Source organism: Meriones unguiculatus, chromosome 10, assembly GCF_030254825.1.
Source record: "Meriones unguiculatus strain TT.TT164.6M chromosome 10, Bangor_MerUng_6.1, whole genome shotgun sequence".
Classification (NCBI taxonomy): Eukaryota; Metazoa; Chordata; class Mammalia; order Rodentia; family Muridae; genus Meriones; species Meriones unguiculatus.
Genome location: NC_083358.1, coordinates 33,235,614 through 33,296,561, shown reverse-complemented (window position 1 = coordinate 33,296,561; position 60,948 = coordinate 33,235,614). Strand labels below are relative to the sequence as shown.

Genomic DNA, 60,948 nt, shown 5'->3' with positions numbered 1-60,948 from the left:
CATATATTTTCTAGTTATTACTACAAATTTGGCTAGAAGCTATCAGACCACCAAAGAGACTTAATGCTTAGTGAGCCATCAAGATAAAACAGTTCCAAGCAGGGTGTGGTTGTGCACTTTTTTGAGGCAGGATATCTAGGAGTTTGAGGCTATCCTGATCCACACAGTAAGCTCCAGGCTAACTAAGGCTACCTGTTGAGATCCTGTCTCAGAAAAATAAAAATGGAGACCTAAGTCCCAGGAAATCTATTTTCATGATGTAGCAGTTTTAGAGGGGACTTTTTGGAGGAGCAACGTTATTTCTGATTACGTGGCATTTAGTGGTTGTCAACAATTTTGTACTGCATAATTAGCCAAGAAACCATTTACTGCATAATTATTTTCGGTTTTCTTGGATTTAGTGAGACAGGAGTCTCACTTAACCTAAACTGGAAGTTAACTCACTAGCTGAAGGAGGTCTTAGATGCCTAGAACCACTTGCCTCCACCTTCCAAATGCCTGGACTACAGACTCATGCCACCCAGCCCTGCTCTGGCTCTTGATTTGAAGATTACAAATTATGTTACAGGAGATCCCACTTAACGTGGTGGAACCTTCCATATTTCCGAGAAGTAACTTTGGTAAATCAGACGTCTGAATTATCTAGGACAAAATATGAGACTGGCTTTCCAGCAATTTGGCCATTCCCAGCGCTCTTAAAACACGCCTCCAGCTACATAATCTTTACAGTCCCTAAATTGCAAGCGAAGAAACCCGGGCTCTTGCCTCCCACTGTTTCAACCAGGAACAACAAGCGCCGACACACGGACTGCCACCATCTCGCAGTCCTCCACGCGAGACCCGGGAACCCGAGGCTGTGATTGGCTGCAGGAGCCGCGGGGGTCACCATGGTGACGGGAGGCGGGGCTGCGGCGAACGGCTCGCCCTAACAGATCGTGGCGGGGTGGCCCCGCGAGAGGCCGGCGGGCGCGGGCCCAGCCGGGAGCCGCAGGCCGGGCCTCGCACGAGCGCGGGCAGAGCGACCTCCTGCGGACCCTTGATGCGGTTGAGGCGGCGCTGGCCAGAGCGGAGCCCCGCCCGGCGGCGGGCGCGGTAGGGGCCGCGGGGCCCGGGCCGGTGACTGCAGCGCCCTACGATGGACGCCCTGGAGGAAGAGAGCTTCGCGCTGTCCTTGTAAGTGACGCTGCCAGGCTCCGCTCGACCTCGGCCTGCGGGTGCCCCCGGGGTCTGGCGCGGGCAGGCGGCCCAGGGCCCCGCTCCAGCGGGGCGTTTCCCTCGTCCGCGGGGCTGTGTCACCGATTACCAGCGCTTCCATCACAATCCTCTGGCCTGAATCTGGGCCGTCAGCAAAATCTAGAGGCCTTGAGCAGCCCAGGCTGGCGGGGGCCTCACCGCCAGTCTCAGGCCACTCCTGATCCAGTTACACTCCAGGCCGGTGCCCCTCCCGCGTGTGGTCACACTCGCCAGCAGAGAATTGTGGGGTTAGGAGCCACGATGCGGTGAGTAGATCCCGCTGGTAATAAATGCGGAAGTCTGAAGATGTGCCACGCCAGCCTCGGCCCCCCCGTATTGTTTGCTGCTTTGGTGATTTTCATACCGGTTTTGGTCACGGGTGTTTTCCTGTATTTGGAATTTCTATGCTAGACAGTAATCCCTGATCGCTGAAACTGATTGGTGGGAGGTTCATCTTGCTTTCTTTTGTGCACGTTGGAAATTTTACATTTGAAAAATGTTAATGGGCCTTGCTGTTTTGATTGGTTAGTATGTGCAAGGCCTTGGGTTCAATCCCCATCCCCACAGAAAACACAAATTCATCTCTTGAAATAATTATTTAGATCAGCACCTAATCCTGATGTGTTTTTCAGCTCCTCCGCCTCTGATGCAGAATTTGATGCAGTGGTTGGTTGTTTAGAAGACATTATTATGGGTAAGTTTCTACACCACTAAGTGACCTGTGCCCCCTCTAGTTCCGTAGATTCACTCCTTGATTATTACATAGATACACTTGCTTTGAAGCAGTTTTTAAAAATTTGTTCATATACGTGTTTGATGGGGGAGGGGCTTGTTCCTAGGCCACTATGTTCATGGGGAAGTCAAAGGGCAACTTTGTGCAGTTGGTTCTCTTCTTCCACCTTCAAGTGGGCTCTGAGGGTTGAACTCACATCACCATGCTTATGGAAGTGCCTGTACCCACTGAGCCACCTCAGTAACCAAATCTCTGCTTACAAGAGCATGCAGAAGCCAGGTGGAATGGAGCTATCTGTAATCCCAGCACTTGGGGAGGCAGAGGCAGGCAGATCTCCAGACGAGTCCAGGACTGCCAAGGCTACACAGAGAAACCCTGTCTCAGGGGTGAGGGGAACCAACTTGAAGAGTTAATTTTTCAAACACAAAACATCAGTTAAATTTGAACACCGTAATAGTAAGCAAGCAAGCCATACTGAGCATTGTTGTGTTAAAACAGCCTAGGGTCCACAAGATGGCCCAGTGGGTAGAGGCACTTCACCAGCAAACCTGACAACCTTAGATTTTTCCCCAAGATCCACAAGGTGGTACTGGCTCCCAAAAGTTGACTTCAGATCTCCATACACAGGCTGTAGCAGGCATGTGCCCACTCAAAAACAAAAATATAATTAAAAAAGAAAGAACCCAAAACCTAGTATGTGGCACATCTCAGTAACCTAGGCACAGGTAGGTGGAGGCAAGAGGATGGAAGAGTTTAGGCCCTGGCTCTGCCCTGTAAGGCCTGGGGATTTTAAATATGGCCATCGATTGACGGTCTCAGGAGAGAGCAATTCAGGAAACCAGTCAACTGGTGGGTAGGACTGAGCTCTTGACAAGGCTTCAGATATTATTGACCAACTTTATTGCATATATATATATATATATATATGAAGAACAATTTTGAGCTTTAACATTTTCAAGCTGTAGAATAGAAGGTAAACAAGAACCCTATACAACACTTGTCCCTGAAGCAGGAACAAGTAACAAATCTCTTTGGATCTTTTTATTTTCTTTTTTGTTACTGTTATTAATTTTTGGTTTGTTTGGGTTTTTTGTTTTTTTGTTTTTTAGACAAAGTTTCTTTGTGTAACCCTGGCTGTCCTAGAATTCTGTATAGACCAGCCTGGCCTCCAACTCAGAGTTCCATCCTGCTGGAATCAAAGCATGGGCCACTGTGCATGCCTTGGATCTCTTTATATTCTTGATGTGCTTTGTTAGTTGGTTTGGTGTTGACAGTTTTTTTAGAGTCTAATGTCCAGGCCAGCCTTGATCTTTCTGTCTTCTTGCCTCAGCTTCCCAAGTGCTAGGATTGCAGTCACGAGCCACCATACCCTCCTCTTTCCTTGCACTCTTGATTCCTATTTCTGGACCCTTTGGCATCTGTCCATTCTGCTGACTGACAAAGAGGCAGTAGTAAATCCAAAGTTGAAGACAAATAGGTAAGAGGAAAAACTAAATTTGACAGAAGTTTGACAGTTTAGCAGCTTTTCTAGGAGTTAGAAAAAGACCCTGTTTATGGGTTTGTGGCTTAACCCATGTTAGTCTGAAAATCACTTTTATATCCTGTCAGGATCCAAGCCTCGCCAGAAGCTCTCCTAAGGAGTTTTCAGTTTTGCCCACCATGGCTATCCTTTCTATTGTGGAGAAATAAGTTTAAGTCTGGGTCACTTTTGAAGATTTCCTTTTAGTTCTAGACATTCTAGTTGGCTCAGTTGTCAGAGTTCCCTACTCTCTGACCTTGAGCCTTGGCTGTGAATCTCTACCTGAACTCTCCTGAGTTTCACTTGACAAGCCCCTCTTTACAGACAGGACAGGCATCTTTATGCTGCAGATGGGATCTGCCAAAATAAGGTCACTTGTCCAAGATCACACCAAGTACAGGCTGAGGCAGGGTTTGAACCCAAGGCCGTCTAGCCTCATGCAGGCCTCATCCTTTAACCCACGCTAAGGTTTTCACTGCAGCTGCTAAAATGATAATAAAATAGGAGAAAGGGGACAGCAAGATGGCTCCCAAGCATAACAGACAAGTTCAGTGTGTGAGCCCATGTGGTAGAAGGAGAGAATCAACACCTAACCTCTGAGTGGACACCATGACACATGCATTAATCCCAGCTCTCAGGAGGCAGAGGCAGGAGGATCTCTGTGAGTTCCAGGCCAGCCTGGAATTACATAGCAAGTTCCAGGTTAGTCAGTCAGGGCTACACAGTGAGACCCTGTTTCGAAATTAAAGGGGGGGTGGTCAATGAAATGGTTCGTTGGGTAAAGTGCTTGCTGCCAAGCCAGATATCCTGAATTCGATTCCCAAGACTCTTGTATGGACAGAAGGAAAGAATCTTGCCGTACAGGCTTTCCTCTGACCTCCATTCTTATGCCATAGCAAGTACGTGCACATAAAAATAAGTAAATGAAAATGTAAGTTAAAAGAAAAAAATTAAGTAGGATAGAAGAGGTTTGTTGCCATTGAAGTCTCTCCCTATGGCAAATTTGAGAACTGACCTTTTGTACACACAAGTATGTGTGAAGGAGAGATACCAGGTAGTTTTTTGTGGGCAATTAGTGTAAGGGGGTTCATAGATTATCTTGTTTGAAGATACTGTGGCATGTACCTGGGGGTTTCTGTTTTTTTTGTTGGCTTTTTTGGTTTTTTTCTCCGATTTTGTTCAAGGCAGGGTTTCTCTGTGTAGCCCTGGCTGTCCTGGAACTCGCTCCATAGACCAGGCTGGCCTCAAACTCAGAGATCCACCTGCTTCTGCCTCCAGAGTGCCAGGATTAAAGGGTGTGCCACCACCATCCATTGTGGCGGATGCCCCTAACCCCAGGACTCAGAGTCAGGAAGATGGCTACAAGTAAGTCCAAAATCAGCCAGAACTACATAGTGAATTCCAGGTTGGCCAAGAATATATGAAGACCCTGTTTCAAAGGCTAAAAAATAAGACAGGTGCAAAGTAATGTGAGCTCACTTATAAGCCAGTAAACTGCATCGAGTTCTAAACTTTAGGTATATATTGTTAAATTTTTAATTGGTTTTTGTATTTATGTTTTATATGTGTAAGTGTTTTGCCTACATATATGTATATGGACCATGTGTGTGACTGATACCTGTGGGGAGTAGAAAACGGGTCTGATCGGTTGGGACCTGAATTACGGAGGGTTGTGAGCTGCCATGTGGCTAGTGGGAAAGCAACCCTGTAGCATTGCAGCTCATTTCAAAGAATGAACTTCCCTGTGTCAGATGACGAGTTCCAGTTATTGCAGAGAAACTTCATGGACAAGTACTACCAGGAGTTTGAAGACACAGAAGAGAATAAACTCACCTATACCCCCATTTTTAATGAATATGTAAGTAGATCTATTTCACCTACAAGAACATCAGGGTTTCTTTAAAATTTGAACTTAGATCTGTTATGTATACTAACAGATATGTGTGTGTGTATATACATACACATATATATACATACATATATACTATAATATATGTATGTTATTAAAAAGTTTGATTTAGAATCAAAAGCTGTTACAAAGCATGGTGGCACCTGTAAACCAGCACTCAGGAGGCTGAGGCAGGAGGATGGCTGCAAGTTGGAAGCCTCCCTGAGCTACCTAGTAAATTTCAGGTCAGCTTAGGTTGTTTAGCAGATTTTTTTAAGTGGGTATTTTCTCCTTACGCTAGCACTGCTGAGAGGAATGCTGTTTGGAATGTGCTTTAGATCATTTTCTCTTGCCATATCTTGGCGCTGTTTTCTATAGGGTTTTCATGAAGTATTTGATGAGCTTGCAACATCTTATTTAAAGCAAGTTTGCCTTTACCATAATCTTGTCTTCAGCTGTGATACCTTGCATTTGTATGCTGTGAAAAATAAACAAGAGTGCTAGCGAGATGGTCAGTGGGTAAACTTAAAGATGGAGGGAGAGAACTGGTTCCATAGAAGTTGTCCTTTGACCTCCACACGCACACTGTAGCACACGCATGCCCCTCACACACACATCATATATCCAGTAATGATAAATAAAATAAAAAGCCTGGGGCTGGACAGATGGCTCCCAGAGGACTGCAGATTGGGTGCAGCATCTACACCCAGTGGCTCACAACTACCGATAATTCTATTTCCAGAGGTTCCAACACCATCTTCTGGCCCCTGCACTCATTGCCATGTGTGCAGGCACACAAACACACACAGGTGAGGATGCCAAGTATAGCTATAGATACTGCAAAAAAGTCTTCTTGCCATCTTCTATTTTCTTAATTTTATTTATTAAATTGAACTTACACAGCTCTGTATGTAATGAAGTCAAAGCAAAATGTCCTCAAAGGCAGACAACCTGCCCATCTAACAGTGTCTGTGATACAACACTATCCATGTGCTACATGTGAATTTTTGATTAGTTAGACAAGCTTCAATATTTATTTGATATGAAAATTTCTGTTGCTTTTGCTCAAATTTTATAGTTCTAATTTCTTCTTGATATAACATTTTCTAATCTGTAAATTTTTAATTAAATTTTTATTTTTTTATATTAATTACAGTTTTTTCACTTTGTATCCCAGCTGTAGCCCCTTCCCTCCCTCCCTCCCCTATCCCGCCCTCCTTCACTCTCACTCCTCCCAGGGCCCACACATTTCTGTCTCCACTATTGCAGATTTCTCTGGTAGAGAAGTACATCGAAGAGCAGCTGCTGGAGCGCATCCCAGGCTTCAACATGGCAGCCTTCACGACAACACTGCAGTGAGCTGAACTTCACTCTGCCTCTGTGCTTCTCCCCTTCCTCCCCTAGACTGAGGAAAACTCACTCTGTTTCCCTTCACTGGGAACACTGGGTGGCTGGGTCCTGAGTGGAAGGCCCTCTGTGCCTTGGCAAGACATTTTTTTTTATTTTAATTTTTGAAGAGATTAATTTATGTGTATGTGTGCAAGCCTGCATGAGTTTGTGTTCCATGTGCATGCAGGAACCTACAGAAGCCAGAAGAGGGTTTTAGACCTTCCAGAACAGGCAACTGTGAGCGGCCATAACACTGGGTCCTCTGCAAGAGCAGCCAGTGTTCTTAACCACGGACCCTTCTCTCCAGCCAGTATTTTTATTTATTTGTTTTGATTTTTTTTTTTTTCTTGAGACAAGGTCTCTTATCCTTCTGTCTCCACCTCCCAGGTGCTGACAGTCGTGCCCCACCATGCCTGGCTCATCCATCTTGAAGGGGGTCTATCTCCCTGTTCATTCACAGAACCAACACTCTTGTCCTCTGCAGGCACCATAAAGATGAAGTGGCGGGTGACATCTTTGACATGCTGCTCACGTTCACGGATTTTCTGGCTTTCAAGGAGATGTTCCTGGACTATAGAGCAGTAAGTTCTGACTGCCTCCTTACTTAGCCTCACCGAGCCCCACAGGTGGAGCTTTGGAAACAACCACCTGCCCTGTATCCTCCTGTCTTCTCCCCACCCCCCTTAAAATGGCTGGTATTAGTTTGTTAGTTTTTGAGGAATAAGTAGTTGCTGCTCTTATGTTTTGATGAAACTAGCTCAGGGTTCCCAAAGAGTGAGTTTCATTCTGTCACTTTACTATGCAGACCCTTTAAAAGAAAAAGTTTCAAGCAACAAATGGCTACCGTAGTTGTTTACTTATGTGTGTATTTATTGAGACAGTCTTTCTATGTAAGTAGCTTGGAATTCGCTATGTAGACCAAGCTGGCCTCAAACTCAGAGATCCTCTTGCCTCAACCACCTGAGATCTGGGATTAAGGCGTGGCACTATGCCCATTCCCAGTTAAGAGTCATATTTTTTAAACTTAGTTTACTTTTTTTTATGTATTTGTGTTTGCCTGCATGTATGTCTGTGCACCACATGTATGCCTGGTTTCCATGGAGGCCAAAATATGGGGTAGGATCTCCTGAGACTAGAGTTATAGATGGAGTTATAACTAGAGTTATAGAGTTATAGCTACCTGTGCCTGGATGGTGGGAATCAAATCCTGATTCTCTGAAAGATCAGCCAGTGCTTTTGACCACAGAGCCATTTCTCCAATCCCAAGAAAGTTTTTTGTTTTTGTTTTCAGTGTCTAGGGCTGTAGCTGAGAAAAAGGAAATAACCTGCTGCCTTGTCCCTCCCTGTATGCTCTTGGGAGCTCACACGCCTCCCTGCTGTCCTTGCTGTTTCCCAATCCCAGAGACTCCAGAGTTAGAACAGCTTTTTCCATTCCTGGTGTCCTGGAAGATCTCTGCTTTCTCCTCAGGAGAAGGAAGGGCGAGGACTGGACTTAAGCAGCGGCTTGGTCGTGACTTCTCTGTGCAAGTCTTCTACGCCAGCTTCCCAGAACAGCCTTCGGCACTAGGCATCGCCTGCAGACGGGGGATGTGGTTGCTGAGGCCACCGGGCCAGCAGATGCATCTTACAAAGACCAACTGTGCCACGGCCCTTCATTCATGTGAAGTATTGATGAGGCCTGGAAAACATGACTGGCCCTTGTCCAGGAACACCTTCTTGTAGTCAGTAGCCCTCGTGTTCACCACTCCCCTCCCCCATGCAAATGCCCCTCCCAGGTGCTTCTGAGGGACCCCCCCCCATGTTGGCACCTCACCTGGGGGCCCTTCCTCAGCAACATGGTAGTGTAGTGTGTCAACACCATCATGAGCCCTTCATCCCAGCAGGCTTCACATGAGTCTTCGTGTTCCCATAACTGTTTTCACGCGGGTCAGTTTCAGTCCTGAGCTTCAACGGGGGGGGGGGGGGGGAGTGTTTATCTGGGGAGTTACAGGCCAGCTACCTGTCCTGGTTTCTGAATCTCCTATGATTGCAGCTTGAGAGTGGCTGTAGGAATCAATTGAGAGAGACGTTCTCTACCCCGCTCTTACATGAGCAGTCCTTTCAACAGCGAATTCTGCTGGTTTTGATGTATGTAGTCCCACTGTTCTTTAAGTCTCTAAGCATTATTTCAAGAAACATATTTTTATAGATGAAAACTCAGGCTAACCTAGTGAGTATGATCTTGGAATGCCCATGATCAACCACTTAAAGATCAAAGTATTATATGCTGTGTGCTTTTTAGTTGTGAGTGCTGCGAGTGTAAACTTTCTGATTAGTGCCCTTCTTCCTGGGCACCAGTACAAACAGGCTATGTGCTAGATATAGGCTGCTCTGTCACAACAGCATGCTAAGTGTGTTTGTGCATGTTTGTCTGCCGTCCCACAGGACAGCATGCTAGCTGTGCTTGTGCATGCTCCTCTGCAGTCCTTTGTGTAGGCCAGTGAGCTGGCTTTCTGCTGGAGGGTCAGGACTCCGCAGGAGTCCCAAGTTGAAGCTCTCCTCATCCCGCTCAGCCAGGGGGGAGGAGAGGGAGCAGTACAGTTTTCTGGTCAGCTGTCACCTTAGGTGGATTGTCACCAACAAGAAAGCATGTGTGTCACTTCTCAAGAAAGAAGAAAATAGTTGAATTCCTAATGTACTTTTGACTTTAACTTTTATAGTAAAAGTAAGAATCTACACTGATTTTTTCCATGTGACCATTCTGACTTTAAAGGATCTAAGCTAAACTGTGTTTTCTGTAGCAACGTGTCACTTGGTACTTTTGTAAAATGAGTAAAATTTGAGGTGTTTGGCAAGAATAATCATTGTACATGCATTGTCCACTTTCCTGTCATCTAGTTATTGTTACTTTGATCTTTTGAGAGCAAAGGCCCTCTCAGGGCCAGCTCTGTAAGTGTCACCTCTCTTGAGCGAGTTTTCCCTTCCTGCTTCTTTTCCATTCTGCCTGCTCACTGCAGGCAGATGCGGAAAGCACTTGGTAAGGTTTGTTGGTCAGCCTGCCTGGTTGAAAAAAGGAAAGTGGACAAATAAATACAGAAACGAAATGCTGGGGGAGAGGAGACTGAAGGGCCAGAAAGATGGCTCAGTGGTTAAGAACACTTGCTATTCTTGTAGAGGACCCTGATTCAGTTCCCAGCACCCATATAGCAGCTCACACTAACTACAGCTTCAGGGCATCCAGTGCCCTCTTCTGGCCTCCGCAGGCTCCCATATAGTACATATACATACACATGGGAAAACATTTCATATACATAAAATGAAATAAAAATAATAAATCTTAAAAAAAAAACACAGAAGGCAGTCAGAAGGAAGAACAGTTTAATACTCTATGCAGGCTTGTTGATTTGTCTTGGTCTGCCAACTTGAACAAATGCTAGGTGCTTCCTCTGATGCTGCTGTGAGTCTGGCCTATTCTAGCCCACCATCGCCATGCGGCCCTCTCGTCTACCTGAGCAGCAGAACCTAGCACGTCTCCCCTAAACAGGCTGAGTCGGGCTATGAGATACCTGACAGGACAGTGAGTCTCTGGCTTGCCAGGATTCCATTTTTCTCTTTGCCTCAAAATGGGCTATTCCCCCTTAAACACAAGCTCTCGTAGGGGCTTCATCCTGCAACAGGAGACTTCATTACCTAAACTCCTGGAGAGCAAACTGGACTCTATGAATATTTATAGTAACCATGACAACCAAGTATGAGCTGGGACCAAGAGCCAGACTTGACCCCCTCCCTCTAACAATAACAAATCCCAAGTATTTGATTTTGATTTCATCTTAATTGGTGCCATTTCTCTTAAAGGATGAAAAGTTAAAATGTTAGCAAACAATTAAGACCATGAATGCTAATACCTTTTCAGATAGACACTTTGATTTTTATTTAAGTTGTAAAAAATAATCCCAAACGAGTCACCACCAACCCCATGACAACTCACCAGGCAAGGCCCTGCTTCCCTCTGTTACTCCCTGAAGTCCCCTGTGTCTAATCAGCAGCCTGGGGGAAGCCTACACTGATGCTAGCCTTCCCAAAGGGAGAGTCACACGAGAGGGAGGGGACAGTGGCGAGGTGTGCCGCTGTTGGAAACTGCTTGGGACCAACTGAAATAGTCCAGTCCAAAATCCCAGCTCTTCCTATAAAAGCCTCTATAAGGTGACACGTTGGCGTGGGGCAGGGATGAGGAGGGTGGGACCAGCACAGCCCCTGGGCTTTGCTTAGCTTCTCCTGGAACAAAGGTAATCGGTTGTTTTGTTAGGTTTATACTATGGCAGGTTGGAGGCTGGAGGTCTGTTAGTGCATTTAGTGCTGGTGAGAAGGGTGGCCCAGCCTGGGATACTGAAGTCCTCTGACAAGGCAGAGCCATGAGAGCCCACATCCCCCGTCACCTTCTGCTGAATAAGGGGGGGTGGGTAGGATGTCCCCACTGCTGGCTCTTGGCAGCCCATCCGTGCCAGCTTGGGCCTGTTCCTCTGGAGTGCTGGAGAGCTTGAGTCCGGTAAGATTGGGTGATGACCCTGTGCTAAGACCCAGCAGCAGCTTAGGCCACGGCTTAGCTGGCTTAAGAGTAGCCCCCAGCCATCTGACTTGTAGCTGCATTGCTGCCCACTCCTCGCCAGGCCTGGAAGCTGAAGAAAGCACTCACTCCATAGGCAATCATCACCAGACAAGCAAAAAACTGGCAGGGGAGAAGAGAAGATGCCAAGGTGGTCAGTCAGAGAGAGCAAGGAAACCACATGGGGACAGTGACAGCAGACCTCTGATGGACTTGGGGATAAAAGCTTGAGCGGCAGCTTTTATCAGAATCAGAACCACTTGTTCTGGCAGCCACACACTACACAGCTGCCACTATGTTCTAAGGGTCAGGGCAACAGAAACACACAGGCCAGACATGTCAGCTGGTGTCGGGGCAACCATAGTGTCCCAACTGCTCTCCGTAAGAGAAGTGACCACGGGTTAACTTTACACACCATATCAGTGTCCACAAGTAACATTCAGGGCTGGGGATGCAGCCCGGAGGTAGCATGGTTGCCTTGCTTCACAAGGCCCTTCGGTTCCAGGCCCACAATTAGAAACCAAATCAATCAGCAAAACTACTCAAAGCTCTCAGGAGTTTTCCAAACCGGTTTGTACTCTATATGCAGATGTGTGTTTTTTCTGGCACTTAGGTCCCAGTTCCCAAGTGGGAGTTCAACTAAATTTAAAACCACTCTGACCAGGAAGAGGGAAGACACCAAGGGCTACCCTGTCCTGGACATGACCTCAAGTTTTCTTGTCTGAAAACCCATAGGCACTGCCTCTCTAGAGCAAAGCATATACAGGGCCTTGTGGATGGAGTATAAATGGCCATTTGACACGGCTCAAGTTCGGGCTTTTTGTAAGAGATTTAAAAACAACAAAAAACTGGAATGTCTGTAGTAATTAACAGCCAGACCAAGGTGACACTGGAAGCAAATGAGTGTGGCACAGCAGGGGTCCACAATGAATCCCAAGCACTCTGGCTCAGGTTCCCTCCGGCTCTGCTGTTCACTAAGGAAGACTGAGCAAGGCTGAGCTCCACCTAGCAAACAGGCAGTGACTACTCAGACAGGAGCCTGTGTGTACACAGGCGTGGCTGGCTGGATCCCCTGCAGAAGGCGGGAGCCCTGGGAACATACTTACAGAGGCAGCTGAGCGCTGGTTATAGGGTCGTGAGCCCCTCAGGGATGTCAGGTCCACTGCTGCGGCGCAGGCGATAAAAGCAGTAATATAGAGAATGGTGGCAGCGACAAAAAAGATCATTAACTGTAGGAGAAAGGAGAGAACGTATAAAGCATCCACAGGGAACATCATCACCCCTGAAGCGGAGTCAAAAAGGCCCTGGCAGGAAGGCCTGAAGTGTTGGGGCAGGACAGTGCCAGCCTGCCAGGCAATTCTGCCACTCCTAACCAGCTAAGGAAATGCAGGCCTCTCCATGTATGCCACACTGCCGGCCATACCCACGCTCTCCCTATAACCTCATCAGCACTTGGCATTGTGTCTAGCACTAGGATGGATGGAGTTCCAAGTCCCTCTCCCCAGTGGGAGAGAATCTATGACTCCCTTGGCATCCTAAATTGGAGGGCAAAATACCAGGGCCAGGACCTTAGGGAATCGGTATAAGACACCAAGAAGACTGGATATGAACCTTCAGCTGGCAGCTGGGCCTGCTCCATACCTCCTGTGGCTAGCTCTTATCTCCAAACTGATGCTCTTCGAACATTCCTTGTGCTATACGCTTTTTAATTGCCAACACTTAAAAATTAGATTTCACATGAAAACTATTTCATATACTTTTTTTCATATTAAAAATGTTCAAGGCTACTGGGCATGGCAATACATACCTGTAATCCCCAGTACTCTTAAGAGACAGAAGCAGGAGGATTACAGATTTGAGGCCAACCTGATCTACATAGTGAGATATTTACTGTCTCAAAACAACAAACTGTGCAGTTGTAGAGCACACTTGTAATCCCAGCACTCAGGAGGCAGAGGCAGGCAGACCTTTGAGTTTAAAACCAACCCGGTCTACAGAGTGAATTCCAGGACAGCCAAGGCTACAGAGAAATCCTGTCTCAAAACAAAATACAAAACAAACAAAAAGCCCTTAAAGCTGGGCATACCAGATTATGGGAAGCAGCACATCCAGATGTAGAAGCAGCAGACCATGAATTTCAGGTCAGCCTGGCCTACACATCAAAATCATATCAAAAAAGAAATAAGCAATCTCAGGGCTGGGCATACAAGTGGTAGAGCATTTGTCCCGAATTTGTGAGGCCCTGGGTTTGATCCCCAGCACCACTAGAACAGACTAAATATCTCAAGGCTTGGCATCAATGGGCCGTATCCCCTTAAGGCTGAAGCTGGGCAGAGGCAGCTCCTCGGGGCCAGGTCCATGTTAAGTTCCTGGACCAGTTCACTATTCCATCCTGCCTGGCCCTTTCAAGGGTTGGCAGTCTCCAGCATTAAGAAGGATCATCACCCAGCTCCTCTCCCAGCTCAGCCCAGCAGCACCAAAAACAGCACCCAAATGGCCTCCTTCACTGAAAGCTGAGCTGGAACCCCATCCTCGTCTCAGAGACAGAGGTCTCCCACCCTGCAGGATTCTCCTTTGGAGGCCCAGGAATATTCAGAAGGGGGCTAGACCCTTAGCCGGGGATCCAGCTGGTACCACCTCAATCCCAAATTATGTCCCCAAGTACCGTGACCAGAACCCAGGGAACCTGAGTGCAGAGTGCTTGGGATCCACTATGGACCCCTGCCGGGCTCTGGCCAGCGATACAGGAGTCTAACAAACCCATTCTGTCTCAGCATGACTCACGTTTCCTCCAATTAAACAGGCATTGAATTGCAAACAATTGCTGCCTAGTCCCAGCCTCACTTGTCTTACAGTCATGTGCCTCTGTGCTCACTAAAAGGCTCAGACACAGCTGCATGGGTTTTCCGGGTTCCAGAAAAATTCTAGCCATTTTCTGTGTCTGGCCAGGGAGCTTCCTCTAATCAGAGAAAGCTGGCCTGAGACAATCCTGGGCACCCAGAGCTGCGGAGCCTTCTGAAGGCAGCTGGTATCCATGCTGGTAAGCCCACACCTCCTAGTTCAATTCTGACCACCCTTAAGGTGGTCAAGATTCCAAAGGGCATCTGCTGTCAGCCAACCATCCCTTGCTGCTGGTCCCTTCCCAGGACCAAGTCAAACGCTCACCTCCGTTATTAACACACCTTCCCACCCCAGCTCTTCAGGTAGATCTTCAGGGGATCTCTATACCAATGCAACCACCCCCTCACCCTCCATTTCACGTTTATGGAAAGTCAAGAGGTCCTATAATAGTCATTAAGAGGCAAGAGGGCTCAGCCCAGAGCCACACATTTCCCCTGCCTCAGACTCACCACCAATGGCCAGGGCACCATGTACAATTTCATGTGCAGCTGAAACAGGTAGATGATGAAGAAGACGATTGTCACCAGCCACAGGAAGACAGCGACAAACATGACCCAGCCATAGGCAGGATACAGGTGGTATGGGGTGTCAGCAATCAGGGCCCATACCAGCAGCCCCAGCACCTAGGGAAAAACAAAGGGAGTCTCTCAGAGCCCCACAGCTCCAGCTGGAGACCCAGGCCTTGGCCTCCTTTCTGATAGCTAAGAGGGTAAAGAGCTCGCCACAAGCCCGACAGCTAGAGTACGACACCTGGAACGCAAAGGTGTAAGGAGAAAACTGACTACCAAAAGTTGTCCTCTGACCTCCGTGTGTTCACTGTGGCAATGGAGCATGCCCAGACTCACACACGATTTAAAAAGGCTTTTTAAAAGAAACCTTGAGTTGGCTCCTGCTGTATACCTCTATGCTGGGGACCTTGCCTGGCCACTCTTCCCCCTCTTCAATCCCCACTGTGCTGTGTGACATAAGGCCCTTCCTCATGTCCCCAGACAAAGTGGGAACCTCAACTTTGTTATAGGTGCAGAAACAAAACAACAAACAAACAAAAACCCTGCTGGAAACCGAGCCTGGAGGCTGATACCTATAATCCTGACACTGGAGGGAAGAGCAAGAAACTTATGAGTTCAAGGCCAACATCTACCTACTGAGTTACAGGCCAGCCTGAGTCATGTGAACCCCTGTCTGAAAAAGAAAAACAAAAAACAAAAAATGGGACTAGGGGTGCTTTCAGATGGCTCAGCAGGTACCAGGATTTATTGCTCAAGCTTGAAAACCTGACATCCTGAGGTCATCCTCCAGAACCCACAGTGGAAGGGAAGACCCTACTCCCAAATGTTATCCTCTGGGGACTGTGAGATGGCTCATCTGCTAAATTTCCCTGCTGTCAAGTTGGACAGCCTAAGGTAAACCCCTCCACTTCCACGTTCACACACACATACACACACACACACACACACACACAGTAGTGATAAGTTTTTAAAACTTGGGGAACGTTTTGTTTGTTTTGGTTTTTGAGACAGGATCTCATTATATAGCCCAGGCTGGCCTGGAACTCACAGATATATCCACCTGCCTCTGCCTCCTGAATGCTGGGATTAAAGATGTGCACCACCATGCCTGGCTTTAAATAAAATTTTGAAGGAGAAGAAGGGACTGAGAGATGGCTCGGAGGATAAAGGCACTTGCAACCAAGACTGTGACCTCTGTTTGGTTCCTGGGACCCGCATGATAGAGAGAGAGCCAACTTCTGCAAGTTGTCATCAGATACAAGCTTGTGCACATAAGAGTGTTTGTGTGCATACATAATAAAAGTGTAGCTTTAAAAAAAAAAAGAATAGAGTCCCTTACAGGCCCTTTCCTCCCTCCCTTGAGCCATGGGGTCTTTGAAAAAGGAAAAAAAAAATCATGTTCCCAGAACATCCTTTGCACAAATAGGAACAGTCTATGTGCTTTTCTTGGCTCAACAGAGACTGTCCCCAGGGCTCTGAGTCCTCCAGTCTAACACCCCTCCTTCTCCACCACCCCTAACTCCCAGTTGTCTCTTTTACAGGTGTTACCATTCTGTCTCACAGAGGAACACCGAGGACTGTCTGTTGCACTGTGCCCTTGCTGGCAGGATGGCCAGACATCCCCAAATCCCTGGCTGAGTATGTTGAAACTAATGGCCTGGACTTTGTTTAAAACCTGTTCCCCTTTCTCCCTGCACAATGCTGTGTTCCTCACCTCATTTGTAACAGCACAGGGACCACACGCACCTCAGATGACTACCCACCTCAAAGCCTGTGGGTTAAGCTCACTGTTACCCATGGGAGCAATGGTCAGCTGCTGTGTGATTTTTCTCCTGGAGTCGCACCACACAGCACCAAACCCAGAGAATTCCACACATAGACTTGTAGGAGCACAGCCCAAGGAGCCTAGGGAAGGCCCAAGGACTGTCCTAGACCTCCCCAGCCTCTTCTTTGCTGGCTAAGGATCTCTAGGCTGGGGACAGCCACCCGTCTCTTGTCTGGAACCCTGCCGCCATGGGTGTAGAAGTCTGCTGTGGCTCTGGAGAAAGCCTCCATTGCTGACTAAGACACAGGACTGTTCCTCCCTCTGCCTGCACAGCATGTAAGCCGGCGGCCCCAGCCCAAGGTTGAGACCACTTTCAGTCAGATCTTAGGATCAGATCTCAGGATGCTGGTCCCCTGACTGCTCCCCACTCTGCTGACAGTCCAGTTTCAAGTTCCCAGATATCTAAAAGAGAGGTCCTTACCAGCGGAGACCCAGTGCTGGGGCTCTGCCATCCACCTTCTCCCAAACCACCCCACCAAAGACCACAAGGAAGTTTCTTTGGTTTGGAATAATACTCAGGGTAAGGACAAGGACAGCCTGAAGCTGAGCATGCCCAGGAGCCCAGCAGTGTCCAGGCCAAAGCAGGCTCTATGCTTGTTCTCCCCAGCTAGGGTTAGCCTCAGACACCCCATGTCACACAGCACCCTGCCATCGGTTCTTGCCTCTGACCTTCATAAGCAGGCCTGGGGGTTGGCTCCTGTGCCCACTTTACAGTGAAGAAGATGGGACAGTGTGGCCACATGCTAAACTGGAAGCTAGCCCTCATTCAATTACAACTCAAGGGCCATCAGGAAGATGGCTCATTGGGTGAAGGCACATGCCACCAATTCTGATGACCTGGGTCGGATCTCTAGAACCAGCATGGTAGGAGAACCGACTCCTCCTGAAAGTTGTCCTCTGACCTCCACCTGATCACTTTGGCATCCCCTTGCCTACACAAACACAAAATAAACACACACACACACACAGAGATATCTTAGAATAGGCCTCACCCTCACCTTTTTCCCTGCCATCCCTCCCCTCCCCCACCTTTCTTGGCAAGGTCTCATTAGTCCAGACCAGCCTTGAACTCTCGCTTCTGCTTCTCATTACAGTACAAGTATGTGGCACCACGCCTGGCTCCCACACACCCTTTACTCTCCAGCCCAAACCACTGTGCCTCAAATAGACACACTAGGAAGGCCACAAAACCCCAGAGTGGGATGAGGTCATTTCTGTCAGGAGAATGAAGTCTCCTTGGAATGACATCTCATGCAGCTTCTCAGGTGAGAAAAGTGGGAAGGTGGGCCTCCTAGGGACTGTCAGCAATAGGTTCCCTGTCTCCCACCCTGCCAGTGGCTTGGCTGGTTCCCACCATCTGAAAGAAAGTTAGAAAAGCCATCCAACTGACACTCCTGAAAAGGCCCGTGCATGTTTACACCCTGCCCCCCTACAATGCTGTCACTCACAGGCGTCAGCACAGGGGCCACCAGGTACTCAGTACAAGCTCCCTCTCCTGTACCACTGACTTCCCAATAACCCTCAATCTAGGCTGCCTTGCCAAGTTCCCACAAGTTGCTCGGGAGCCATACTGTACTCGTTAGGTAAAAGGTGGATGAGCCCGGAACCCAGCCCTGCCTTGTCAGAGCTGTGAGAAAGCAGTGGCTGAGGGATGGAGGAAGCAAGATGTGTCAGCCCCCTCCAAGGGCAGGGCTGGAGGAACACAGGTGTCCCCACCCTGTCCCACTCCACCCCTGATTTCCAGCTCAGTAAAAACATAATAGAGATAAAGCAGTAGATAGGAGAAATTTGTGTCCCTTTGGGCTCTCTCACCTGGCTCCAAGCCCAGGAAGCCGACTTGGTTTCCACCCTAGAACAAGGAAGGTCCATTCCTCTATTAGAACCCAACAAACTGGTTTCTCCTGGTCCCTAAGCCATCAGCCTGGGTATTTTACTGACTCCTTGACTGACCTGGATGGTCCTGCCAGAGAGGTTCCAGAAGCTGCAGGACCCCCTGGGATTCAATGAAATGCCACCTGGTGCAGATCTCACTCTAGCTGAAGTGCCAGAAGCCTTGACTTGGCCTGGGGTGGGGGGACACTCTTCATGGGTAGCAAAGGGCAGCAGGTAGTGGGAAGCAGAGAATGAAGCCAAAGTCCCTAATTCTACTCCTTGATCCCATGACCTCTACCAGAACATGTCTCAGGTAGCTCACACATCCCTCCAGCATGACCAGTCTGCCCCTGGGTGCCCCTTTTCACAGCCCTCCATTGTAGTAGCACTTCCGTGTCAGGGTGCCCCCACATCAAGGTGCTCCCACATCAGCAAGTAGGGCCAGATCAAAAGCATAAACTGGTCCATTACACATGCTCACGGGGCGGGTGCTGTGGGAACAAACTCAGGTGAGGAGGGGGCCAGAAGGAGGGACACTTTTGGGTAAGGGGCAGAGGAAGATCTTTCACTGGTAACGTGATAAGGATTGAGGAAGTGAAGAGGAAGGGGACAGAGAGAATCATGGGGCACTCTAGAAGAGAATACAGTTCCACCTCTGGCATTCTGGGTTATCTTGACCTCAGTGTCCATCTATCTCTACTTTCTAGACACTGTCAGACCCAAGCCAACTCACTATATGGCCTTAGGAGACACACCTAACCATCTGTGGCAAATGAAGGGGTTTTTTTTGGGGGGGGTATTGGGGGTAGGGTTGAGGGTTTCAGGGACAGGAATGCCTCTGCTTACCCTACAGCTGTGTCAGGCAGGTGTGCCTGGGGGAGAGAAGGGTGTGGTTGTGTGATTTAGTTAAAACACAGGAAAGCAGCCGTGTAGGGAGGGAGCTTCCAGATAGGATAGAGGAGAGCTATCCTGCCTAGAGGTTGACACTCAGGCCCCAAGGGGCTGATGGCGGGCTGAGCTAAAGGCTGCCGTTGGGAGACAAGCTAGGCAGGGATCCTGTCAGAAGCCACTCCCATCAGAGCTGCTAAGTCCTGAAGGGTGTGTGAGATGTCTTGGGGTTTTGTTTGTTTTTACTTTTGTGATATCTTTAGTGTTTAAAGCCAAATGTTTTAGAAAGAGTGAAGGGTGGGCACAGACCACTGAAAGAGCAGGGTGGACCCTGAGAGCAGTGGCGCCAAGTCTTTCACATTCCTCAGTGGCTGCTCCCCACCACACCACCAGGAAACTGAGGCCCCAGAGTGTCCACACGACCCTTCCTGGGGTTCCCTCTCACTCAGGGCACAGCTAGGCAGCTGAGGACATTCAGAACTTGGCCTAGCCCAGCCTCCACCCCCATCCTGGCCCTCCTCCCTACACTGAAAGGGACTTTATGGAGACAAAAAGTCACCCATTGTGTCACAAGAGACAAAGGGGCAAGAGACAGAGGCTCCAGGCGCCTGGGTTGGCCACCACCACCACACACCACCCATCTCTGTGCCAAAGGAGGGCTGGAGGAGGCACCTTGGAATTCCTGCATGGGAGAGGAAGCATTCTAAAACACTGAGTCCATCGTGTCCAGATCCCTAGGAAGCCCCAGAGCCACCCGACTGTCCCTTTCTCTGTCTGAAACAGGCACACAAGGAACCGCACTAAGTCACTCAGGTGGTGCACACTCTCCCAGGGCCCTTTCTGTGCCAGGCTGTTCCAGGTTCAGGGACAACAGCAGGGTGGTCGGCAGCATCACAGTTTTCCAAATGCAGCTTGCAACGTGCTACTTGCAAATAGGTCTCAGAAGAGTGGTTAAATCCCGGAGGTACAAAAGATCATACACACACAAACACACACAAAAACGCACAAGCCCACGAGTGTGCTGATGGCTGATTCGGACCTGAAATATCTTCAACCACATGGTCCCCGAGTGTCCCTGGTAGCTTAGAAGCTTCCCAGCCAAGCTGGTGGTACACATCTGCAATCCTGGCACTTGAGAAGTAGAGGCAGGAGGGATGCCACAAATCTGAAGCACCCTGGACTGCACAGGATAGTGTCCTGTCTCACTGCCCTCTGCAGCAGACCATGCAGGTCTCCTTCCTGTCACCTCCAGGCGCGTGAGGAGTGTGCAGGTTCCGAGGCTCCCACGCCTCCCTCCCTCTCTTCTGGTTCCCCAGCAAAGGGTTCCAGAAACTTACAGCACCCGGTCTCCACTCCACTCCTTGCTCTTCCCCGGGGGTCTCCATAATGTCTGCCTCGGTCTCCCCAGCCATGAGGAACATCTCAGGAAGTTCTTATTCTGCTTCAGAAGGTCCAGGTAGAGCTCTCCTCGTACTTACTGCTCCAAGCCATAGTCTGGCATCCAGCTGGCCAAGCCACCTCAACTCCTGGGCTGTCCTCTCTCTGAGCCCAACTTTCTCCCAGAGAAGCATCAGCTCATTTCACAGAAGAGAAACTGACTCTTTAGAAGTGACTAATTAAATTGAATGAGCTAATGGCAAGGCGAAGCTTTCTTATATAAATGAAGCTTTGGCCTAAGAACATTCATATGGGGGGAGGGGTGCCTCCCCTAGGGGTAGACTTTCTTTCTCTTAGTGCTGACCCCTGGGAGGTGGGGACATTGTCCTGGAAACTAGTGCTTGCAGAAGTTATCACTGTCTGGGATGCCGGAGCTGGGGAGTTATCGCAGCCTGTGAATCTCTTAGCCCAGTAGAGCCTACAGATCTGGCTATACAGCCAGGGGCAAGGCCTTCCTCATTCCCAGGGCATGGCCTCAGCATATCTCTCCTATCTCCACTCCCAGGAGGGGCTGGTGCCCATCCCCTAACCCCTTTCCCTCTCACCCCTGCCCCAGAAGAGGAAGAGTTCACCTGGTGTCAGACACAGTCAAAGCCGAGCTGCCGAGCAGGCCCAATCTTGCAGCCCGCTTGCCGGGTCCTGACTGACCTTTGTCTTTGTCCTCACTTGGAGACCCTGGTGTTCCACCCTGCCTCTCCTCCCTGAGCAAACAGGAGAAGCTCACCCTGCCCAGCTGCCCAGCAGCAAAAGCCAGAGCCCTGTTCTGATCATATCAGGGCTGCCAAGGAAAACACCCCCACCTAGGTTCACAGCAACCATGAAGAGAATGATGGACAGAGCCCAGCCACCACGGCCAGAGATATGGCAATCACCTGGTACATAGGATGTGTACAAATGTGGACTGGCCCTTTCCTGAAACAGAGGTCACTTTCTGCTTACAGATGACTAGGGAAAACTCCCAAGGTACCCAGCCAGTAGTCCTGAACACAACACTCACTGCTGGGTGTCCTGAGGAAAGTGCCTTCCCCTCTCTGGGCCTGATAGACACCCACACCCCTCAACTCAAAGCTTTGGACACTGCCACAAACAAGTGTAATTCCCCACTTCCCAACATTTTCATTTATTTGGAAATAATCCTTAGTGGTTGTTCACTGGTTAATCTTGTTTTTGAGAGGCAGGGTCCCATTACTCACCCAAGATGGCTGGTATGCCCTGTGTAGCCCAGGCTGACCTTGAGCTCACAAGCCTGTCTTAGCCCCCTGACAGCTGGGACCACAGGCATGTACTAGCATGCTCTGCTTGTTTTATAACTTTGAAATAAGTCCTATAACGCTGGCAAGGTGGCTCTGGGTAAAGGTGCCTGCCACCTGCTGTAGTGACCTGAGTTCCACACCTGAGACCCACATGGTGAAAAGAAAACCACCTTCCACAAGTTGCCCTCTGACTTCCACACGCGCTGTGGTGTGTGCATGCACACGCACATCCACACACATTCACGTAAAAAAAAAATAAACTACTAAAGAGTAAATACAATGTAATAATAAAATGAACTATACCTGGCCAAGTTCAAGAGTGGTTCCCTGTACAGCAATCAGACCCCATGTATATACACATACAGTCCCAGCTCCAGACAGGTAGATCTTATGTCTGTGGCTGGATGATCACAGACCCAGATTTCTTCCTATAGGCCCCACAATGAATCTGTATACTCTGCCTAACTAAGCTAAATATAAAGGAAACTTTAAAATCACCAATAAGTGAGGATATGGGTTGTCTACTGCAACAGAAGTCATAAAATTAACTGCACTCGTGCGTAGCAATGTTATAATTCTACAGACAGAAGGGGTCCCCTCCCACAGCAGCCCCTCCTTAACCAAACACAGTTTTGCTTTGTGAGGTTTCAGTTATTTATAGTCAGAATATATTACATTAAAAAAAAAAAAGTCATGTTTGGGCTAGAGAGATTCCAGCGCCCACATGGCAGCTCACAACCGTTTGTAACTCCAAGATCTGACACTCTCACAGACACACATGCAGGAAAAACACGAATGCACACGAAAGAAAGCTAAAAAACCTTTTAAAAATCATGTTTGTTTGTTTGAAAACAGGAACTCATGGAGCAGGGACTAGCCTCAAACTCAACTACATAAAAGAGGCTTGAATGTCTGACATTCCTGTCTTCACCTCCCGAGTACTGGGATAAAGAAACATGCATCACCCTGTGTGTATCTGGCTTTTCATTCATAGCTACAGTGAGACGGCTCAGCAAATAAGGCAACTGCCTCGAGGCCCAACGAAGTGAGTTTGAGCTCTGGGAGCCACATGGTGGAAGGGGAGAATCAGCTCAAGTTGTCCTCTGGCCTCTGTGCTCATGCTGTGGCTTGCCTGTGCACTTAGACACAGACACAAATGAATAAATAATATTGAATTTAAATAATAATTCATATTATTTAGACATCGGTTTTGGTTTTTGAGATGGGGGCGGGGAGCGCTTGTGTGGCCTGGGGTTCACTGTGTAGATCAAACTGGCTTCAAACTTGCAGAGATCTGCCTGCCTCTGTCCTCTGAGTGCTGGGATAAAGTAGCATGACCCTAGCCTGGCCCTCCTCCTAAGTTTTAAAACTCTTTCATCAAAGTGCATTGCTACACTTTGTTATTATTGTTAATCCCCTGCTGTGTTCGGTTATAAACTGAACTCTACCACAGCTACCTCAGAACTGTATCCGACCAAGGCTCAGCCTAGGCTCAGAATGTGTCCTTACGGAAAAGAGGGAACTCTAGTAGGTCAATCCACTGGAAAAGCTACTGAGGTTGTCTCCAGGACATGCTCCGGCTGTGATTAACACAGATGACCAAACTCAGACCTTCTATTTTGAGGGTGTTGGGGGTGGGGGGTTGAGACAGGGTTTGTCTTTGTAGCCCTGGCTCTCCTGGAACTCAATGTGTACCAGGCTGGCCTCTAGAGATCCACCTGCCTCTGCCTCCTGAGTGCTGGGGTTAAAGATATATACCATTACTGCCCGGCCAGCACAGACCTTCTCAATGACTGAATCAAGGAAAGGTCTCACTTTGACTCAATTTCTAGAAGCCAGAGAGAAATAAAGGAGGGGACTCTCAGTGATAACAAAACTCACACTTTGAAACAAACAGCATGAGAGGGCCAGGTGTGGCAGAATTCCTGTAATCTGTTTGGGAGACGAAAGCAGGAGGATTGAGTTCAAGATCAAAGCAGGAGGATTACGAGTTCAAGATCAGGCTCAGGCTGTGCCCGTGCCCAGGTCTCAAAAACGAAAATAAGCAAACACATAAATAAATATAAACAAACAAACAGAAAACACTATCAGTAAATTTCCTGGAGCTTCTGCAACAGGCCAGAGGCAAAGTCCAGCAGTTCCGCAGAGGGCACACAGAGGACTCTGGGACATTTTTCTCTTTAAAGTTTATGCTTGATCCTAAGAGGGTAGAGACAAACTAGCACCACACACTGACGGATCTGTCAGCCCTGCCTATCAGATCGGGGTATGTCCAAAAGTGTGTCATTTCTCCAGCCCTGGTGGCTGTGGGAGGGGCTAGGGCACAGACATGACCTTCATGGAGGTCACTTGGCAATCCTCATCCTGGCCCCAAGCGCCGCAGGGTGTGGTAGGTAGCACAGGCCTGTCTTCTCCTGAGAGGCTGAGGCAAGAGGATTGTAAATTCAGGCCCAGCTCGGGCAACTTAGGGACACTGTCCCAAGACTGAAAAAAGTGAGAAAGAGGGCTGGGAGTGACTGTGTTAAAATTAAACATAACAAACACCACAGTGTCAAAACTGCAGCTGGACAGGCGGATTCTCACCCAGTTCTCAGGCCCCCACTCCCAACAGACATACCGGAAAACTATCACTGGCTTTTATCCATGTTACTGTGGGCAAGCATGTGACATGCAATGGCATTCACCTACCACGGTGCACATATGGAGGTCAGAGGGCAAGTTGCCAGAGTCGGTTCTGGTCTTTCTACTATTTGGGCTGTGTAGCTTGGTAACAGAGAGCTGCTCCAAAGACCATCAATGTTTCCTAAAGGCACAGAAAAAGCACTAAAAATGCTCTAAAATAGCTGCCCTCATAGGGAGAGGACCTGGATCTGAGGACAACCTTAGCACTATCTGCACATTTATGTATTTATTTGGTTAGGGTTTTTTTCTTGGGGAGGGTTGTTGTTTTGTATTGTTGAGATAGGGTCAATGCAGCTCAGGCTGACCTTGAGTTTGCCTTGGGTTTTCTCGTCTCCTTAATGCTGGGGTACACACACACACACACACCCCATACCTGGCTAGGATTTTTGGTTGGTTGGTTTTGGTTTTTCAAGACAGGTTTGAAAAACCTGTCTCTAGGTAGCCCTGACTGTCCTGGAACCCGCTTTGGAAACCAGGCTAGCCTTGAACTCAAAATCTGCTTGCTTTGTTTTTTCCTAAGGAAAAAACATCTATATACTCTCTAGGTAATTACGAACGAATTCCTAAAGCTATCCCACTCTTGCCCACCATTGAGCAGGATTGGTGGGAATGAGCCATGCAGGGCACCTGTGGCTTTGGCACAGGAACCCGCAGGCTCCACTGAGGCTACCAAAGAGCCTCAGATCAGTCTAAGGAAACTCCCAACACTGTCATCCCAACCCCACCCGCCACTGCTCACATCTGCGCAGCAACACAGCAGGCCCTTCTTGGAAGTCAGGGCTCTTTAGGGCCTTGTCCTGTCCTTCCGTGGAGAGAAGCCAGCCTGCCTGCTGGGACTGACATAGAGCCAGAATCATCAAGAAGAGCTTTCTCGTGTCCCCAAGAGCAGAAGGATGAAGGGAATCTTGGGAGCTGAGCTCTTTGTCTCCAGAAACATTCAAGCTTGCCTAAGAGCCCTAGGATCTTAGGGCCTAGTGAAGCCTACCTTCATATAAACGAGTGCCAGGCTAAGCCCTTAGCAGGCACCACTTCTCTGCCAACACTGTTTCACAGATATGGATGTAAGGCTGAGGCATAGGGGAGGGGAGAGTCAAGAACTTCCCTGGGATCCCAAGTTGAAAGAGGCAGAGCTTGGATTTGAACCCAAACCTCTGCTTCTAGGCCTACAATCAGCCAGTGTTCTCAAAGATACACTGGAGCACTATGGTGGCAGAGGAGGCCTCTAATCTGTGTGTTTACTTAAAAACAGAACTGTGTGGCTGCCCCATCCTAACAGGAAGGCTAGAAAGGGCTCAATGCCAACACCCCCATTCCCTCAGGGCATCCATGCCCTCCTGCCCTAAGCATCAGGGCTTAATCCATTGTCTCTCTTGAACCCCTTCTTTCCCCTCCCCACCTGCCCCCAGCCCCACTCCCTGAAACAGGGTTTTACTCTTTAGCTCAGGCTTCAAACTTGTGATCCTCCTGCTTCAGAAGCCTCCCACTCAGCAGCACCGGAGTGACATCGTACCCAGCTAGAACCTTCTTCTAAAGCCCCATTCATAAAAAAAAAAAACTCACCTCAGCCAGGAAGTCCCCTGCAAAAGGGCTGAGTCTCCCTTCCTAAAGTAGTCATCCTTCTCTTGTAGAGCAGCCTAGGAACCCCAGATGCCCCAAACAGAGGCAACAGAAAAAATAGATGGAGCCAGCCTTCAGACAGCCAAATCTTAGTGCAAATTCTGCGTGTAAGCCTTGCTGCCCCCCAAGCCATGTGACTTTCCTCAAGTGTCTCTGAGTTTATCATTAAGTCCCAGGGAAGATCATCCTTTGTCCCAAAGCTGGGGGAGGGCGGTGTTAAACTTGGGGAAAAAAAAAAAGTGGGCACTTCAGCTGTTCGACAGTGGTACACACCTTTAATCCCAGAACTGGGAAGGCAGAGACAGGAGGATCTCTGTGAGTCCCAGGCCAGCCTGGCAAGTTCTGTGCCAGCCAGGGCTACACAGAGAAACCCTGTTTCAAAACAGAAAAACAAAAGGAAGGAAAAGATGGGCACCTCCCCATGTTCTTCACAGTTTTTTCTAAAGTCATTAGGATACACCAAGGGCACCTATCAGCCACACCCTCCAGCGTCCCTCCACTCCCTCGTCACACAAAGAACTGTAGCACAAAGAGTCGTTTCTAGGTCAAACGTGTTTGCCGGTTTAGAAGCTGGTTGTGAAGATTGGTGTTTCTCCTTTCACTTACATTACTAGGGAGCTCAGCCATGAACCAGCATTTTAAACGTGAAGGTTTCCAGCCGGGCAATGTCTCTCAATAGCTCTCTCAAGCCAGTTCCTCTCTCTAAACCACCAGGCTTTAGAAACACACTAACTCTCTGTTTTAACGATTAACAGCATCATCTGATGTTCTTCCTGGAGTCAGATGGGGATGGGCAAGGTTATGGGGTAGTATGTCTGTGGACTGAGATGAAATGCCAAGCTAGACGAAGAACAACACTTTGCTCCGGAAGCTTGGCCCTCCTACTCACTCATCTCTCCATCACTGCGGGACCCTCTCTACCGTGGGATACAGCTCAACCTGGCCAGCAAGAAGCTCTGTCTTCTCAGTCACTGCCTTCTCCAAGCAGCCTTCCCTGATCCCCAGGGGCAGGCACTAGGCTCGAGGTCTCTTCCACATCCGTTAAAATGACACACCTCACACTGTAAGAGCAAACCAATACAGTAATGAAGAGGAGGGGCCAGAGACTGATCTCAGGGAGTGGTCAGAAAGAAACTTCTGAGCCCTCTCTGTCTTGTCCTCTGTTAAGAGAAAATCCTAGTCAAATCTGGTTAGGATGGCTCACGCACCTTTGATCCCAGCACCAAGTTCAGGGTCAGCCTGACCTGTAGTGAGTTCCAGGATAGCCAAGGCAACCTAGAGAGACTTTGTCTAAAAGAAACAAAAGACACAGAGCCGAAGAGGTCTAGACCAGCCTCCAGTGTGCCACTGTGGCTTCCCAGCAGGAATGGTGCCTGCCTTGCCCCTCCCCCATCTTGGCCCCAGTGGAGTAGCAGGTTGCCACAGAAACTTGTTAGGAAGCAGCGGCTGAGACAAGCAGACTCAGTCTGGTTCAGTCTCCAAGTGAGGTCAGTGGAACTAAAATGGGGAAGATGCTAGGGGGTACAAGGAACCGATTGCCTCACACCCTAATGGCCACCAACACAACCCAGACCACAGTTCTTGCCCTAGGAGCTTATGCGGCTGGGCTCCTGGCTAGACCAGCAAGGCTCAGCCCGTGGGCTACTTTCTCCACCTCCACTCAACTCAGCCATCTGCAGCCCCCACACCATTCCCGGCCCTACCCCAGCCTCCCGGTCCGCTGAAGGCTCAGCTCAAAAGTTATCCTTCTGGCCCACATGGAAGCCTTCTTAGACCAGACTTGACCTCTCTCTTCTCTGTCCCTTTCAACAAGTCATTTAGCTCCTCCCAGGCTAGCCCAGAGCTGACCCTCAGATGTGAGGTTCAAAGAGCCCAAACAGAAACCCCAGAGAGTAATCCCAAAACTTGGGAAGATCTAGTTCAAGGCTTGCCTCAGTGACACAAAGACTTTGAAGCCAGCTTCAGCTACAGGAATAATTCAAGACTGGGCTACATGTGATCCTGACTCAAAAACAACATCAACAACAAAACACAAAGCAAACAAACCAATCACCAAGAGCCCGACACTCCTGGGTTGATGGTGTCTACCGATGCAGATTTAAATTGGTCCCAGAAGAGGGCATCATGCCACCCCTCCCCGATCTTATCAAAACCAAACGATATCCAAAAACCACTCCCGAAGCAGACTTTAAAGATGCAAATTTCTTGCCGCATTTCCGGAGATTCGAAGAGCAATTTCACATTTTTTTCGGGGGGGTGGGGCCCAAGAATCTGAATTTTAAACAAACCCAGGCAAGAGATGGGGAAGGATGAAGGGTGAAGGCTCATGAGGAACACCAGAAATCCCAGAAACCAAGGCAACAGGCCCCAGGTGGAGGTGGCCGCTTCCCTGGGGGGGCAGGAAGGACCTAGTCCCAGCAGTGGGCCTCCGGACTCCACAGCCCGGCCCTGGAAGCCTGTCTCTATGTGCCCACTGGGGGGTGGGGGGGATGAAAGGGATCTAAGAACACCTCCAGTGCCACCCTATGCCCACTGCAGTGGACCTCGGTCAGTGGGGACCGTTCCATAAGGGCAGCTGACACCTCAAAATGCACACAGTGGGAAGTTGCAAACCTTGGGTCCTCAGCTGGGGCCTGCACAGAGACCTGGGGATGGCAGGCAGGTGGCTTCTGGACTCCCGCAAAGCTCTACAGCCCAAAGCAGGAGATTCGACCCGTGGGCCTGGGGCTAGAGCCCTGGAGGGAGCGCACACGCTCTCCTGCGTTGTCCAGGAGGGTTTCAGGGCGGCTGCACTGAGTGGCTGGAGAGAGCGAAGAGGCGGACAGTGGACTTTGCCCGGCGAAGAAAGCCAGGGCACGGTCCAGGGAAAAGGGGGCAGGGCAGGAGGAAAGGGACAGACTGACGGGCAGAGGAACGCGGCGATCTCAGCAGCGATGTCGCCGCGGGAAGCAGCCGGGTGGGCTGCGGGGTCCCCTCCACGCGATACAGATACGTGTCGTGTTGGCGGGGATGTCGTACGGGCGTCCCGAGGTACGAGGTTCCAGGCGATCTCGGGAGCGTGCGTCCCCAGAGACTCCCCAGAGAGTCCCCCATCCAGTCCCCGAGCTACCCCGCTCACCAGCTGCAGCAGCGCGAGCACCCCGAGGGCGGAGCGCACGAAGCCCAGGTCCGGCCGCAGCGCCGAGACAGACGCGCCCACGCCCTGCGCGGGGCTGCTGGTCCTCGTGCTCACTTTCGACGGGAACTCGGCCATGGCGATCGCGAACCTACGACGACCCGGCCGCGCTCCCGGCCCTGCTCCGGGGCTGCGACTGCGGGCGCTGCGAGGGATCCCGGGGCAGAACCGACAGGTGCGAGACGCCCCGCCCCGCTCCGCCCGAGGCCACACCCCTCCCCGAGACCCCGCCCCTTAACCCTCGGCGCCCCTGGCTGCTCTAGAGAGCCACCTCCAGGTCCGCGGGCTCGGTCTCTCTAGGGTGCTGGGTCCTTGAGCGGGTCTCTGTGGATAACCCCTCGGGGAGAGGTCTATCCAGACCAGGGGTACGAAGAGGAAGACTGTCCTTTCTAGACCGAGGCCGGTTTCTTTCCAAACGGAAACCGCAAACCAGGCGGGATGACTCACTGAACTCTCAGGACTGGCGTAGAGGGGGGTCACAGAGAATGCAGGGCTAGCCCGGCTACATAATGAATTCCAGGCTTGTCTGGGCTACAGGGTGAGGCGCCAACAAGGGAGTCTCCAAACAACCCGACCAACGGGCAGAGGGGCGCATGACTGTAATCCCAGCACCACCGAGAGGTCAAGAAGATCAAGTCAGGATTATCTTGGGCTAGCCTGGGGTACATGAGACCTTGTATACACACACACACACACACCAACAAAAACTTAGTCTAGTGGCACACACTAATCCCAGCTATTAGGGTGCTAAAAATACAAAAAGGGGGGGCACGGAGCTACACGACAGCGTGCTTCTTTGGTTTGGGGGCCAGTTCCCAGCACTGCACAGCGTCGCAGGCAGTAACTGACCATCCAGAATGGCTGAGCATTGGCTCCCTCTCTGTCCTAGAGCGTGTGCAGGTGCTCAGTTCGAAGAACTATCTGAGGACACAAAACGTCCCGGCGGAAACCTGGGACTGTGCCAGGGAGGGTTGCCCTGGAGACGGAGGTGATGCCGGATGTCGCCGCTGTGTGCCCTGAAAACCTTCTCACCTGCGCAGACACGCGAAGCCGCAGAGGTTTGCACAGACCCTGTGCACTCGTCACCAGATAGAGCTAGACCAGGCCTTCGCCTTCGCGGGTCCCGCTGTCCCTGTGAGACAAGCAGTAAGTGACCACTGATAGACCAGGGAGGAAAAATGAGCCCAGGTAGATGGCAACCACTGCTGTGACCGAATCAAACGGGGATGAGACAGGGTGGCTAGGAGGAGACTTTAAGACGACAGGATGGCTGTCTTAGGGTTGCTGCCGCTGGCATGAAACACCGCGACCGAAAGCAGGTTGAGGAGGGGAGGGCTTTGCTGGCTTAATCTTCCACCTCACTGTTCATCATCTAAGGAAGTTAGGGCAGGAACCTGAAGGCAGGAGCTGCTGCGGAGGCCAGGGAGGGGTGCTGCTTGCTCACGGCCCTGCTCTCTCTGTCCTGCTCCTTCTAGAACCCAGCCCCACCAGCCCAGGGATGGCACCACGCACAATGGGCTGGGCCCTCCCACAGGTTCCCTAAGAAAATGCTCTACAGGCTTGCCCACAGCCCGGGCTTTATGGAGGCACTTTCTCCATCCAAGTTCCCTCCTCTCAGATGACTCTGGTTCGCGTCAAGTTGACATAAAATTAGCCAGCACAGGGGACAAGGAAGACCTGTCAGAGGGGGTGACGTGTGTGCAGAGGCCGGAACCTGTGAGTAGGAGGAAACCTATTTAGGTGAGGGGCTTAGTCTGCGCCAAGGCCCTGGGACAGAGCCAACCTAGGCAATCAGAGAAACCGAAAGAGGGGGGGGGGGACCTGACTGGAGCAGAACACATGATGGTGAGACTGGTCCCCACGGGGAGGGCCAGGTCACAGAGGCTGTGTGATGACCGTCCTACCCTGGGGTTTCTTGAGACAACTTATCACAAGCTCAAGGTTTTAAAGTAACAAAAGTTTCCTCTTTCTTAGTTATGGAGGCTAGCTACCCAAAAGCAGCTAGAGTCCTGGGGCCAGAGTCATGGTGTCCTGAGGCCAGGCAGCGTCTGTGGCTCTAGGTTTTTGTTTTGTTTTGTTTTGTTTGTTTGTTTGTTTTTAATTTTTTTGTTAATATTAGTTACATTTTGTTAACTCTGTAGCCCAGCTGTATCCCACTCCCTCATCCCCCCCCCCCCCGTGGCTCTAGTTTTCATTGTTGTTGTTGTGTGTATGTTTCACTTTTTGTTTTGAGACAGGTGGTTTGCTCGTAGCCTAGTATGGCTTCATGTTTTGGCATTCTTTCTACCTCAGGTTCCACATGCTGGGATTACAGGTGAGCCATCAGTAGGATTCTGGTACCCAACCTAACTTCTCTGGGTATCCTCCATTCTTCTTTTCTTGTGCACAGGATCTCTCTTTCTCCATCTTTTGCCCATCTTTTTTTAAATTTTTTAATTTTTTTATTAATTACAGTTTCTTCACTTTGTATCCCAGCTGTAGCCCCCTCCCCTATTCCCTTCCAATCCCACCCTCCCTTTCTCCCTGTTCTTCTCCCATGCCCCTCCCCCAGTCCAGTGATAGTGGAGGTTCTCCTCCCCTTCCATCTGACCGCAGACTATCAGGTCTCATCAGGATTGGCTTCTTTATCTTCCTCTGTTGACTGGTAAGGCTGTTCCCCCTTAAGGTGGAGGTGATCAAAGAGCTAGCCCATGAGTTCATGTCAGAGATGGTCCCTGTTCCTATTATTGGGGAACCCTCTTGGATACTGAGCTGCCATGGGCTACATCTGTGCAGGGGTTTTAGGTTATCTCCCTGCATGGTCCATGTTTGGAGTATCAGTCTCAGAAAAGACCCCTGTGTCCAGATTTTTTGGTTCTGTTGCTCTCCTTGTGGAGCTCCAGTTCCCTCCAGGTCTTTCTATCTCCTCCTTCTTTCATAAGATTCCCTGCACTCTGCCCAAAGTTTGGCTATGAGTCTCAGCATCTGCTTTAATACCCTGCTGGGTGGAGTCTTTCAGAGGCCCTCTGTGATAGGCTCCTGTCCTGTTCCCTGTTTTCTCCCTCTTCTGATGTCCATCTCATTTACCTTTCTGAATGAAGATTGAGCATCTTACCTAGGGCTTTTGTCCATCTTATGTACTAAATTGTCCATCAGATAATACGGTTCAATCTTCTTAAATAAGAGGTCTTAAATATTTATTCAGTCACTAACAATCTGAGTGAGTCCAGGACAGACAGCCAAGGCTACACAAATAAAACAACAACAAAACACCAGCATCACCAAAAACAAAACAAACGCAAGATCTTGGAACTGTAACAGAATGATGCTGGTTTAACCCGTTACCCACTCAAACCCCTTTCCCTAATGCACCTAAGACTCTTGCATGCATGCACACATGCACACACACACACACACACACACACACAATCTAAAGCAGCTACTCTGAAAATGAGAAGTGCATTTCAGTGGCTGCAAAACTGTAACCCAGAGACCAGTCCAAGTTTCGAGCAAAGCCGGGGTGGGCCCTTAACTTTATTATGACACAGAACAATAAGGGGATTGTTTCTGAGGCAGATTCTAAAGCAGTAGTGTGTTTTTGTTTTGCCTTTGGTTTGCATTCTGTCGTTTGGTTAATCCCACTCTCATTCCTTTCAAATGGCATCGTGGAGCACTGGGTCAGCTGCCAGAAAAAGTGGGAGGGCATCTGAGCTGGGCTGGGCCCAGCTGCCCACCCAGATCTACACAGAGGCAGTGGGCTCTGGATTGTTGGAATGTACGGCAGAGACAGACAGACAGACAGCTCGGGGTCTGGCTTGACTGTCTTCCCAGGGATGGTCTCTGCTCCCCCAGAACACCTGTGGCCAGCCCCTGTCCCCTGTGCAGCTGTGCACAGGGCTCTATTCTGGCCAAACCCTACTCTGGGCCCATCAGGACACTGGGATTTTTCACAGAGCAGATAGACAGCAGTCCAGGAGCCAGGCCTAGTGAAGGGCCTGTATTCTCAACTATTTGAAAGACTGAGGCAGGGGAATTTACCTAAGCTCTAGGCCAGCCTGGGAAACATAGAAAGCCCTTGACTCAAAATTGTCAATAGGGTAATAGTGGCCCATGATTTTAATTCCAGCATTCGGGAGGCAGAGACAGGGAGCTCTCTGTGAGCTTGAAGTCAGTGTGGTCTATGAGTTCCAGGACAGCAGGGCTACAGAGACCCTCAAAAACCAAAGTCACAACAACAAAAAACCCTAATTAATTGGTTAATTAAAGTAGACAATCTTAAAACAAAACAAAACAAAAAACAGAAGAGCACTGTCTGTGCAAGCAAAGAGTACTTGGATTTGATTTCCCTGCATCCAGGCAAAAATCTGGCCATGGCTATCAGTGACTGCGGCTCCGAAACGGGGCGGTTGGAGACAGGCAGATCCCTGGAGCTCAATGAAACGAGAATTGGCTTCAGGGAGAGACCTGTCTCAAAGCAACAAGGCGGAGAGTAATTCGAGAGGAAGCAGATGTCCTGCTCTGGCCTCCCTGTGTCTCGCCTGCACTTTACACCGCACGCACTGAACAAAGACAAGAAGGCCAGCTAAGAGTGCTGAGAGACGCTGTGAGGAGACAGCACCTACAGAACAGGTCACTGAAGGACAGTAGCACTAAATTAATTAACGATTACATTAACTTCCTTCTTTTTTTATTTCACAGGGTTTCCCTGTGTAGCCTTGGCTGCCCTGGACTCGCTCTGTAGACCAGGCTAGCCTCGGACTCACAGAGATCCGCCTGCCCTGGGATTACAAGCGTGCACCACCGTGCCTGGCAACAATTACATTTCAGTTCTAAGAAACTTACAGGGCTCTTTCTTTGGGCTTCTAAGTTTCCAGCTAGCACATACTGGCCGCTCTCATATTTGTGCTGATGGTGTGGGGTTGGCTCTTTCCAATTTAATTATTAGTTTTTAATTCATTCGTTCACGTGTTTCATTGCCCTTCACAGCCCTCTCTGCAGATCCATGTCTGCCCTTTAATAAATGGCTGCCAAGCCTTGGATGACTTTTCTCAGATCTTTCTTTCTGTTTTTTAAATTTTCACTGGTGGATCTATACAGAAATAGAGAGACTTACACGTGATCATTGAAAACATCTTATTTACTTTCACAGAAAATGGGATTATTATACATACTGAGTTGAGTTTGTAAAAATTATTATTCATTTTCTGTGTTTTGCCTGAGAATATGTCTGCGGGTCACACGCATGTTGTGCCCGAAGCTGCCAGGGGAGGGCGCCCCAGGAACTTGGATTCCAGAGGGTTGAGAGCTGGTGTGTGTGTCTGTGTGTGTGAGTGTGTGTGTGTCTGTGTCTGTGTGTGTGTGTGTGTGTGTCTGTGTGCGTGTGTCTGTGTCTGTGTGTGTCTGTGTGTGTCTGTATGTGTGTGTGAGTCTGTGTGTGTGTCTGTGTGTGTGTGTGTGTCTGTGCGTGTGTCTGTGTGTCTGTGTGTTTCTCTGTGTGTGTGTCTGTCTGTGTGTCTGTGTCTTGTGTGTGTGAGTGTGTGTATGTGTGTCTGTGTGTGTCTGTGTGTTTCTGTGTCTGTGTGTGTGTCTGTGTGTCTGTGTCTTGTGTGTGTGAGTGTGTGTGTGTGTGTGTGTCTGTATCTGTGTGTCTGTGTGTGTGTTTGTGTGTCTCTGTGTGTTTCTGTGTCTGTGTGTGTGTCTGTGTGTCTGTGTCTTGTGTGTGTGAGTGTGTGTGTGTGTCTGTGTGTTTCTGTGTCTGTGTATGTGTCTGTGTGTCTGTGTCTTGTGTGTGTGAGTGTGTCTGTGTGTGTGTCTGTGTCTGTGTGTCTGTGTGTGTGTGTCTGTGTGTCTCTGTGTGTTTCTGTGTCTGTGTGTGTGTCTGTGTGTCTGTGTCTTGTGTGTGAGTGTGTGTGTGTCTGTGTGTGTCTGCGTGTGTGTGTCTGTGTGTGTGTGTGTCTGTGTCTGTGTGTCTGTGTGTGTGTGTCTGTGTGTTTCTGTGTGTGTGTCTGTCTGTGTGTCTGTGTCTTGTGTGTGTGAGTGTGTGTATGTGTGTCTGTGTGTGTCTGTGTGTTTCTGTGTCTGTGTGTGTGTCTGTGTGTCTGTGTCTTGTGTGTGTGAGTGTGTGTGTGTGTGTGTCTGTATCTGTGTGTCTGTGTGTGTGTTTGTGTGTCTCTGTGTGTTTCTGTGTCTGTGTGTGTGTCTGTGTCTTGTGTGTGTGAGTGTGTGTGTGTGTCTGTGTGTTTCTGTGTCTGTGTATGTGTCTGTGTGTCTGTGTCTTGTGTGTGTGAGTGTGTGTGTCTGTGTGTGTGTCTGTGTCTGTGTGTCTGTGTGTGTGTGTCTGTGTGTCTCTGTGTGTTTCTGTGTCTGTGTGTGTGTCTGTGTGTCTGTGTCTTGTGTGTGTGAGTGTGTGTGTGTGTCTGTGTGTGTCTGCGTGTGTGTGTCTGTGTGTGTGTGTGTGTGTGTGTGTCTGTGTCTGTGTGTCTGTGTGTGTGTGTCTGTGTGTTTCTGTGTGTGTGTCTGTCTGTGTGTCTGTGTCTTGTGTGTGTGAGTGTGTGTATGTGTGTCTGTGTGTGTCTGTGTGTTTCTGTGTCTGTGTGTGTGTCTGTGCGTCTGTGTCTTGTGTGTGTGAGTGTGTGTGTGTCTGCGTGTGTGTCTGTGTCTGTGTGTCTGTGTGTCTGTGTCTGTGTGTGTATGTGTGTCTGTGTCTGTGTGTCTGTGTGTGTGTCTGTGTGTGTGTCTGTGTCTGTGTGTGTCTCTGTCTGTGTGTGTGTCTGTGTGTCTGTGTGTCCACCTTGTTTGAGCTGCTGTGTGTTCAGGGTTAGTCGGCCCCAGAGCCCCCCTGTCCAGTGCAGGGACACCGGGACTGATGGCCACACAGGCTCCGGGGTTCACCCTCGCGTAGGTTCTCGGAATCGGGACTCAGGTCCTCACACTGGGCAGCAAAGGCTGTTAACCCCTGAGCCGTCTCTCCAGACCCTCCGTAGGGAAAGCTGGACCGGAACTTCACCCTCTTTGGCTTGCTAGTCCTTTGTCACCCTCCCAGGATGACACAGGTGTTGACTTGTTCGTTTGTTTGCTTATTTTTAAGGACAGGATCCTGTAGCCCGGGTTGGCCTTACCCTCACGATGCAACTGAGGCTGTAACCGAGGATAACCTTGAATCCGGTTCTCCTCTCTTCACCTCTCAGCCGCTAAGGGCGTGTACGTCCCACCTGGCCTGACGACGGAGAAGTGAGGGTTTCTGCGTAGCCTCGGCTGCCCTAGAACTAGCGCTGTAGACAAGGCTGGCCTCGAACTCGCACACTGCCCCATCGTCTGTCCGGCCACCGTGGGCCCGGGCCCGGGAGCTTGGGCCGCCTGCAGCCCCGCCGCCCCGGCCTCAGGGCCCCGAGGGCGGAGGTGTGTTCTCCGAGGCGCGGAGGCAGGGCCGGGCGGCGGCGGCGGCGGCGGGGGTGTGTACGTGTGGGTAGGAGAGGGCGCGCATGTAAGGGGGAGCGGGGAGCGGCAGAGGTCACAGAGAGCCCATACTTAAGAGAAACCCTCGAGCCTGCCGCTCCCAAGTCAGGATGGCCGAGCGGTCTAAGGCGCTGCGTTCAGGTCGCAGTCTCCCCTGGAGGCGTGGGTTCGAATCCCACTTCTGACAACACTTGTATTTTGCTTGTCGTCTCCCAAATTCTCAAAGTAAAACTGGAAACTAGAGACTTGCCCTTGGGCTGGACCGCATTCCACACACACAGACAGACACACAGACACACAGTCCGTCGCTCCTGAGTTGTTTTTACAGTTTCAAATCAAAGAAGTACGTATTAGGAAGGAGATAATTTTAAATCGTGTGCAACGGGATTTAAAAAGACGAAGAAGAGAATGTTATAAAAGGTCAGTAATGGTTACCTAGTTTAAGATTGCGAGCAAGGAAAAAAAGTTACAGTTTGTCAGAAGTGGGATTCGAACCCACGCCTCCAGGGGAGACTGCGACCTGAACGCAGCGCCTTAGACCGCTCGGCCATCCTGACAACTGGGATCCGCCGTTCTAGGCGGACCGCTTTGTAAGCGTCTCAGTGTGCGCATGCGTGCCGAGGAGTGGTTTCCGCACTGGGCGGAGAGAATGCCCTGCCCGGTGCGCTCAGTGGCCACCAGAGGGCGCTCGCCGCCCGTCGGAAAAGCCGGAAGGCACCAGGCCCGCGGCCGTCGGATTCGGGTGACCGAACTGTGCCCTCCAGCTTCGTGTCCTCGGATTGCCTGCAACCTTGCTTTTCTCTTTTTTTTGCATCCCCACCCTCGTGTCTGTTTGGCACGTGGCAACCAGGTCGCAGCAGCTAACGGTGCCTGCCTCTGCGCCTCTGGCCCGGTGACGTCATAAAGTCGCAGCTCCTTTGCCTAACGGCGGTCAAAACCACAACCTCCCATTTGCAGCGTTACTGGTTGGTTTCGGACTCTAACTTAGATGAGCCTCGCGGCGGCGCGGTCTCATCCGGGTTCTGGCCGTGTCCCTAGTTGCCCACACAGTGCCTGGCACACAGTAGGTGCGCAGAACAGACACACACACACACACCCCGCACCGCCGTGCAGTCGGTCGCTTCGGGTCTTTTCGTGACTCATGGCTCCTCCCCGCCTCGCGCAGCACCATCTTCTGTTCCTTCTCGCCCTCTTCTTCCCAAACCTCAGACTTGCTCACGCACCGGAAAGTCTCAGCCCAGGGTGGGGCGTTCCCCGTGTTATTTTAAGGTGTATGGCTATCCTGGACCTCCTCCCGGGAGGAGCTCAGCTCTCTCTGCGCTGAGGATCTGAAAGTTCTTTGGGGAGTCCAGGGTCAAGGCCGGAAGACGGCCTAGGGTACTGTGAATCCCTTGGAGCCCATACTTGCCTGAGATTGTGTCAAGGGCGGCCTGAGGCAGAAGACAGCTCTGCTCACCCAGCCTCAGGGTCCCCAGGGCTTGGGATGTAACCTGGGTGAGTTATTACTGAGATGAGACCGGATTCCCACTCCCGTTTCCTGAGGGTTTGCAGTGGCCTTTCCTGAAATGAGGTCGCCCCGACCATGGAAACAAACCAGGTTAACAAACATGTATTGAGTGTTTGAGAGACTGAAGCAGGAGGGCAGAGGCACAGCGTCCTCTTGGGAGGGCCTACCCATGCAGTTAACTCTTTCGTTTGTTTTTAAAAATGAATGTCTTTATTTATTCATTTGTGTGTGTGTGTGTGTGTGTGTGTGTGTGTGCGCATGATGTGTGTAGTGGTCAGAAGACAACCTTGTGGAATTGGTTTCTCTTTTCACCTTCAGGCTTACACTGCAAGGGTCTTTATCCACTGAGCCAACTCACTGGCCCCTTTCTATCTATGTATCTATCCATCCATCTATCTATCTTTTTTTTTTTTTTTTTTTTTTTTTTTTTTTTTTTTTTTGAGACAGGACTTCCCTATGTAGCTCAGGCTGGCCTTGGGCTCAGAGTTCTCCTGTCTCTGTCTCCAAGAGCTGGGATAGCAGTTGTCCTAGCTGGCTCTTCTGTTGCTATGGTAAACAACCATGACCAAAAGCAACTTGGGGAGGAAAGGGCTTATTTCATCCAAATAGCCTGCCATTGAGGGAAGCCTAGGAAGGAGCTCGAAGCAGAAACTACAGAGGAGGCTGCTCACTGGCCGGCCCCCAGGCTCTGGGTCAGCTACCTTTCTTATACAATTCAGTTCCACCTGCCTAGGAATGGAACCGCCCACAGCAGGCTGGGCCTTCCGTACTTCAAATTAGAGATCAAGAAAATGCCCCATAGACATGCCCCTAGGCCAGTGTGACTTGAGTTCAATTCCCAGAACCCATGTGAAGGTGGAAGGAAAGAACCAAATCCTGTTATTTATCCTGTGACCTTTGAGCATTAGCCAGATTTCTACCCATTTATAAACTGATACCAGCCCTCTTCGGCTATCAGTATCCTGCCTTCAGATTGTCCCTCAAACTTCAACACTGGGCTGCTTCCCACACTGAGTAATGACCTCAATGAGATATTTAGAAAGTCAGTTAATTAGCTGGGTACTGTGGTGCACGCCCGCAGTCCCAGCACTCTGGGAGACTGAGGCAGGCTGTGAGTTTGAGGCCAGCCTGGTCTATAAAGTGAGTCCAGGAAAGCCAAGGCTACACAGAAAAGCCCTGTCTGGAAAAACCAAGAGAGAGAGAGAGAGAGAGAGAAAGTTAGAAAGCTAGTTATTGGCTGGGGATGGTATCCAGGGCCTTGGGCATAGTATGTAAGTATCCTAGCCCAGCTATGCCACACAAAGGTGATATTTATTTAACTGTTTTTGTTTCTTATGTGTGTGTGTGTAGCTATGGGTATGTGTGTATCTTTGTGTGGTGTGTGTGTAAGGACAGGCTCAGGGGCTGCTTCTCAGGCCCTGGCCACCTGTGCTTTGAGACGGGGTCTTTTACTAGGACCTGAGATTTGCCAGTTAAGCTATGCTGGCTAGCCAGGGATTTCCCAGGGTCCTCATGTCTCTACTTCCCCAGGGCAGAAGTTAAAAGCATGCATACCACTGTGAAATTCACATGAAGAGACCACATCCTGACATACAGCAACTTCTCACAATGATAACAACAACAATAATAATAAAATTTAACAAACAGAAAATGGTGATTAAGATTCACATGTACACTAAAAACATGATACATGCTTTTAATCTCACCACTCAGGAGGCAGAGGTGAGCTCCAGGCTACCCAAGGCTATCCAATAAGACCCGTCTCAAACCAAATAAAAACACTGGCTTAGAAAGGTTAGAGGCTTTTTACAGATAGTGGGTAAGTAGAAAAGGCCTGATAAAGTTTCAGTGAGTTCAAACAGATAGACAAACAAAATCACTGTCGGTGGGGAGGGCTGCAGCATTCTAGATGGGAGGCGCAGTGAGTGTGAAGGTTCTCAGGTAGAGAGGTGTGCGGCCTCTTGGGAGGGGTGTGTGTGTGTTGAGGTCAGTAAGACGTTGAAATTAGGGTGGAGGAGGCTTGGACTTGTGTTTTACCAGGCTGGGTATTAGGAAAAGGACTTTAGCTTCTCATCTTCTACAATGTCATCATCACCAGACTGCTTTAAGTGGGGTTGTGGCAGGTCCTGACGGCCCCTTAGAATGATCCCTTTAATCATGGAGAAGGGGGTGGGAGTCAGAGAGCAACCGGAGAAGCCTTGTCTGCGAAAGTAAGCCAGGCTGGAGGAGGGCTAGCCTCGCACGCTAGACAGCCCATGCTGTGTTCTGGTGGTGGAGCCGACAGGCTATGCTGCCGGGCCTGGGGAGGATGTCAATATAGAAAGAGAAAGAGACATCACCGATATGACCACAGAGGGCCAGAGCTCTCAGCCCCCTCTGAGGCAGGTGCTCCCAGGCAGATGCTGAGGTTGCCCTTCCAACCGCAGTGCTCAAGGTCACACCCGAGTCACTCCATTTTCAGTAACCCCCAGGCACATCACTTCAGGCAGGGAAAGGCACCTCTGGGGCAGAAGTTGGCCTGCTGCGGTTGCCACATGTTCCTGGCCTGCCCGGACAGAGAGTTCTCACCCGTCAGGGTCAGCTGCATCTCACTTCCTGGGCCGAGGGAGGTTTTTCTTAGGACCCTTGGAAGAACATCCAGGGTTCTTAACCTCTGAGCCATCTCAGCTCCCTGGAGGAGGATTTTTCACAGCCTCATTCTAACCTGGACTCCCCAGAACCAAAAATGGCTTCCTTCCTCTAATCAGCAGGCTGCACAGCCACAATAGCCACAGGGAGGGACAGGCCTGATCTTTCCCTCCTGCTTAGGCATTTGTCCTGCTTGAGGAAAGTCCCCGGGCTGACCTGGAAAGCCCACCAGGGCAGGGGAAGTCCCTGAGTGGCTCCTGAGTTACCAGGCTCTGGTCAACACCAATGAAGCCAGGTAGTCATGAGGAGAGATCATTATGTTCCTACGGCTCCGCTAGTTGGCCTCTTTATGGTCTTAACTGCTGAGTCATCCCTTCAGCCCCTCCAGTTTTATAATTAACACCAAGATGGCAAAGATTTTTTTCAACTTAACAATGCTGCCTTTATTGATTTATTTATTTATTTTTATTATTATTTTTTATCTTTTTACAGGGATCTCATTCTATAATTCATGCTGATCCTCAGTTCATGGCGATTCTCCTGTCTCAGCCCCCAGTGGATGGATATTACATGCATGAACCACCAGGCCTGACCTCCAAGGCAGAGCCTTGGGTCTTCACCCATCAGCCCTCATTCTGCCTCTTAAGTCTGCCTCACCTAGGGTCTCTTCCCATATCCTCCTTGGGAGGAGGAAGAAAACCTCAAGCTATGGGAGCTTGCTGCGTCAGGAGCAGGTTGGAGCTGGAAGAGCTATTTCTAGAACTGTTTTTTATTATTAGAGGAGGCTGAAAGAATGGGTAGGTTTTTTCCCAGCATGACTGTCCAAGTGGTGTGGCCAAGCTTTTGTGCTCCAGACTCTGCTTTTGTCGGCTGAATGAGGAGGGCAGAAGCCATCAGGCGCCAGGCCTGAATCTGTGCCAAGACGCTGGTCTGCTGTCTCTGTGGAAGTCACTGCGGAAGCAGGGTGGCCCGAGGGGCAGGAAGGCTGACGAGGAAGTGGACAAGGTAGGCAGAGGTCTTTGAGGCAGGAGGCGAGGTCTATCAAACACTTCTAAGGTCGCCCTACTCCCCCACCCTGCCCCCAATGACCCACTTTTTCCATTTTGAAAAGGTCACACAGACAGCAGGTGTTTCCAGAATGGTATCAAAGCCAGGAGTTCACTTTCAAGTTCTGTGGAATGCTTAGCGTGGCCTGAAAGCCTTTGATCACCAGAGAAAGCATTGCCCAGCCACAGTGGAGACTCTTGTGTTTGCTGCTCTGCAGTGCAGGGCATCATGGGGCCTGTTTTGGCCAGAGACGTCAGGACTGAGTGAGAGCATGTGGCCTGGGGACCACTGGGTTCACACCTACCTCTGCTGTTGGTGGGCTCTGTGATCTTAGGGGGAAGTGACTTGGCCTCAGTTTACCCACCTTCCAAAGTGGGTTCCATAATAGAATCTGTGGATAAGTTAGGGCAAGCTGGGCACCAGGTGGCCTGGCACACAGCGAGTGCTGCTCTCAAGGGGATTCTGTCAAAGCAAGCAAGGCCGCTGAACACTGTGGGGCAGGGTCTGACTGCCGACATTGTGGAGACGCTTTCTACAGTGCCACCCACCCAACCCCAGGCTGTCCTGCCTGCCTCGCCTGAGGCACCCCGAAACATGTCTGGTGTCTCTCCCACCTCATCTCCAAGACCCTTCCCCTTCTCTCCCCCTTCCCTTTCCTTCCTCTTTCTGTTTCCCATCTCCTTCACGTCCCTTCTTGTCCCCCTTCCTCCCCTTCCCCATTTTCTTCCCCCCCCTTCCTTCCCTCTCTTCCTTCTTGGCACTGAGAACCAAACCAGGGCCCTGTTCATGCTAGGTAAATGCTCTGTCACTGAACGTCGTTCTGGGTCCCCACTATATCACCCTCTTTTTCATTATTGGGACAGAATCTTACTATTTAGCCAAGACTGGCCACAAATGCATAATAACCCTCTCAAGTCTTAGGCATGTGCCGTCACACTCACTCGCCTCTTTCTTTCCTGACCTCACACACACAGACTGTGCTGGCCCCTTGTGGCCTGTCCAGAACCATCTTTCCCTAGATTACACACAGGATAGGTTCTGAGTTCCAGTTTTCCCATGCCAGCTCAAATGTGTCTTCATCATGCCCTGCTAATGTGGTTCTGCTCTCTTCCCACTCACCACCCAGCTTCCTTGCCTCAGATCTAACTTATTTGTTGAGTGTGCTTTTTTCCCACCAGGCTCAACTATGGGAAGGCAGGGACCTTACCGTGATCTCGCCAGCAGGCTTGGTACGTGAGGACAAATAAATATGGGTGGACGATAGATGGATGGGCATATGGGTGGGCTGATGGGCAGACAAATGGATGAAAAGATCGATAGATAGACAGACAGACAAACAAATGGATGAATAGATGTGTGGATAAACAAATGGGTGGGCAGAGTTCAGGAAGCTGGGGCCCCTCTTCTGAGGCCTCCTGGTGCTTTCCTTCCCTCAGAACCTTTCTGGGCTGGGAACATCCAACCTGCCTGTTCATATCAGTTTCGTTTATTTTTTAAAATTTTTTAAAGATTATTTATTACGTTTACAGTGTTCTGCCTGCATATATGCCTACATGCCAGAAGAGGGCACCAGATCTCATTATGGATGGTTGGGAGCCACTATGTGGTTGCTGGGAATTGAACTCAGGACTTTTGGAAGAGCAGCCAGTGCTCTTAACCTCAGAGCCATCACTCCAGCTCCAATTTGGTTTATTTGTACGTGTTCAAGGATTATTAAAAACAAAGGATTATTAAAACATGTTATTTGTGAGTACTGTTGTGGTTCTCCCTCCGGACTCTCTTGAAGGTCTATGAACTCTGCCTCTCTGGTCTAGCAGATTTAAATGTTTTATTTTTTTCGCGCGCGCGTGTGTGTGATGGTACGTCCGTCACAGGTGTGCCGTGCCCTCAGAGGCCATAAGAGACTGTTAGGTCTTCCCCGCACCCAGACTAATGTGGGCTCTGGAAAGGAACTCGCTCCTCAGAAAGACCTGGGAACGGCCGGGGTTTGCTGCTCTCCTTATTACTTCAGAGCGTCCTCAGGGGGCTGTGTCCTTAGCATGGGGCGTCTACTACACTCAGGCGCTCGCCTTGGTACAGATGCACAGAAGAAAATGGGATGTGACCCCCTTATGGGAAGGAGGGACCGACTTCCGTTGTCCGCAAGGGAAGCTGGGAAGTGTAGTCTCTCCGCAGAAACCTGTCACCGCTCCTAGCCCCAACCCGCACACTGTCCTTGCTTCTCAGTCTGCTTTTAGCTCTTCCCTTGCATAAAGGCTGTGGTTATCTAGTTTGGTTAGCCTGTCCAGTGTACGTTGTCTTGGTTAGGGTTTCTGTTGCTGCGATGAAATACCATGACCATGGCCAAAAACAAGTTGGGGAGGAAAGGGCTTATTTGGCTTACACTTTCCTATCGTTGCTCATCATCGAAAAAAAGAAGTCAGGGTAGGGGCTCAAAAAGGGCAGGAACCTGGAGGCGGGAGCTGATGCAGACGCCGTGGGGGTGGAGTGGGGGGGGTGGGGGTGGGATGGGGTAGGGTGTTGCTGCTTCGTGGCTTGCTCCTCGTGGCTTACTCAGCCTGCTTTCTTCTAGAACCCAGGGCCAGCAGCACAGCAGCAGCCCCACTCACAGTGGGCTGGGCCTGGCCCATCAATCCCTAACTCAGAAAATGCTCTCCTGACAAATCATAGGAGGGCATCGTCTCAACAGGAGCTCCCCCCTTTCAAATAACTCCAGCTTGTGTCAAGTGGGCATAAAACTAGCCAGTACACGGGTCCCACCTTCCTGGAAGTTTCTGTGGAGTAGGGCGTGTAAGCCTCCCTTCTCAGGCAGAAGCCTTCCCTGGCCCCCAGCCTGGGTGCTCTACCTAGAATGCACCAGGCTGCTCTTTCCACTGTTCTGTGACTCTCTGGGTACAGCTGCCTCCACCGTAGACCCCCGCCACATGGCAGAGCGAGCTGGGACTTTTGTTCCCCGCCCTCCTGGGACCGTAGACATCCTAGGAATGTTCATTACTGAGCAGAAGAACGGACTTCCAATCCAGACTCTCACGCTTGTGTTTGCAGCTGAGAACTGGGTTCCTGTGTTCCTGCCCTGGGATTGCAGGGTCCAGTCTTGGGACTGGAATCTCCCTAGCTCGTGCCTGGCTGTTGAGGAGAGGGGTTTCCTCCTTCTACCGATTCAGCTCTTTGAACTCTTCCCCCCAGATCAAGTCCTCCTCTGTGTGCCAGTCCGGGGACTCCTGTGTGATGGTGGGTTAAGGAGGAGATGTTCAAGTCTTTGATGGCTCAGAGCCTGTGGGAAAGGGCCTGTGCTACCGGTTCCTGATCTTTTCCTCCCAGACCTACGGCCCCTCTCTCTTCTCAGAAGCCCTGCTTGGATGAGTTTGGGCTTCAGAAAGTTGGTGATACTGGACCCAAGCTTGTAAGGTCTAACCCTGACCCAGGAAGGCTGGGGAAGCAGCTGCCTGCCTAGGGCCTTATGATGATACACACAGAAAGTGCGAAGGGATACATCCCCAGAACTCAGCTTCCCAGAGGAAGTTCATGCCCTGCCTCTAGAGGAAGCTCTGGAGTGGAAGTGCGTTCATCTGCTCAGTGATGAACACTCCTAGGGTGCCTACAAATTCCCAGGAGCGCAGGGAAAGGAAGTCCCAGCCCACTCTGCCAGATGAACCCACTTCTGCTCTGTGGGGTCTATGGTGGGGACATCTGTAGCCAGAGAGTCACAGACACAGCCACAGGTACCATGAACAGCCTGCTGCATTCTGGGTGGAGAACGCAGGCTGGAGGCCAGGGAAGGCTTCTGCCTGAGAAGGGAGGCTAAGAATCACTTTTAAGCTGGATGTCGTGACTCGTGTCTGTGGGCCCAGTTCTTCAGAGGGTGAGGTGGGGAGATGGTTCTAGCTCAGGAGTTCAAAACGAGCCTGGGGAACCTGTTGCCTCATGCCTGTAATTTTAGCACTGGGGATGCTTGAAGCAGGAGAACCCCATGTTGGAGGCTTCCCTGAGCAATATACTATACTGTACCACACCACACCACACCACACCACACCACACCACACCATACCACACCACACCATACCATGATATAGCAAGACCTTGTCTCAAAGAAACAACACCAACAACAAAAGAAGCTGAAAACAACATTAGTGTTTTGGAATCCCCCACTGCCTTTCTCAGGATGGCTAGGGAAATGTTTGGGGTCCTAGGGACAGAAAACCAGAACAACCATTGCTGCAGCCAAGGTATGAGGCTATCTGCTGGTAGGACTTCAGGCTGGGCAGGCCCTGGTAAGCCAGTCTGGGATGTCCCTGCCTGGCGTAGATAAGACAAGGGTGCTGCTTCCAGAAACCCCTCAGGCTTGGACACAGCCTGGAGCCTGGAGCCCAGCCAGTAACTGGAGAGGTCAGTTACCTGAAGAAATGGCTGTCACTTGCCAAAAGCTAGGGAGATGGGAACTTGGCATCTACAGCCTGTTTTTCTTTCCCTCCTTCCATTTAAGGGCATGCAGTTCGTCCAGTGAATTTCCCAGTACTAGAATCTGTCTCATTTCCTTCCCTGTAGGAGGGAGGCTGAAGGCTTTCACTTTCCTTTTAGACTTTCACCACAATGAGACTTGAATTTCCTTTCTCTTCTCTCTCTGTCCCTTTCTCTGTCTCTCTCTGATTTAAAAAAACAAACAAACAAACAAACAAACAAAAAACTCTGCAGGACCACCTGGGCTCAGATTTTTTTTTTAGCTTTGTTGATCTCCTTGTGGGGCTCCTGTCCCCTCGTGTCCTTCTATCCCCCCTTCTTCCATAAGACTCCCTGCACTCTGCTCAAAGTTTGGCTGTGACTCGGTTGCCTGCTCTTAGAGCTCTTGCCTCTAATGATGCAGCCCCAGAGGAGGAGGATCCAGGCAGTCGTGACGAGACTTGATCAGCTGTGGGCAGATGGCAGAGGAGGAGAACTCCCCCTTTCAGTGGACTAGAGGAAGGGGAGAAGGAGGAAGGAGGAGGGAGGGTGGGACTGGGAGGAGTTGAGGGAGGGAACTTCCATCAGGATATATAATGAATAAAGTGTAAAAAAATTTTTTTTAAAGCCATAAAAAAATTTAATCGTGTGCGTGTATGTGTGTACCTGAGTGCAGATGACCCAGGAGGCCAGAGGTATAGGATTTCCTTTGAGCTGGAGTTACAGGCAAATGTGAGCCTCAGAATTATGGGTGCTTGGTTGTGGATTAGGGTCCTCTGCAAAGGCCGCACCTACTCTTAACCGCTGAGCCATCTTTCTGGCCCTGCTTACCTCCTTCTCTCCCTCCTCTTCCTCTGGGTTTTATTTTAGGGGCTGGTAGGATCTCACTGTGTGGCCTTGGCATAGAACTCACTATGTAGACCAGGCTGGATTATTAGAGATCCTATCTTTCTCTCTTTCTAGATCTCACTTTGTAGCCCAGGCTAGCCTAGAACACATGATCCTCCTGCCTCTACATCCCAAGTGCTGAAATTGTAGGTGTGTCCCATCATGCCTATGTCTTTCTTTCTTTTTTTTTTTCCTCTTTCTGTCCATCTTTTCCCCCTTATGGCCCAAAGATCTGCTTGGGGAAGCCAGAAGTGTGTAGAGGGGTGAACTTTAGCATGCTAGAAGGAAACCCCAACCGCCATGGGTGCTACATAAGTTAAAAAATACCAAAATGCTTCTTTCCTTTTTGTTTTGTTTTGTTTTTTCGAGACAGGGTTTCTCTGTGTAGTCTTGGCTGTCCTGGACTCACTCTGTTGACCAGGCTGGCCTCGAACTCACAGAGATCCCCCTTCCTCTGTCTCCCCGAGGTGTGTGCCAGCACGCCTGGCTTTAAAATGCTTCTCTCAATGTGGTTTTAGTTTTCACATTATATGAATATATTTACATATGACACACATGTGTTTCTCTGTGTGTGTATGCAGGCATGTGTCTTAGCTACTGTTCTGTTTCTGTGAAGAAACAGCATGACCAAGGCATCTCACACAAAAGAATGCACTGAATTGGAGGCTTATATGAGCATCATGAAGGGACTCAGACAGGCATGACACTGGAGCCATAGCTTAGAGCAATATGTGCTGATGCACAAGCATCAGGGGGGGGGGAGAGAGAGAGAGAGAGAGAGAGAGAGAGAGAGAGAAGGGCAGGGAAGGAGGGAGGGAGAGAGATGTTAGGCCTGGTGTAGGTTTTGAAACCTCAAAGCCCACCCCTAGTGACACCCCTCTCTAACAAGGACACACCTGGCCACAGCTCTTATCCTCCCCAACTGGGGACCAAGCAGTCAAATCTATGAGCTTAGGAGGCCATTCTCACCCAAACTACCACATATACTTAAATAATTCTGACAATATTTTTGCTATGTAAATCTCCCGTCTGTCCAAGTGGCCAAGCTTACAGTCTCCTGTCTCGGTTTAAATTGTTTAAAAAGTAACCTGGGACATAGACCTGAAAGAGATTTAAGGTTGACGGACAGTATACTTGGAATGTATAAACCAAAGGCCTATCTAAGATGGCCAAATTTTCTGTTTGAGGCTGGCTCCCTTCTGTGCATTAGACAGAAACTATAGCTTACTGTTGTTAAAGAGCTTTTTTCTTTATTAATCTCTAAGTGTGCAGAGTGTTTCTCGCTGGGAAGGCATATTAATTCTAAACACTTCCATCAAGTAGGTTTGGTAGCTAGAACTTAAGTTGTCAGGCTTGGTGGAACCTTTACCCATTGGTTATCTCTCTGGCCCCAAAAGCTCTATGTAATCAAAGAAGAAGACTTCTAACATCTAAAATCCATGCCAAGCATTCCTTATGTATTGTCTCAAAAAAAAAAAAAAAAAAAAAAAAAGGCTGAGAGGCAGAGCGAATCTAGATCATTTTTTAAAAGTTAATTTAGTTTTACTTTGTTTGTGCATGCACACCTGTGCATGGCTGCCAAGGAGGTAAGAAGAGCTTGGAGCCCCTGGAAAGGGGGTTTCAGGAGGTTGTGAGCTACCCAAACTCCGGTCCTGTGCAAGACGAGGCAGTTAACTGCTGAGCTCGCTCTCCAGCCCCGAATCTGGACCATTTTACAGACCAGGAATCTGAAACCTGGAGGTTTTCTCTTGGTCCTTGATATTCTGTCTGATCTTGGGCAGCTTCTTGTTGCTTTGTGCATCCTAAACAGAGAGGCTCAGCCCAGACACATCACTGCTGGGTGAGTGCAAAGCAGGTTAGTTAGATCCTGGGGATAGTTCACACACCCCTAGATGCCAAGTACATAGAGAAGAGCAAAGCAACTCCAGTGTGTCCCTGAGTCGCTCAAGTCTTTTTGTTCGTGCAATGGACTTGAAGGCAGAGGGAACTAGTGAGCACCTACAGGAGCTGGCCTCACCTGCTCTTATTTACATCCTTTGGGTTGAATTTAAAACCGTCAATCTTGGGGGATGGTGAACGTGTCTGTCACATGGGCATGAGAGTGAGCTCCAGAGCACGGGCAGAACTCCGACGACCTCCCTCCAGGCACCTTTCCCCATCTCCCTGAGGCGATAGATATCCCAAATCCTATCTGTCTTCACGCCTTCACAATTGGCCAGCCCACAAATAAACTTTCTAATTTGCAAAACCCAGTCAGTGATTGGTACAGAGTGCAGCAGGTGACGCGGAGCCTGATGTGGTGATGCTGGTCAGGACCAGATGGTGGCCAGCACCTCGCCCAGACCACGGGTTCCTCGAGCACTGAGCAGCAGCAGCATGTCCTATGCGGCTTGCTTGCAGATCTTTCAAAGCATCCCATCAGGAAAAGTGTTCACGTTCCATCTTACAAATGAGGAAACTGAGGCTGGGAGAAGTCGGGTGTGACAGCGTGGGTCTGGAGCTTTGGAGCACCAGCCTGTCTGTCTCCGTCCCCGTCTTAGGAAGTGCACACTGACGGACAGGGCGAGAATATAAACATAATGTTGATCCCTCTCATTGGGCAGTTACTAAATGGATCTGCTCTTGCCTGGGCAGGAAAGTGGCATTTGAATAAGAGCCTTTTATTGCCCACAGCAGGAAAATGACTCAGACATTCCTGTGGGACAGACCTGGGGCTCTGGAAAGTCCCAACTGCCCAACTAGCAGCTCTCAAGTCACTGGGCACAGAGCCCGCAGCTAGGGGATGGTCTCAGGGGATTCCCCTGTGGCCGGAGAGGGGGCTTCCAGCCGCCAGGATTGTGTTGGCTAATACCGATTGTCAGAATTGATAGAATCTAATCACCTTGGAGACAAACCTCCAGGTAAGTCTACGAAGGAGTGTGTAGATTACAGTGATTGAGGCAGTACGACCCATTCCAGATGTAGGTGGCACCTTGCAATGACTGAATAAAAGGAAGGCAAGCCTAGCACCAGCACCCCTCCTTCTGCTTCCTGACCCGGGAAACAGAAACGAGACCCCTGCCTTTTTTATGACAAAGTTAACTAGGTTTCAGAGTCAGCAGCAGTCTGCTGCTCCCTGGTCTCAGGTGGGGTTGCTCTTCCTGAGATCCACCTCTGGGTTTACATTCCCAGGAGGGCCTTGCCAACTCTAAGTTGGCCTGTGGATTTAAAGGGCTAGGTTCATTACCTAACATGAACTGGTAAAAGACACCAATCTGGATTTTAAAATAAATAAATAAATAAATAAATAAATAAATAAAGCTCTCTTCTAGTTAGCATATGTTTAAGATTAAAGCACTTGCTCAACATTGCATCCTGTTCTGGAAAAACACACTTTGCTTATCTATTGCACTGCTTTTAAGTTAGCAGATTGTGGCATGAGTGTGAAGCCAGCTCTGACCAGCCAGAGTTAAGAACAGGACTCCTTTGCATTGGGAATAAAAACCCATCAGGACTCCGGGTAGGTGGGCTTGCCAGCTTCCAGTGCAGCCATGCTTCCTTCTGCAGAAGCACCACTCTTTGCTTGGCTGAAGTGCTTTGGATTATACAGTCATTTTCCTAGGAGGCAGCCACCCCTCGACCCATTTTAAACACTGACAATGGATGCAGAGTGACCAGCTACCTTGAACTCCTGGTACCATGCCTTTCCTGGAATGATGGACTCAAAGCAGTTAAGTCTAAAGAAACCCTTCCCCCCGCCCCCTTTGTTGGGTGTCACAGCAAAGAAGAATCTCACTTCTGGAGCCCTAAAGAAGGAGAAGCCAAGGTAAGAGACCAGCATTTACCCAAAGCCCTGCCTATGGCCGGTTGGAGGTGGCAAGCCCCAACCTGAAACCCCAATTCACTTGGAACAGGCTTCAGCATGCTGGAGGCTAAGACTGCCAAGGTGGGCATGGCCAATGGTCTGCTTGGAAATGCTCTTAGCCCCATGGGGAGGGAGGTCAAACTGGAGGAATACAAAGTCTCTGGGACTCTGCCTGGTGGGTGTGCTTTCACAGGGGATGCAGCGGGGAAGGCTCTTGGGTTGGGTCAAGAGAAAACTGTTTTGCTTGGAAGAGAAGGCAGGACAACACCGTGACAGAAAAGAAGAAGATGTAGGGCTCAGGGGCAGGGGTTTTTCCCAGAGTCTGTGAGGGGCAGTAGAGTGTCTGATGGGAGAGCATTGTTGCTGCAAACAGACAGGGGCTGAATCCTGGCTTCATGTCTCAGGACTGTGGACTTTTGCAAGCATGACAACAGCCTGGCACCTCCATTCCTTCTCTGTAGAACAGAAGATTGATACTCCTAACTGCTTTCAGGAGAAATCAATGAATCCACATAACAGGCTTGGAGAGAAGTGGGCACGTGGCCACTGGCCTGCCACGTAGACACAGCTGGGCTCAGGAGGACAGCCCTGTGGCCACAACTGAGTCTGGACTCTTGTTTCATGCTCTGCTGTAGTTTTCTCCAAAGAACCCTGTCCCCAACCTCAGCCAGTGCAGAAACCCCTAGAGCGGAAATTCAAGAGGAGCTAATGAAATTTCAAGGACACAGGAGTTCTTCACAGGAGAACACAGCACATGGAACAGAGTGATCACACCTGCCCTGTGGAAGCCCCTATGTTCCCCAGAAGTCCCCCATGACCTACAGAACCCCCATGCACCACAGAACCCCCTGTGCTCCACAGAACCCCCGTTCCCTACAGAGGACCCACCCCATGCCCTACAGAGCCCCTGTGCCCTACAGAGCTCCCTACCCATGCTCTACAAGGTTTCAGACAGACAGGACAGCCAAAACTACACAGAGAAACCCTGTCTCAAACAACAACAAACCAAAAACCAAACAAAACCAAAACTCGGAGAAGTGGGAATGCTGCTCAGCGCTGCCTGATGGAGGCGCCACGAGTGTCTCTGGAGGAGAGACCGCAGAAGCTTTAGACACACCGTCCCCTCTTGTTCCCAGGCAACACCTAGAAAGGTAAACACCAGCTTGCACTTGGTATTATCCTCTTTTCCGTTGCTGTGGTAAAACACTCTAATCAAAACCAGCTTACGGGAGGAAAAGGGTTCTTATTTCCTCTTATACTTCCAGGTCACAGTCCATCGCTGAAGGAAGTGAGGGCAGGGACTCAAAACAGGACCCTAACAAGGAAATACGTTCGAGGTCTCAAAGAAACACCACCGTTCCAACTGAAGTGTTGGGGAAGACAAACTTGACCCTTGATCAAGAGGGTATGTTCCCGAGATGGAACACACAGTGAGAGACAGGAAGTGCTACTGTGCCTTTCCCCCCAGTGGCTGGGGTCCACATCACGGTCTTAATTAGCTAGGCTGAAAATAACTGGCCCACAGGAAATGAAGGAAGAGTAGAAGGGTCCTACTCCAGGCCATCCAAGGTTTGGAATACAGCAGTGGAGAAAAGGGTTAATTTTGTCTTACAGGTCTTCTTGAGTCACACTCCGACACTGAACAGTCAAGGCAGGAACCTGGAGGCGGGATTAAAGCCATGGAGGGGTGCTGCTTACTGGCTTGCTCCTCATGGCTTGCTCGCCCTGCTGTCTTATACAACCCAGGACATGTCCAGGGGTGCCACTGCCCACAGTGGACTGGGCCTTTCCACAGCAATCGTCAATCAAGACAATACCGTGACGACTTGCCTACAGTTCAACCATAGTGCCATTTTTCTCTGTTAAGATTTCCTCTTTGCAGACATGCCTAAATTTGTGAAAAACATCAACTTGCATGCGACTAGCACAGTCTTATGACCCAGAAAGAATTCTGTGAGGCAGTAAGGAAGGGCGAGGGGATGCTCTGAAATGACTGTGAGGGACGGGAGATGTCAGGGTAGTCGAGAGTCACACAGGGGCCATAAACACCCATAAATAGTAATGATAAAATGATTGAAAATATAATTTTAATTCTGAAGACTGAGGCTGAGGAAAAATATGGACAGAAAATTCTTACAAGAGACCTTATAAATATTGTTTTTAGAGAGACAACTTCTAAAATATAATTTGTTCATTTAAAAGTACATTTATTGCAAATATAAAAGTTTTATTAAGTTACAAAGTTTTATATTGGCTATTTAGATTTTGAATAGGATTTCTTCTAAAATAATTTCTAGGAAAATATTACATTTTATTTCTTTAAAAATGTGTTTTTTTGTTTTTTTGTTTTTTCTGCAAGAGAAAAAGACTAAGTAACATATAAAGGCAGACCCATTAGAATAACAACTGACTTTTCAATGGAGACTCTAAAAGCCAGAAGGGCCTGCACAAATGCTCTAAAAACTCTAATAGACCACAGATTCCAGCCAGACTACTACACCCAGCAAAACTATCAATCATGAAAGATGGAGATAGAAAACATTTTATAAGACCAAAATTTAGGCAACATCTATCCACAAATTAAACCCTACAGAAGGCTTAATTTCAATCTGAAGAGGTTAACCACACCCAATAAAAGACAAGGAATAAATAATACTCGACCAGCAAATCAAAAGATGTGAATGGGGAATTCATACCATAATAACAAAACAGCAGTAATCTGTAAACACTGCTCATTGGTAACTCTCAACATTAATGGTCTCAATTTCCCTAATAAAAAGACAAGGACTAACAGATTGGATCCAAAAACAGGATCCATCTTTCTGCTGCATCCAAGAAACACACTTCAGCATCAAGGTTAGAGATCAGCTTGGTGTAAAAGAATAGAAGAATATATTCTAAGCAAGTAGACAAAAGAAGCAAAATGGGCTCCCAACCAAAATGAATCAAACAGAGTTAGGGATGGTGACCTCACACTCATCAAAGGAAAATCCAATAAGAGGACATTCACTGCAATTCTTAACATCTGTGCACCAAACGCAAGAGCATCCAGATTCATAAAAGAAACACTATGATAACTTAAATCAGATGTGGACCCTCATACAGTGATAGTGGGAGACTTGAACACTCTGCTCTCTCATGGGTCATCCAGATAAAAACTAAATAGAGAAATGTTGGAGCTAAGTGACATCACAAACCAAATGGAGCTAACACGTATTTAGAGAACACTTCACCCATACACAAAGGAATGTACCTTCTTCCCAGCACCTCATAGAACTTTCTCCAAAATTCATCACATACTTGGCCACAAAGTAAGACTCAGCAAATGCAAGACACAGGGATTAAAGCTGGGTATCAACAACAGAAACAACAAGAAGCTAACAAACTCATGGAAACTTAACAACTCACTATTGAATAAAAATATGGGTCAAGAAAGAAATTAGTAAATAAGTTAAAAGCTTTTTAGAATTAAATGAAAATTAAAGAAAAAAAAACATATCCAAACCTGTGAGACACAATGAAGATATTTCTACAAGGCAAGTTCATAGCAGTAAGTACCTACATTAAAAAAATTAGAAAGAAGGGGGGTAGTGGTGGCATAAACCTGGTCTACAAAACAAACTCCAGGACAGCCACGGCTACACTGAGAAATCTTGTCTCAAAACAAAAACAAAACAACTAACTCACTCACACATACACCACACAAACACACGCGCACAAACAGCTAAACAAAACAAAAAACAGGAAAGATCTTGTATTAGCAACTTAACAGCACACCTGAAATCTCTAGAACAAAAAGAAATAACATCCAAAAGAAGTAGATGGCAAGAAATAATCAAACAGGGCTGAAGTCAATAAAATAGAGAAAATAGACAACGAATCAATAAAACAAAGAATTGTTTCTTTGAGAAAATCAACAAGATTGACAAACCCTTTGCCAAATTAACTAAAAGACAGGTTAAAAGACCCAGGTTAATAAAGTTAGAGAAAGGAGGGAACAACAAATGCTCAGGAACTATAGAGGATTATAAAGACACACTTAAGAAAATTTGTTCTCTACCAATTTGGTGGAGTATAGTTTACAAACCTAAAATAAATAAGTGAATTTCTTGATATATACACCTGCCAAACTTAAATCAAGATTATATAAGCAATTTAAACAGACCTATAGCTATTTTACTCCTAGTGAAATAGAATCTGTAATTAAAAGTCTCTCAACCAAAAAAGCCCAGGGCCAGATAATTTTAGCTTAGACTTCTACCAGACTTTCAAAGATGAATTAATGAACTCCTCAAGTTATTTCACAAACTAGAAATGGAAGAACATTGCTCAGTTCTTTTTATGGGGCTGCAATTACCCTGATACCTAAACCACACAAAGATCTAATAAAGAAAGAAAATTACAGAATGATTTTCCTTCACATAGATGCAAAACTTCTCAATAAAATGCTTGCAAACTGAATACAAGAGCATGTCAAAAAAGATCATGATCAAGTGGGCTTCACCCCAAAGGTGCAGGGCTTGTTTAACACGTGTAAATTGATAAATGTAATCCATTATATAAACAGATTGAAAGACAAAAGCCACATGGTCATCTTACTGGATGCTGAAAACAGCCTTTGACAAAATTTAATACTGTTGTGGATATTTTGGTTTATGATATATAAACATGTTTGTGTTATAATTCCAAGTTGGGGATTTTAGTTTGCCCACACCTGTTACGTGTCTCATGTGGAACGTGGTCTTTGCCAGCCGGAATTAGTTGAATTCTGAGGACTTGGAGGGGTATAAATATGACAGCCCAGAGTAAAAAGGCACACCCGCTTGGAGGAGGGCTGCTTGCTGCTGGTTCGTCCTGTTGCTGCCTTCGCTGTTTGCTGATCTGCTGGTTACCTGGACTTCTGGATTTCCTGACGACTGATATTGGTATTGCCCCCAAAAGAATCCCCAAAAGACCCTACCCAGTAGAAAGTAGCAAAGAGAACTCTACCCTCTGCCCCCATTAACTTTCTTTCTCTCCTACGCAGCATTGGGGGCTAAGAAGGGAAGTAGAACTGTTTAAGAACTTTAAATAAAGTAAGTTTGTTAAAAAATTCTAAGCCTACACAATATGCCTTCATGATAAAAGTCATGGAGAGACTAGGAATACAAGGGTCATATCACAATATAATAAAGGCAATTTATAGCAAGCCCACATTAACAGCCAAACATTAACCTAAGCAAATAAAACTTAAAGCATTTCCACTAAAATAAGGAACAAGACAAGGTTGTTTACTCTCTCCATACCTATTTAATACAGTGCTTGAAGTCTTAGCTAGAGCAATTAAGACAATTGAAGGAGATCAAGGGAAACAAATAGGAAAAGAAGTTAAAGTCTCTTTCTTTACAGATGATATGATTGTATACATAAGTGACTCTAAACACTCCACCAGAAAACTTCGATAGCTGATAAACACTTTCAGCAAAGTAGCAAAATGCAAAATAAGTACACAAAATCAGTAGCCTTTCTATATACACAGGACAAATGGACTGAGAAAGAAACCAGGGAAACAATAACTTTTATAGTAGCCTCCAAAATATCTTGTAACGATGAAGCAAGTGCATGATAAAAACAAACAAACAAACAAACAAACAAACAAAAAAACCTTTAAGACATTGAAGAGAGAAATTGAAGAAGATATCAGAAGATGGAAAGATCCCCCATGCTCATGGTCCTACCGAAAGCAATCTAAAGATTCAATGCAGTCCCCATGAAAATTCCAACACAATTCTTCACAGAAATTAAAGGGCAATTGTCAGCTTCATATGGACTCACAAAAACCCAGGATGGCTAAACAACCCTGAGTAAAGGAACTGCTGAAGGTATCACTAGTCCCAATCTCAAACTGCAGAGTAATAAATGTAGCACAGTATCAGTATAAAAAGAGACAGGACGTGTTGATCAGTAGAATTGAAGACTTAAGCATAAGTCCACACACACTAATGGACATTTAATCTTAAAGAAGCCACAAATACACACTGGGGAGAAAAAGACAGCATCTTCGACAAATTGTGCTGGTCAGACAGGATGGCTTGTTGGGATAAGCTACCCACACACATATTGAATCAGGTGGCTCCAAAGGTGTGTCCCTGCATTCTCAATTGTTGATTGCTGTGCTGGCAGCACCAGGCACTGGCAGAAGATGTAAATGTTTGTCACTTCCTCCCCTGCCTGCCAAGAGGACTGTCATGTTAAAGGCAAGCTACCATGGGGGAAGTCACATAGCCCTCAATCTGGCCAAAAGGCAGAGATGAACAGGGTGCAGTCCTGCTGCTGATTGGTTCAGAGTAAGCTATGGAACTTTTCCCACTATGCTAACAGCTTTTTGGCATGAGAAATAAATGTGGTTTTTAATGAAGAGCTGGCAGCTGGAGGCAGGGCAGGGCAAGAAAGAAGAGCAGGGAGAGCCACGCGGTGGTGACACAGTGGCAGGGAAGTTGGGTTAAATTAGATGGCTGGCTGATAGATGTCCAGCAAACAGGCTAACAGCCTTGTACTAGACAGATGTCTCTGTCTTTATTAACAAAGTCTTGTGGGACCCCTGAAAGCTCCCGAATCTTTGACTGTATGTAGAAGAATGCAAGTAGAACCATATTAATCACCCTGAAGAAAACAACTCCAAATGGATCAAGGCCTTAAACATAAGGCCAGATATTCTGAATTTGATAGAAGAAAAAAGATGGGAAATAGTCCTGAATTCACCAGCACAGAAAGACCTTCTGAACAGAACACCAATATCACAGGCACTAAGAATGACAATTAATAGATGGGACCTCATGTAACTGAGAAGCTTCTGTATGGAAAAGGTCATCATCATTTAGACAAAGAGGCAGACAAAAAGAATGGGAAAAAACCTTCACCAATTACACATTTGTTAGTGTGTAATTGCTAATATCTAAAACATAAGAAGAGCCAAAACAAACAAACAAACAAAAAAAAACCCTAGACATCAAAAAAACAAATAACTCAGTTCAAAAATGGGGCACAGATCTAGACAGAGAGTTCTCAAAAGATGAAACACAAATGGCTGAGAAACACTTGAAGAAATGTTCAGCACCCTTAGCCGTCAGGAAACTGAAAATTAAAACCACTTTGAGATTCCATCTTTTACTAGTGAGAATGGCCAACAACATTAAAATAAGTGACGCCTCCTGCTAGCGAGGATGTGAGGACAGGAGAACACTCATCCATTGTTTGGGTTGCACAATCACGGTTAGGAATGAGTGTGAGGGTTCCTCAGGAAGCTGGAACTAGATCTACCTCAAGATCCAGTTATACCGTCCTTGACCATATACCCAAAGGCCTCTACATCCTACCGTAGAGACATTTGCTCATCCATTTTCATTGCTGCTGTATTCATAAAGCCAGAAATTGGAAACAGCTTAGATGTCTGTTAACATAAAAATGGATAAAGAAAATGTGTACCAGGTGTGGTGGTGCACATCTTTAAGCCTGGCCTTGGAAGGCACTGACAGAAGGGTCTCTGTCTGTTCAAGGCCAGCTTGGTCTACTGAGCAAGTTCCAGGTCGGAGGGGGAGGGGAAGGAAGGGAAAAAAAGAAAGTGTGGTACATTTACAGAATGAAACAGTAACAAGCTGTCAAAAAAATGAAATCATGAAATTTGTAGGTATGGAGGTGGAATTACAAAAATCAGCCAGAGTGAGGGAGCCCAGACTCAAAAGGGCAAATGTGGTATGTATTTGTTTATATTTGGATGTTAGCTTTTAAGCCTTTAATAGGTCTGCCATAACCCGTATAACCACAGATGTAGAATAATGGACTAGGCAGGAAGGAAGGATTCCCTGAGGAAGGGGAAATAGAATTTATAGTTATCGAGAGGCAGGGCACGGAGAGGTGGGATGAGAGTATTAAAAGGAGACGGTGGTGAGGGAGAAAACACAGGGAGGAACTTCTAAAACTAAGGGCCATTGGAGGAGACAAATGGAAACTGTGTACAACAGAAGCTTCTTATACACACATATATAAAAATGTCCAAGTGGGATCATGAAATCACTGGGACACAAAGCACCAAGCAGATCTCTCTCTCTCTTTCCTCCTTTCTCTCTCTTTCTGGATTTTCAAGACAGGGTTTCTCTCTGTAGCCCGGGCTATCCTGGACTCGTTTTGTAGAAGAGGCTAGCCTTGAGCTTACAGAGATCTGCCTGCTTCGCCTCCCCAAGTGCTGGGATTACAGGCGTGCACCACTGTGCTGTCTAGTAGATATCTCTGACTCTCAAATGAAACATCCAGTGCCAGGAATGGCTCACATCTAAGTGAGTTGTAGACCAAAGAGGCCCCATCGAAAACCCCAAACAACTCAGGCTATTGCCAAGGCTATTGGTTGCTCTCCGCCAAACTGGCGGGAAGGTCCTATTGCTGAAGACCACAATTCACTGAACATGGAGAGGTAGAGCTGGTGCCCAGTTAGAGCCTGCACCCCTACCAAATAGTGTACACAGCACTGGAAGGCACTCTGCCTGCTACTAGAGGAGAAACGCAAACACCAAGCTAGCTCTAAACTCTTCAGTCTACAATGGTGACCTACCTACAGGACACATTAGTGCAATAGTGGCACAGGGATTGTGGGTTTAACCAACTACTACTGGTGGGGCTTAAGGCCCACTCCATGGGATGGACCCATGCTTGATACCGCTTGGATGGCCAAAAACCTGGAACTAGATAGGCCGTGGACCTCAGGGAAAACCAAGTATTAATATTCTGCTAAAGGAACAGAGCAATACAATGACCCCTAGCAACATTCTTCTGTATCTGTAGATCAGTGTTTCCCTCAACCATCATCGAAGACTCTTCCACCTGCAGGAGATGGAAACAAATATAAGAGACCCATGACTGGACGATGTGCTGAGAATGAGAGACCTCGGAACACCCGGTCCTAAATGGGATGTATTCATCAACTTTCTCCCCTCAGGGACCAGGGAACTTTGTGGAAGAGGAGTCAGAAAGGCTGAAAGGACCAGTGTGGATGAGAAACAAGGAAACACAAGAGCATGGTGCACATGGGAACTCACAGAGCCTATGGCAACAGGCACAGGGTCTGCCTAAATCCAAACCAGATGGGGTCCCTCCACTGAGAGGGAGAAGTGGTCAAGATCTCTCATTCTCACCCAAGAAGCTATCTCCAACTGACAACCGCTCACAAAGGAAATTGGTTTTCTCCAACAGAGTCTCACTGGTTATACAAAAAATACTTAAGGGTAGGCCCAATGCCCAGCAATAGATGGACAGCTCAAAATGAACTCAGTGGTATTTGGGAAGACTCTTTTTTCCTATGTGCTTTGTCTGGACTGTTTGTTTGTTTTTTTCCAAACTTGCTAGTCTTTTGCTTACGTATAACGGTTTCCAATTTCATTTTTATGGGCTGTGTGTGTGTTTCTCCTGCGTTTTCTGTCTCCCCGTCTGTTTGCTTGTTTTGTTCTATTCTGTTTTATTTATTTGTTTGTTCTTTTCCTGTTTGTTTTCTAGGGGGAAAGAAGCCATGCAGTTGAATAGGTAGGGACTTGGGAAGGAGAAAATGAGAGAGGGGAAATCATAATTAGAATATATTGCATTGAAAAAATCTATTTCAAAATGTGTTTTTAACTTTTAGTTTTATTTTATATG

General features: G+C 48.5%; 2 protein-coding genes and 2 non-coding genes across 9 annotated transcripts; 2 read left to right on the top strand and 2 right to left on the bottom strand.

Annotated features, from left to right (window-relative positions):
* The first annotated feature begins 805 nt into the window (after positions 1–805).
* On the top strand, positions 806–9,602 carry Arl2bp (ADP ribosylation factor like GTPase 2 binding protein). Of its 5 annotated transcripts, XM_060392200.1 has the most exons (8): positions 866–1,173; positions 1,866–1,927; positions 3,297–3,443; positions 5,237–5,343; positions 6,116–6,182; positions 6,643–6,728; positions 7,247–7,343; positions 8,231–9,602. In XM_060392200.1, the coding sequence occupies exons 4-8, from the start codon at positions 5,237–5,239 to the stop codon at positions 8,327–8,329; spliced, it is 456 nt and encodes a 151-aa protein (XP_060248183.1). In that variant the 5' UTR covers positions 866–1,173; positions 1,866–1,927; positions 3,297–3,443; the 3' UTR covers positions 8,330–9,602. The 5 variants fall into 5 exon arrangements, with proteins under 5 accessions (XP_060248184.1, XP_060248183.1, XP_021510666.1 ...); XM_060392201.1 differs by lacking the exons at positions 3,297–3,443; positions 8,231–9,602 and having other exon boundaries at positions 806–1,173; positions 7,247–7,290; XM_021654991.2 differs by lacking the exons at positions 3,297–3,443; positions 6,116–6,182 and having other exon boundaries at positions 887–1,173; positions 8,165–8,302.
* A 1,045-nt stretch (positions 9,603–10,647) lies between these two features.
* On the bottom strand, positions 10,648–29,683 carry Pllp (plasmolipin). 2 transcript variants are annotated; one of them, XM_021655000.2, is made up of 4 exons: positions 29,447–29,683; positions 14,695–14,868; positions 12,451–12,573; positions 10,648–11,467 (listed from the first exon to the last, which is right to left on the bottom strand). In XM_021655000.2, exons 1-4 carry the CDS (start codon positions 29,579–29,581, stop codon positions 11,351–11,353), a joined length of 549 nt encoding a protein of 182 aa, XP_021510675.1. In that variant the 5' UTR covers positions 29,582–29,683; the 3' UTR covers positions 10,648–11,350. The 2 variants fall into 2 exon arrangements, with proteins under 2 accessions (XP_021510675.1, XP_060248182.1); XM_060392199.1 differs by lacking the exon at positions 29,447–29,683 and adding an exon at positions 20,677–20,823.
* A 7,358-nt stretch (positions 29,684–37,041) lies between these two features.
* On the top strand, positions 37,042–37,124 carry Trnal-cag (transfer RNA leucine (anticodon CAG)). Its single transcript has one exon. It is a non-coding gene; the product is annotated as a tRNA-Leu (tRNA).
* A 287-nt stretch (positions 37,125–37,411) lies between these two features.
* On the bottom strand, positions 37,412–37,494 carry Trnal-cag (transfer RNA leucine (anticodon CAG)). Its single transcript has one exon. It is a non-coding gene; the product is annotated as a tRNA-Leu (tRNA).
* Positions 37,495–60,948: the final 23,454 nt, after the last annotated feature.

Excerpts from the sequence above, each read along its gene's own strand:
- Arl2bp (XM_021654988.2), top strand. The coding sequence starts at position 1,136 with ATGGACGCCCTGGAGGAAGAGAGCTTCGCGCTGTCCTT. Across the intron at positions 1,174-1,865 it reads GAGAGCTTCGCGCTGTCCTT|CTCCTCCGCCTCTGATGCAG; the intron begins GTAAGTGACGCT and ends TGTGTTTTTCAG. Across the intron at positions 7,344-8,230 it reads TGTTCCTGGACTATAGAGCA|GAGAAGGAAGGGCGAGGACT; the intron begins GTAAGTTCTGAC and ends CTTTCTCCTCAG.
- Pllp (XM_021655000.2), bottom strand. The coding sequence starts at position 29,581 with ATGGCCGAGTTCCCGTCGAAAGTGAGCACGAGGACCAGCAGCCCCGCG. Across the intron at positions 12,574-14,694 it reads TGGTGCCCTGGCCATTGGTG|TTAATGATCTTTTTTGTCGC; the intron begins GTGAGTCTGAGG and ends TTTCTCCTACAG. Across the intron at positions 11,468-12,450 it reads ACCAGCGCTCAGCTGCCTCT|TTTTTTGCTTGTCTGGTGAT; the intron begins GTAAGTATGTTC and ends CTCCCCTGCCAG.